We start from the raw sequence: 72,089 nt of genomic DNA, 5'->3' as shown, positions 1-72,089 counted from the left end.
GCAGTATAATATAGAGAAAGGGGGAAGATGAGCCTGAAAAGTTAGGCTGGGGCCCACTATAATGCTTGGACTTCATTCTGCGAACACTGGGGCTCCACTAAAGATTTCTATGTAAAGCAGAAATTACTGCAGTCTTCCCTTCATAAAGTAACTTCTCTTAACTTGATACAGAACTTGCAGCCATTAGGAAAAGTAGTTTTACCACTTGGCTACCTGTCCTTGGACAAATTACTCTTTGGGCTCAACTCATGATTAAAAGAGGATAATTTCGCATTGAACTATTCTGGGGAGTCGGCGAAATCATGTTTAACACAAGAGGGCATCCAATAAACTCTAATCTCCCTGTTAAGTAGTGAAAAATACGGCCCTGCATTTTCCGTCTCTTTGAGTAGCCAATGCAATCCAGCAACACCAAAATGAAAGAGCCTGCTAACTTAAGCTGCAACTACAACCCTACCTGCAGAAACCTTACGCGATACCACGAGCGTTTCCAGGGTGCTACTCCCACCGCCTCTCACTTCTCTAGATCCGCCAGACCAGGAAAACTTAACAGATCTCTAGTAATAAAATCCCTAGCCAGTCCTCACAGAGACCGCCCAAACCTTCCTCTCCCTTCCTTCAGAGGTCGCTGGCCGCCGATATCACATCCGGTTCTCTTTCCAAAGGCCTCTTTTCTTTCTCTCCAGGACCGCTCTAGGCTGCCGCCTCGCCCGCCTGCTCCTCATCTCAGTGGTTACTGGGCGGTACCGTGACGTCCTTGGCGTGGCTGCAGGGAGGCCGCGGCGGGGAAAATGGCGGACGGGAAGGCGGGAGAGGAGAGGCCTGAGAAGCCGCAGCGAACTGGAGCCGCCGGAGGTGAACACAACCCCAGCGTCGCGGGCTGAGTGGGATGCTCTGGGCCTTTTCTTTGAGCTCCCCGGGGTGGGGCAAGAACGGGCGGATCTGGCACACACCCGGCCAGGTGCTGGGCCCAAATGAACCCCGGGCACGCCCGGTGCGGCCCGCTGGGATCCTGCCCCACATCGCCTCCCTGACGGGCTTAGTCGGCCACTGTTCATCACCTCTTGATCCCAGCGGAGGCCCTGCTTCCGAGGAGAAGGGAGATGGGCACCAGAAAGGGGAACCGAACTCAGGGTGGGACCCGGAGCGGCAGTGCAGGGGCCGCCACCGCCACACTGGAGACGCACATCACCACAAACACGCACACACGTAGTGGGAGTCAGCGATCAGTGGCCGCAGGCCAAGTTTCCGACAGAGCCGGCCTCTCACTTACACCCACGGGTTAGTCTGCTGCTTTTCGCTGAGGAGATGGACGACCCTGGCCTCTTACCTTTATTTTCAAGCCGAATACTGACCCTCTAACGGTATGGGTTGAGGCGGTGAAGGAAAAGAGGAATGAATACCTTTGTCTGCCGGCTGGTTTAAGCTGCGGAGTCTGGAGTTAGGGTTTTGTTGCCTTTCTTTGAAGTGTCCACCTTTTCTGAGTTAGGCTGTTGCCGACTCTGCATGCCAGATGGCCAGATAAGCTAGTGTGACTGTTCTGTATTCAGGCTGTGTTCATTTTGTCCCCTCCACCCCTGTAAATTTGGGTCTTGTGCATTGAGGAAATATCTCCAGCCACCCTTTGTGGTAACAAGACAACTAAACACGTGCGAGCTGATCACAGTATCTTTAGAACGTTTTAAGTACTACTGTGTAACTCCCTCAAGTTCTTATCCCTGAAAGTATTTAATATGAGCAAATACAAAACATTAATAGCATTTGAAGGCAACTATGAAGAACTATTCATATGATGTTTAATATGAACTGTCTTGGAAACAAAAATTTAGAAGAGTGTAATGTTCAGTTACTTTGGACCCAGAAGTTTTTAATATGTATAGTGCTGTTAGTTGAGTCAAAGTTACATCCCTCCCCACTTGCCCCCAGTTTTTTACTACCTCACTAGGGACTTTTTTCCCTTCAAATATTGCCTTGAAATTTATCGAGTAAAATTACATTAAACATTAGTTATTTGAGGAAAAACTAAAATCGGTAGCCTAAAGAATCTTATCTGGCTTTTAAACTGTCTTAACTGAGAGTATAGGAAGTGCATTTAAGGTGCTGTCAAAATGTACTTTTAAGTATTAGCATAATTCCATTATAATTTATCTTCCACCCTTTCATTTAGGGATAATTTACTCTAGTATGAATAGTCTCCTTGTAGGTGACTTAGAGTAAGTACCAGTAAATTGATAATTTTGTGGCCAGTAGGCACTATTTTGATACACTACGAAGTTTGTCTTAAGTGCTTATTTAGAAAATATTGTGATTTTTTAATTTCTGTTCAATAGTTTGGTAAATTGAAAGTATAAGTATTTTTATAAGATAACTTATGAACTTATGTTACAAAGAGAAGCTACTTACTCGAACCACCTGCTCTTATCTTAAAGAGGAGAGATAATGCTAAGGGTGAGGCAGCCTTAGGTAGATTTTTTTTGTTTTTTGTCCCTTTGGCTAAATTTTTGTGTAGCTTCTTTAAATAAATAGAAGTTTTAGAAAGGAATTATTCATATCATAATCATGGCCATTTCAGGATATTTTATCTTATCTAAGATCTACTTTAATGAAATGGACGTTTATTATTCCAGACACTAGGAGGGTCTTGAATATGCTCTTATTGAAGCTGCATATCAGTCCTATTAGGTCGCTGTGTACCCTTTTTTTTTTTTTTCAGATGAAGAAGCTACCAGTGTGTAAATGGGTCATGAAGGGTACTCCTAAACTTACTTATTAGGGAGTATTTTTCAAAGTAAGATACCTTGGTGCTTCAAGGCTCTCCTCTCCCCAGCTGCTCACTGTTGGGGAGGGGGCAAAATGCTTGTACAATGTGTATATGATTTCATACTAGTTAATCTACATATTTTGTTCAGAATGAATTTAAACTAGATAAAATCCCTTTTATTAAAACATTCCTTGGTAAATAATATAGTTATTTGATATAACTATTCATGTGTTATTATAAATTGATTTGTGATTTATTTTTTAAAAACTGACCACATGCTTATTCATCCTTTAAAATATGTCACATTTTCAAAAATAGGTGCTAATAATTTTTAAAAATCTATGGTTATCCAAAATTTTGTTTTCCACAGTCCCAAAATACAAAACATCTCATTAAATATATTTAAAATGTTAGTTTTGTGTGAGATGTACATGAGGAACATGTCACTCAGAAACATTACTCCAGGCTTTATTAACAATGCAGTTCAGGTTATAATGGGCTGTTTGTAACTAGGTACTTTGCATAACTAATAGTACACTACTGAAGAATATTAGAATTTATTAGTCAAATGTATTATCCTGTGATGTGACTAATTGCTAACAAACTAGATTGTGTAGAACAATTTACAGACCTTAATTTCTAAAAAGCAAAATCTCACAACTAGATTATTGTACAATTTACAGTGTTTAGCTGAAGGGTCTTTATTTTTTGTGAACTCTAGAAAGGTCTTTACTTTTTGTGAACTCTATGTTTATAATTTTAAATTGCTCTGTATTTTATGCTAGTTAATTCATGGGAGCCTCTTCTACTGCCACACAATCTCAGTTCCTGCTGTATACTCTAACAAACAGTGGAAGAGACTGTTGGGTCAGTAGGTGACAACTGCAGAGGTATCTTCCTTATAAATGATGCTTTTTGAGGTTGCTGCTCCCATCAATCTGCTCAGTAAAAATAGCTCATCTTGGTAAGTTGTTTCGACTTCACCAGGACCTGAAGAAGAAGCAGAAAAACCTGTGAAAACTAAGACTGTTTCTTCCAGTAATGGAGGGGAAAGTTCCAGTCGCAGCGCTGAGAAGCGATCAGCTGAAGAAGAAGCTGCAGACCTCCCAACAAAGCCTACAAAGGTCTCCAAGTTTGGATTTGCCATAGGTAGTCAGACGACAAAGAAAGCCTCAGCCATATCCATCAAACTTGGATCAAGTGTGAGTTGTTATTTTATATATGATATTTGTAATGGGTCTTAAGAATTTGTTTTGGAAATCTACTTTTACTGGTTTCAGTAACTTAAGTATAAAAAGGTACATGGACTTATATGTACATATTTAAGGAGTCCATTAGCTTTGTGTTTAATAAAAATGTAGACAAATTATATTTCAGTAAAGTTATTTTTTTTAAAGGTTTAGAATATAAGAAGGAATAACTGTTACAGGGATTATATGATTTCTAAATTAACAGCTTAGAGTTTTTCTAAGTTGAGCAAAACCTCAAACATTTTCAGAAAGAATTTCAGCTTATTTTTCATATCTTTCAATTCTAATATTAAAAATATCTCTAGAAATCAGTTACTTTATCTTAAATGTTACTATTAATAAAGTATTCCTTGATAAGAAAAGCTTCCTATCTTACACATGACACTCATATCCTGTAACACTAGTTCCTTACAGATTACTTTGGATCCCTTGTTTTAATACATATTATAAACCATGAATTAATACTTATGAATTATGGATTATCTGGAAAGTATTTGAAATATTAGATTGAAGCACACTAAGTTTAGAAATTGGACTATTTCTGATTATTTTATGTGGTTCATCCAAACAGATCTCTTCTCTAAGGAAAAAAAGTTACACTGATTGCTATTGGCTTTAGAAAAAGGTTACATTCTTGTATAAGGTGAAAAATCTTACAATTGCCTTTCATTGTTTATTCATATTCTATAAAAAATTAATGCTCAGGTGCTAAATGCATACACCTTTTTTCTGCATTAGTAGTTCAAAGATCTTTAAAATATAATATGGATCAAGTTTCTACTATAAGTTTGAGCCACACTGCTTGTTTTAAAAGAGCTACTATTCCTTAGAACCTCTGCTCTCACCCTTTGCTGTTTTGCCTTTTTCTTTTTCTTTAAAAAGTTCAGTATGAATAAAAGATGTTCAGTCTGTAATGTCATTACTTAAGATAAGTCTCCTTACCTGAACTGATTCTTTTTGTTTAATCTGGGTTTTTTAAAAAGTTGCATAGACTTACCTGCATAAATATATATATATATTTTTATTGTGATTGAACATGCATTCTCACATACACTTCTCATACAGGTGTTACCCTTGATAATAAATTTTACTATGGTTCAACACACCCTCTAAACCAGACACCAAATTCCTACTTTTTCTAAATCATTCGCATGATTTAGTAATTGCTAATCATATTAGATGGGATGGTTATATTTGAAAAAAACCTATTCAGTAAAACTTTTACTTTTTGGAAAACAAAAACCTGTTTTTAGAAAACAATGTAAACATAATTTTCTTAGGGGAGTTGAAGTATAGGGTATAAAAAATTATTGGAATTGTTTCTTTTGATTATATGACATAGTCGATTCAGCCAACAAATACTGTCTTAGGTTTTATCTACAACTAATACATGACTTCTTTAAAAGATTATAGGGTGTTTCTAGAGTCACTATGTATAATCTCCAAATTAACCTTTTTTTATTCCTTCAGAAACATTGTTTATAAAAAGTATTTATATTATAGAAGAAGGGATGGTTAATTTTATTTCAGCAAGTCACAGATTTCACTAATGAGATGTTTGAGTTGATCTTAAGTGTAGACAGAAGGCAAAAGGACATTTCAGATAAAGGGAATTTCATGGAAAGGCAGCTTTTAAATAGGAAGCCACATAGTACATTTAGGAAATTGTACTTAGAAGGTGTTTGGAAGGCAAATGAAAGCCCCCAAAATTAGACCTTAGGACCAAATCATAAAGAGCTTGTATTTTGATAAATATAGTTTGTTTTCATTCTTTAGATTCTAGCAAAGCTGTAGCACATTATAAGGAGTCTTGAATGGATTTGGACCCTTAAATGAATTTGCATTTTAGAAATTTCACTGTACCGGGGGACCCCCAAAACACCAGAATAATCTTGTGGAAGGCGGGCCCCTTGTATAGTACAGGCTTCCCTGGCTATTTGAGTGTTCTCGGAACCCATCTGTATCAGTGTACCATCTGGTGTTGCTATGAGAGGCTGCATTCAGTTTCAGTGACTTTTTTTTTTTTTTAAGATTCTTTCAACACATTTGCCCATTTCACAATGGGTGATTTAGGAGCACAGCCCACACCAAGCTGTGTGTCCAGCAATTTTTCACCAAAAATGGCATGACCCTCTGTGCCTCACCCTCCCTATTCACCTGATCTCACTCCAGCCACTTTCGTTTCCCTGGCTGAAAAGAGTCTTCAGAGGGAAACATTTTGCTGATGTGGAAGAGGTAAAACAAAAAAAATGGCAGAAGCACTAAAAGTCATCAAATTCGATGATTTCAAAAACTGAGCAGTGGAAAAATGCCTCTGTAGGTGTATTGCATCAAATGGAGAGTACTTTGACAGTGACTGAGGTTAAAACATGTGAGAATAAATACACAATTTTTTTATAAATAAATTCTGGGTTTTTTAGGGCCCCCTCTGGGTATAGGTCACTCAGTACAGAGGATTAGAGAGAGAAAACAGATGGTAAATCTAATCAGCAGGCCCTTACAGTATAACATGCAAGTTGAAGAAAAGATTTTCTGGCTTTGGTACTTACAAACACTGAATCTGAAATACCCACGGCAGCTCTAAGTGGCGGTGTCCATTCTCCACATGACATCCTATTTGAGACTAGATATAAGCTTTGGTAGTTTAAACTATTTAAAACTTTGAGAATGAATGAAGTTGACCATGGAGGCAAAGAGAAGGAAAGGTCACTAAGGACAGAATTATGGGTATCTGTCATTTGAGGGAGAACAGGAGGCATAGAGAGAGAAAATATCAGAGAATTAGGAAAATAACCGATAAAAAGTTTTCAAAGGTAGGGGTGTTTTCAAAAAGGAACTGGTCATTAGAGTCGAATGCAGCACACTAGCCATTGGTGACTACAGAATCGGGGTCACCTCATTCTAACCGAGTGAGCCATCCTGGAGAATGGTAAGGAAGGAAGCCAGATTACAGTGGGTTGAAGACTAAATGGGTGGTGAAAGGATTGGAAATAATGAGGACAATTACTTCAAAAACTTAGGTTTAGATAGAAGAGATGGTGTGAATGAAGCATTTCTATAGGCCATAGTGCAGAAAGCTAGCTAGCAGAAAGATGAGTCTTGGTGTCTTTTACGTTCCCTAGGCACACTACTTAATTTTACTATGGGTAAGAATTACTAATAATTTTCTCTTACCTGTACCAGGTGCCCCTTAGCTAAATGATACTAAATTATATGTCCTACCTAGGAAATCTTACAGGAAGAAAAAAATGAACAATAAAGTAAAACCTAGCCACTAATAACTCAACATTTTCAAAAAGAAAGATTGAATCTGTCTAAAGTTCTGAGTTGCTTACTATTTCTCTGAAAACATAAAGTTGAATGTTTGAAGATAAATTATTTATATCATTAAACAAGCCTGTATAAATGTTATGTCTTAACTCTTTAATGTGTTTTTTCCTCAGAAACCTAAAGAAACTGTTCCAACTCTTGCTCCAAAAACCCTTTCAGTAGCAGCAGCTTTTAATGAAGATGAAGATGTAAGTTGACACCTAGTTTTGGTTATTTTACTTGAACCACTTCTTTAAGGAAGAATTTAGTGGCAAATTATAAGTTGTATTAATGATACTAGTGAATTTCCTTTTCAACTCTGAATAGTGTGTGTGTGTGTGTGTGTGTGTGACATCTGCAGAACCTGCATATTTCTGTTTATTTGATTCTAGGATTTTTTTAAAATATTGTCAGTTCTGGCGCAAGGAACTTAGGAATCAAGTCAATAAATGCTTATTATGAAATATCAATATATGTGTATACTAGAAAGCATGTAATACCCCAAAAAAGAAAAATTGAATATTACTGTTTTTAATAATTTTTATATTTGAAGTCTTCAGTGATGAGACATTATGCATGCATTCAACTTACAAAACACTGCTATAGTGGTTTCTTTGTCCCAATGAGGAATAACAGCTAATAGTGCAGATGATTTTGCTAGAAGTTTTACTCAATAAATGTGTATTCCAGAGTAAGCGAAAGATGCTTATCTGCTGTCCTAAGCAGTCCTGGTCCCCTCATGGCCCTCAGTGTCCCTGTCTTAACATGCTTATGAATCATTGTGGAATTTTAAGCATAATGTTTACTTTTTTCCCTTAAGCTCCACTTTTAGAAGCTAACCCTCATTAAGATGTGACTCCATTGTATAATAATTATTACTGGGTACATGAATAATTGCTCCCAAAAGAAAGATGGATAAGAATTACACATTCAGAGGAGCACAAACACTGTGAGGTAGGGGTGATTGGGAAGAATATGTAAGAAAAGAAATACGAGTCGGGCACTGAGGCATGTGGGGTTTTGACAAACCAAGGAATACTTCTGTAAGCTAAGATACCAGTTTTCAAATCACAAGTGGTAAATACTAAACAGCTGCATTTGACTGGACTAGAAATTTTGTAGAGGAGTTTTGGGCAAGGATAAATGTGAAGTGATTGGAGCCCAGATCAACAGGTAAAGAAAGAATAACTGGTGATCACTGTATTCTCCTTTGGCCATTTACTTATTCTATACATTTTAGTGCTTTCTATATGCTAGACACAGTGAGGTTGCAAAGATAAATCATATATGTTCCTCTAGGAACTCAGTCTTCCAGAGCAGAGACTTACACATAAAATAGTACAAAATAAAAATCAGAAGTACCTGGAGATGAAGTGATGTGGAAATTCAGGGAAAGAAGAGAGGCTGGGTAAGATGCAGCAGCATGGAAAGACCACCAGACTGGCAGTCGGGGAGACCTGGATTCTTTACCTGTTTGTCCAGTTTTCAACAAGTAGAAAGCCTGTGAATAAACCACTTCACCTTTTGGAGCCTTAGTTATAACTGAAATGAGGGCTCAATTTAGAGCATAGATTTTTAAACTATTTTTCAGAGTCTTAGGGTTCTCTGGAAATGTCTCAGGAGCTGCTGTGGTAGAAGAGGACGATGCCTAACAATCAGGGCTTTGGTCTCCTGCCCGTGTTTTACTTACAGTGATTCTTTTTATCTGTTTGATAATTGGGAACCCAAGCAAGATTTTGTTGAGTAAAAAACATTTCATTGCACTGCCTCTCCCCAGAAAAGTTTTAAAAGTACTAACTTAAATAATAGTTACTGTTTTCTGCCATCTCAAACATTCTAAGAGTTTAGGTAGCATTTTGGTATGTACAGATTGAATGAGGGAAGGACAATACAGAAAGAAGGGAACGTGTAAAAATAGAGGCTAGAAATTGTAAGCACTTGTAGGGGGGCTCTGCCCACAGGCCCCCCTGGCTGCAACAGATGAGAATAAGTCTACCAAGACATGATCTGCTTGGGGAGGAAAGGTGGCCGATCTTTCAAAGGAGAAGGGCGGGGAGCCTGTTCCTCCGTGGGCTTGTATTGGGTTCATTTGTACAGGAATACAGATAAAGCTCATTAATCATTGTCAGGCAGTAAGGATCAAACAATAGATAACAAAGTACCCTGAGGGCCTATTTTGAGTCAGGGTCAGATAGCTAAAGAGCTATAAAACTTTGAGGAACAAACTCACTTCTTGTTTGGACCCTTATCATTTAATTGAGAGCATTCTAAACAAAGCAGGTTTCACGGGATTTTACTTATTCTTTTTCAGGCCTGTTAGCCGGGGAACCCGCCCTTTCCAGCACAGGGCTGCACCACCTTCTGTCATTGTTTCAGGTTTAAGTCAGGCAGGGGAAGTAAGGCAGCCAAGAGATTAGGAGACGACTTGCAGGCAGAATGAGGACTCAGGCTTTGTCAAAGCTGAGGGGTGAGGGTCCATCACCCTCTTTTGCTGTACCCCCCCAAAGTCCTTCCTTGGGAGCCTCCCACGTGATCGTGCCTGTCTTAGGTTGTTCACCCCTTGGGGAATCTTACCCATCATTGGCTAACCGACCAAGCATTTGGGGGCAGTTAATGGATGAAGTAAAAGTAGCAGAAGCAGCGCTCCTGCCAGGGAGATAAGCTTTTGTCTCCTTAGTGGCTTACGGTCCAAGGTCACTCCCTCAGCCTTAGCCTTAGTGGGGGTTACAGCTTCTGATACCAGGCAGGGTGGTTCCCAACAAGCACTACATAATAGTAGTGACTTACTTTGAATGTCTCACAGTTGGGATATATTTTCAGTTACCTTTTTTTTTTATCTTCCATATATCTCTTTGAATCGTGTAGTGTAGTTATTTCTATTTTGCAAATGGAGAAATTAATTTAAGTAAACCATGCATAAGTAGGTGCCGATGCACATAAATGTTGAACTATATAGGTCTTCTGGTTTTTAGTCCTCTGTTCTTCACATCATCTCTTACTGCTTTCCCTAAATACTTTTTTTAAAAACATTTTTATTTATTGATTTTAGAGAGAGAGAAACATTGATTTGTTGTTCTACTTTTTATGTATTCATTGGTTGATTTCTGTGTGTGCCCTGATCAGGGATCATATCTGCAACCTTGGCCTATCAAGTCGATGCTCTAACCAACTGAGCTACCCAGCCAGGGTCCTAAATACTTAAATTGTATTTATTTTTGTCCTCACCCGAGGATTTTTTTCTAAATGATTTTGAAACAGAGAGAAACATTGATCAGTTGTCTCCTATCTGTACATGTCTCGACTGGGAGTCAAATCCATAACCGGACAGTGCTCCAACCAACTGTGCCATCTGGCCAGGGCCTAAATACTTTTTTAAAGAAATTTTGGACAGGTTCAGGCAACATTCTTTCTGTTATAGGTTGGTAATGATAGAAAAGGATAAACTTGTCTCTTAGATGAAAGGATCTGTGTACCTAAAATCTTTATCTGGCCCTGGCAGAGTAGCTCGGCTGGAGTATCGTCCAGATACACCAACGTTGAGGGTTCGATCCCTGGTCCAGGCACATACAGTAGCAGCAGCCAATGCGTTAAAGGAAAATCATTGGAAAAACAAATTGTGTTTCTTTTCCTCTTTCTCTCTTTCTCGCTCCCTTGCTCCCTCTCTTTTTCTCTCTCTCTCTCTCTAAACTCAATAAATAAAATCTTTGGTTCTTTTTCTATAGAACATGGTTAAGTAATCTTGGAAATAACAAGGTTATTTCCTTTTGTGCTTTCCAGCACAAATAATGTCCATTTTTAATTATAAAATCTTTTATTACAAAATCGTAAGTAATTCTGTAACATAACTATCACACTCAAGCATACCATATGACATTTTAGGTGAAATGTTCAAACTGCTATCCATCTTGTGCAAGACATTCACATACCCTATGAACCACACTCAAGCAGGCATTATATTTGAACTTAAAATATATTGAAGAAAGAGGGTATTCATTTAATTCATTTTTAAATTTAAAAAGTTTTTTTTTAATTGTATCTCTTTAGTTTCCTTTGATTTGGACAGTCCCTGTGTCTTTCTGTGTATTTCATGGCATTTTGTAGAACGTCCCTCAGTTTGGATTTGTCTGGTATTTTCTCATGATTAGGTTTACATTTCTTTTAGCCAGACCACCACAGAAATGATGCCAAGTTCTCAACACATCAATCACATCAGGGAGCACATGTTGTCAGTGTCCTATTACAGGCAGTGTTAACTTCGATTATTTGGTTAAAGCAATGTCTGCTAGATTTCTCTACTGCCAAATTACTGTTTTGCTTTTTCTAATTAAAAATTATCTTATTGGAGATATGGGTTGAGGAAATGTGAAAATACATAATTTCTTAAACATTTACTCTTTTAAGTTAATCACATTTTATTTATTTTTCTTTATTGATTTGAGAGAGTGAAAGAAAGAAACATTGTTACACTTCCTCCTGCATTCATTGGTTGATTCTTGTATGTGCCCTGACAAGGGATCAAACCCCAAACCTTGGTGTATCAAGTTGACACTTGAACCAACTGAACCACCAGGCCAGCACAATTTACTCTTGAGTATTAACATCCACTGGTGCTTCTTGCTGGAGTCAGTGATTATGTTTGTCTCTTACTGTAAAGAAGAGCTTCCCCTTATTTATATAAGTGTGGACTCGTGGATTCTTTCTTTATTCAGTAGGCTATCATGCTCAAATTGTCCAGATTTGACCAGTAGAAACCCCTTTAAGCTGAATCTTAATGACACCCTTTTTAAGAAAAAAAGAATATTTAGCTCAGCAGCGACATTTATACATAAAAACATATGGACAAATTAACCTTGTCTCACACAAAGTGGTAATGGTAATAATCATATGTACCATATAGGATTGTTAGAGTTTTAAAAGATGGCATTTTTTTAAGATTATTTATTTATTTTAGAGAGAGAAGAAGGGATGGAGGGAAACATTGATTGGTTGCCTCTTGCATGCCCCCAATTGGGCTGCAACCCAAGCATGTGCCCTGGCTAGGGTTAACTGGAGACCCTTTGGCCTGCTGGGTGATGCCCAACCCACTGAGCACACCCAGGCCAGGCAAGACTGTGCATATTAAAGCATTTAACACAATGTGTAGCACATAATAAACAAATGGTTTTAGTGCTAGGATATCTAGTTCTTACCAAAAGTTTTAATGCAAATCCAGGACACTAGAAGATGTGTATTTCTTTTAATAATGTAGTTAAGATAATTTTCTCCTTTTACCAAAATTTACAGTATTGAAAATGCTAAATGACTTAGATATAAAATTTAGCATGTTAGTAGTTAAGTGAATTTAATAAATCTACATGCAGTCATTCATCTCTATTTATTTCCTTCTTTTCCCCATCTGTAGAGCGAACCAGAGGAAATGCCACCAGAAGCAAAGATGAGGATGAAGAATATTGGAAGGTATATTTTTTTCATGAATATAGTAGAAAATGGTGGTAAATTAAGAGCAAGAATGAATTACACATAATCTTGTAGTGTTCAGGCTTTTCTTACATATTTAGGCAAAAGAAATAACAATTTAATGCTATTTCTTTTCAGATACATGAAATCTATATATTCTTTTTCAAATAATAAATAGCTATGAGAAATGTTCCTGATTTAAAATTTCAGTTAAAAATTTTTTTCTGATATGAAAATAAATGGCTTTCATTTCATATTCTCACCACTTAATCTTGATCATAAATGCCCTTTTTTCCCTTGGTAGCTTAGATGTCAAATACCAAAAAGAAAGTATTTTAATTTTCTTTCATTATTTCTTTTGTCATGGAAATAACATTACTTTCAATTTAACTGTGATGTTCAGTTTCCTGTCTTGGTATGCATAAATGGATAATTTACAGGCTAGTAAGAAAGCTTAGCTTTAAAGCAGCCCATATTATATCCCCATTTCTACCTAATGTGTACACTTCCAGAGAACTAATTGCAAAGTCCATAAACAGGCATCAATCAGTCTTCAGATTTTCGGTCTCTGATTCAAATGGGAACAGTCCATGTACCTTCCTTTCATACTGAGACCTAAGAAATGCATCTGACATTATAACCCCATGTAAACACTCAGTATACGGAGTTCATAAAATGACCTGAAGCTTTCTATGTGTGGTACATCTTCCTGATTTTCTTCTATTTACTTTTTATAAATGCTGATGGCAAGCCAGTAAGTTGATTTCATGACCTTATTAATGGGTTGCAAGCAAGAGTTTTAAGAACTATAATGGTTGCTACCTTTAGCTGTATATCAGAATTAACTTAAAAGTTTGTTAAAACTACAGATTTAGCCCTGACCATTTTGGCTTGCTTATTTGGTTGGTCATCAACCCACAAAGTGAAAGGTCATAGTTTTGATTCTTGATCAGGGCACATGCCTAGGTTGCGGGTTTGGTACCTGGTTGAGCGCATTCTTTTCCTCTTTCTCTCTCCCTCCCTTGGCTAAACAAACAAACAAAACAAAACTATAGATTTACCTGGTCCTCAGGCCTACTGAATCTGAAATTTTAGGACAGGTTCTATGGAAAGTATATGTTTAAAAACCTTTGTAGGGCCTTCTGATGTTCAGCCTATTTTTATAGTGAGTGCTAAACAAATGTATTTTGAATGAATTAAAAACATGGCCCAAAAGACTTTGTATAACATTTTAAATAAATTTCTTTTCTTTTAACACAGGGATACACCAACATCAGCAGGACCAAACTCCTTTAATAAAGGAAAGCATGGGTTTTCTGATAACCAGAAGCTATGGGAGCGAAATATAAAATCTCATCTTGGAAATGTCCATGACCAAGACAATTAAATGATATGTTTTGAAATTGGGGTGTGGGGTGGGTGTAAAGTTAAAAGGAACAGTTTCCTTTTTAAAGAATGGTATAAGACTATCTTTGGAGCCGCCTTTTTAAAGATTGAATGGTACACTAATAAATGAGAGTTTGAAATTAGACGTAATTTATGTTTTATATACAGATTTCAAGACATTTGCTAATTTTGTAGTTTCATGTGATTACTTTCCAAAGGTTACAGATAATTTAAAAAAAAATCAGAAATGGTACCTTTCTAAGAATTGCATATTTTTTTAGACATAACTATTAGCACATTAAGAGGGAAGCAAAGAGTTATTGTCTGTTTAAACTGCAAGTAATTACTCTCTAACTTAACTCCCTTATTAACCTAAACTTTCTGGCTCCCAGGAACAGCCTTATAGAGAGGGAGTATCATATTGGGAGGAAAATGTTACTGGCGTATTGACTGAAAATAAATTAGTAAAATTAAAATACTGCTTTTTTTTCTAATGGGCATTTGTTTTGTTTCAAGTCATATACTAGATATTGCATTGCTATCAGTGGATACAGAAGCTTAGCTCTTTAATTTTTTTTTTTTTTTAATTTTATGTAAGTTGTTGAGTATTCTATATAGCCCACTTTACCTTAATGGGTCTTGTCTGCCTTCATTAGTCTTCAAAGAACAACCGTTTGCTACCAAAGGAAATCAGTATTTTGAATGTGCTTCTCTTGGTTTTTGTTATGAGCTTAGTTCCTGTAAGCATTCCCATCAGACTTGAGGCAAGTCATAGGAAGCTGTTTCTTTTAAAATATGAACCACCACCAAAAATTTTAAATGTACATAATACTTAAATATTTGGCTGTTCTTATTTTTTAAAAAGTAACAAATAGCATAGAAGTGACATTGTATGAAGATGGAAAATGAGAAAGATGCACTTTCGGTAACTTTGTGAAAACATTTAAGTTACTAACTTGTGAAATCCGATTTGATTTGTACTTACTACAGGAATTCTTATTTAATACAATATGATGCTTTAAGTGTGTGCATATTAACTAATGACCTCTCAAAAGCACATTTTAGATATTGAAAAGAGAAGGAAAGAAAATGCATCTTTAAACATTTTTTGGACTGACCACATATACTTTGTTAGAGCTATGTGTTGTAGGGTTTTTTTTTGTATTTTTGTATTGTATATGAATTATTTTTTAATGTGATGATTAAACACATCTTTAAAGGCATAGTCATAGATAAAAGAAAAATGCAGTATAATGATTTTCTTGAAAATTTCTACAATGGTGAATTTGTAGGCAGCTTCAGACTGTCTTAGTGGTGGTAACAACTCACTCAGCTCTTTTGAAAGGTAGTAACTCCAGAGAAGCAGCCTGTATATATTCCTAACACTTTGTTCATTTTCATTCGATAGAATAAGCCCCAAGTAAAACAATGGAAATGTATATAGAACTATTAGTTCTTACTTACTTGATTTAATGATATCAAGATACATGAATTTAACTTGCTTTAAAGTAGGCAAACCTTTTATTTTTTTTCTGTTTTATTGTTTATGTTAAAATAACATCCCTCTCTGCTTATTTGTTTCTTGACTCAAACAAAATATTAACCTATGGTCAAGATGGGAGAGAGAAACAACTGAGATGAATGTCTTTACTATAATACCAATAAATTTGTCGAACTCAATAGTGTTCTTATTTTCTATTCCACTTCATTGTTCTGGATTTTTTGTTTGTTTGTTTAACAAAGATGAGACAAATGTTCCAGTTACTACTCTTGCCAAGCTACTGAGAGATTCTAAATTATTATTTAGTGGACTATAATTTAGCATTTAGTTCTGTAGCATCCTTCTCTCTTGCCAAAATGCTGTCTGCCCTGTGCTGTAGAAAATCCTGCCAAGGCATATCTAGGTGTTAGAAGGTATTTTCTTACAGGTGTCTGCCATCCATTAGCTCTATATATTTTCTTAATGTTTATAATGCTGTTGCCCAATAGATCAGGTCTTAGTAAATGAGACGATTGAGCTACATTTTAGAATTAAGATTCATATCTAGTTTGACTAATTACAAATGAAGGCTATGAGTTTTAAGTGTTTTTTTTTTCCCTTAACTTTAATGATCAAGGTTAGCTTGACATACTGTGGAAAGATTATTAACGTGACTTTTGTGCTCAAGTCCCAATACTTTTTAAATTTTGAAAAATTTATTTTGAAGAAAGTTCAGATGTAAAAGCATGTTGCAAAAATACTGTAAGATATTTCCATGTTCTCCAAATGTTAATGTCTTACAGGACAATTGTCCAAATCAGAGAATTAATATTATTACAATACTTTTATCTAGTATATTATCTTATACTGTTCTATAGACCTTACTCAGATTTCACCATTTGCTCCACTAATATCTCCCTAGTCAAAGATCCACTTCATTATCACACATTGTATGTCTTCTCTCTTTGCTGATTTAATTTGGGACATTTCCTCAGGGTTTGATTTTTACGACCTTAGACTTTTTAAAAGATATAGGCCAATTATTGGTAAAAGATTTTTTATTGGGGTTTACAATTAAGTATCTTGGGAAAATTCTTGGGACTAAGTAACTATCCTATTTCTCATCATACTTTTGCCCATTGATTGGCAGGTATTCATGCCACTACACACCTCCCCTTGGTTCTTTCTTGAAACAATTGTTATTAGTGTACTATTTTACCAAATGATGATTTTTCTATTTCATTCATTTCTTCCATTTTTAGTAGTTGAAATTCTACTGGGAAGTTTTCTTCTGCCCTGGCCAGGAAGCTCAGTTGATTCGAGTTGTACCCATACACCAGGGTTGTGGGTTTGATTCCTTGTTGCAGGTGTGTATGGGAGGCAACCGATTGGTGATCCTTCCTCCCTCTGTTTGTTTTTCTTTCTCCCCCTTCGTCTCTGAAATCAATAAACATTTTTGGGTGAAGATTTTTTTTTAAAGCTTTCTTCCCTGTCCTTTGTTCAGTTACTTTTTTGATAGTGGGCCCAACTAATTCTTACGTTATTCTGTAGGTTATAACCCATTTCTACCATTATTTGTTTTGTTACTCAAAACGCCCCATATTTACCCATGTAGACTCCTTCCAGTTGACCATTATGTCTTTATTAATTTTGAAGAGATGAAGGGAGAAACATCAGTTTGTTGTTCCACTTATGCATTCATTGGTTGCTTCTTGTGTGTACCTTGAACAAGGATTGAACCCACAACCTTGGCGTATAGGGATGCTCCAACCAAGCTACCTGGCCAGGACCAACCAACCCTCATGTCTTTTTGACATGTCCCCATTCATTTAAAAAATACTTAATTTCTGGCACCAGAAGATATTTTAGATTTATTGTTTATTTTCTCTTCTCCAACCCTGGAAGCTGTGGTTTTCTCTAAGCATCCATGGTTTCTTTTACCAGAGAAAGGTTTTCAGAAAGCAAAATTGGCACCAGGTGTTTACCCATTGGTACTGAGGTGGTATTGCTTCTAGCCTCCTTAACAACTAGAAAGTGTGTGTGTGTGTACACATCTGTATTTCTGCATCTGTATGTGTATATATACACATGTGTACTATATGAGGCTTGTCCAGAAGTTATCCAGCCATGTAATATGAAAACTTGAGACATTTACTAAAGATACAAGAAACATTGTACACAAGACAATGATGCCTCTGTTGCCTTCAAAGTAGGCACCTAGGGACCTCATACATTTCTCCCAATCACCAGCAGCTGTCCTGTTGTATTTTACTGAATCTCATTGATGATCTGAAATCTATTTTTATTCAAAGGTAATTTTAGTTTTGGGAAAAGCCAATGTCACAAGATGCTAAATCTGGGTTGTTGGGGGGCAATGAGTCACCTGAGGGATTTGATGTTTTGCCAAAAGCTCTGTATTAGATGTGATGCGTGAACAGGTATGTTGTGATGAAGCTGCCAGTCACCAGTTACCCACAGCTGCGACCTTCTGAATCATCCAAATAGTTTCTGTGGAGGAATGTTTAAGCTTAATGCAAGATTTGATGCATATTCATTGCTCTACTCAGTCATTTTGAATGTGATGGCCACACGGTACACATGCTCCATCAACAGCATCTACCGCCCCCACTGACTAGTACAGTGAAGTTGTCATTGTCCACACATGCACATTCCAGTCCACTTTCCTAGGCTGCTAGGTTAATGAATGTTGCGCAAATCATTCTTGTTACATTAACAATGGCTGGACTCTTTCTGGACAGACCCCAATATGTACGTATCTCCGTAAGTTCATATTGATGTGTCATATACCAGACCAACACCACAGTTCATTCTAGTTTTCCTCCTTTCCATGTGTATTTGACTAATCAGCGTAAGAAATCTGACGTAGTTCATAATATGTTCACTTATTTGCTTAATTTCTGTAATACACAAAGTAGTTTTCAGAACTACTAATCCACATATTTTCCCTATGATGATCTAACCAGTGTAGTATTTATATATAGTTCCTTTTATTTTAATCATTTTTTTAAAGATTTTATTTATTTACTTTTAGATTTGGGGAAGGGAGGGAGAAAGAGGGAGAGAAACATCAGTGTCAGAAATACACCAGTTGCTTTACACACCACCAACTGGGGACCTGGCCTGCACCCCAGGCATGTCCCCTGACTGGGAATCCAACTGGTGACCTTTCGGTTTGCAGGCCAGCACTCAATTCACTGAGCCGCACCAGCCAGGGCTTATTTTAGTCTTTAAATTCATAATCAAAATACTGTTTTACAGAGTTATGTGGGTTATTTTTTTCTTTCTTTTCCTTTTATTATGGTTATGATACTTGTTTGTAATGCAATTAGTTAATCTATTTGATAATGAATGCCTGCTCATTTCTTGTTAATTTTTTTTGCCTGTAAGATATTAGCATAGACCTGGTCAGGTGGCTCAGTTGGAGCACTGTCCTGAGCACCAAAAGTTTGCAAGTTTGATACCTTGTCAGGGCACCTATGGGAGGCAACCAATGTTTCTCTCCCTCTCCCTCCCTCCCTCCTTCTCTTCCCTTCTCTCTGGAATCCATAAAAATACCTTTGGGTGAAGATTTTTAAAAAATTGAAAACATTAGCATAGTTCTAGAACTACAGAAAAGTATGACCCCTATCTTTGCTATCTCATCCTTTCTCCTGTCCTTTTTATCCTGATTACCTATAGGTTATCTCTCTATGGGTTTTTATTATCCCTTCTACTTTTTAAATAAATGAATAGATGGGTGTTTATCATTACCCTTGTACATGAAATGTAACATAGTTACTTTTTTCTTTTTTTTTTGCTTTACAATATACTGTGGAAACGACCAGTTCACAAAGATCTTTCTCAAAAAAAATTTTAACAGCTACATAGTACTCCATTGTGTGAATATACCAGTTTATGTAAATATATGTCAATGTATGGGCAGTTAGGTAATTTCCACTATTTTGCCATAACAATGCTGTAATTGAATAACCTTGTGTGTGTATATTTTCATATATTGGAATGTATATTCCTTCAGGTAAATTCCCAGAAGTAGGATTGCTGGGTCAAAATATAACTGCATATGTACTTTTGCTAAATATTGCCAAATTCTCCAAAAGGATTGTACCAGTTTGTTTTCCCACTAGGAATGTATGAGAGTGCTTTTTCCCACAGCCTTGCCAACAGAATGCCATGCTCTTTAATTTTTGTCAAATCTGTTAGGTTAAAAATATTTCAGAGTAGTTTTAATTTGCATTTCTAGCTATGAGTAAGATTGAATATATTTTTGTTTAAGGGCCTTTTCAATATCTTTATGAACAATCTATTCATGTTATTTTCATTTTACTATTGCTTTTTTGTCCTTTCTAAATGTTGAGAATTCTTCAAATATTGGCTATTTTTATATGTGTTTTAAGTAGTGCCTCCCTCATTGTCTTTTGGCTTTGATTATGGTGTGATTTTGTAATGTAAAAGGCTCCATTTTTTACACAGTAAACTTTGTTAATCTTATATTGCCTCTCAATTTTATGTTAACAGAAAGCCTTTTTCTATAGTGAGGTTAAAGATGAATTCACCCATGTTTTTTTCTAGTGCAGTTATTGTCTCATTTTAAAATTTAAATACATTCCTGATCTATTTGGAGTGTATTCTTCTGCATTTGTGAGAGTGGGATCTCATTTTATCTTTTTTTTTAATATATTGATTGTAGAGCAAGAAAGGGAGAAACAGAAACATCAATTTGTTGTTCCACTTATATATGCATTCATCAATTGATTCTTACAGGTGCTCTGACTGGGGATCAAATCTACAACATTGGCATATTCTGGATGCTCTAACCAGTGGAGCTACTCGGCAAGGGCAATTGAGATCAAATTTTAGTGAAGTGATATATTTATGGTATTAAGCCATCTTAATTTAGAGAAGTCTGCTTTAGCTTCTTTCAGGAATGCATTTAAGTTGTTCTTCTGTAGCTTTTACATATTTCTTAAGTTTATTTCTAAAGTACACAATATTCTTTGTTGCTATTGAAATAAGGTTTTCTCTATCATTATGTACTGATTATTTTAGGATATGAAGACAATTATTTTCTGTAAACTCTATCTTCCTATCTTTCTGAACTCATTTATTTGAGTTTCATCATGGTCTTTTTAAAACTTTCCAGGGTTTACCATCATATTATCTGTAATTAGAGGTGGTTATAATTCCTTACCAACTTTTGTGCCTCTAATTAATTTTTCTGGTCTAATTGCATTGCTTAATGCCTCTAGTACAACACTGAATACTAGTAGAAATTATGGGCATCTTTGCCTCATTCTTCTCAGTGGAAATGTCTCCAGTATTTTACCATTAAATAAGATGCTGCTTTAGGGTTAATGTAAGCATTTCATTGTGTTAAAAATATCCACCAATTCTTATTTTCTTAAGGCTTTTATCAGAAATAAGTTGTTGAATTTTTGAAGGCTTCTTCAGCATTGCATCAATGAAGGAAATCTAATAAAAAGCACTGTTAACCTGAGAGCTCTAAGGGGTAGTGGAAGTAGCAACTGCAGGTATAAACTACCGCCCTTAGGGCCAAAGGAATAAATGAACAAGGGAAAGACTTAATACTTAGAGGGAGGGATCAAAGGCCGAATTTCAGATCTTTGAAAAGGTACAGATGATGCAAGGAAGAGCAGCATACCAAGCTGCTCATCACCATAATGAAGAAATTTTGAAAACCCTTTGGTTCAACTTCTGCATGAAAACTCCCTGGTGATATGTAGCCCTCCACCCCCACAGGAGTCTGTTGTCATTTAGCAGTAATTATTGTTTGTAGTTTTTACTTCTTTTCATTTTATTATACTTTCCAAATTTCCCACACTGATCCTACATTTCTGATAACTGGAGAAATGGGTGAGGAGTACAAGTATCCTAATGTGAATTAGGTTAGTTGTCATGCTAATGACAGGGCTTCAGATATGTGAGAATTTTCTCAAACTGCCTTGAGCTACATCAAACTAGATATCCACTTAATTTTTGCTCACAGACATAAAACTTTTATTTATACCTTTGTATTTTTAAATATAATACAAATATGCTGTTATCCTAAATACCTTTTTTTTCTAAGAGTTAAATCATCTTTGGGAGCATTTTGTCTACAATACTCATTGAATTCACATTGCTTAATATTTAGAAAAAATAAAAAATTGTGTATGTAAATATCAAGGATGACCACTATAACTTTAGTGCAAGAAGTTACCTGAATTCTTGTGTATTTGTATCACTGATAATGACATATACTGCAAATGAATTTCACTCAGTCTAGCATTGTCTTGATCTCATGCCATTATACACATGGAGCTATTTTATTCCTGCGTTTAGAATTTCATAACTAAATCATAGTTGATGTGGCACTTGAATTAGGATCAATAGAAATCATGAATTTAAACATGTAACTATAAAAAATAAAACTAAATCTCTATGTAATATATAGGACAGAGCAAATGTAGGTTTATAGTTGTCTGTATGAAGAATAATGTAATAATATAAGAATAAACTTTTGTGTACTCATAACTGTAAACCTACTTTTGCCCACCCTTTATATAGAATATATAATCTTTTATACCGACTGTAATGAAAAGAGGTCAACACAAGCAGCGGAACACAAGTAATGCAAAGAAAGTGACATTGAAAGAATACAAGAACAGCCCTGACCAGTGTGGCTCAGTGGGTTGAGCAGCATCCCACAAAGCAAAAGGTCACCAGGTCACTTCCTGGTCAGGCAGGGTACATGCCTGAGTTGCAGGTTCAGTCCTCAGTGGGGATGCATAAGAGAGGCAAATGATCAACATTTCTCACATCACTGTTTCTCCTCTTTCTCCCTCCCTTCCCCTCACTCTAAAAAATAAAATCTTTTTTAAAAGTGCAGGAACAAAATGTTAAAATACTTGCAATGATTAAAGGAAATTAATGAAGATGCAACTGAAAATGAAAAGGTGTGGCAGTGGGGGGACATGGGGTATATGGGAATTCTGTTCCATTCAGTTTTCCTATGAACCTAAAACTGCTCTTTCATAAAGTTTATTTTTAAAAAGTCAGGGTGTGAGCAGTGGCTGGCCTCAGATTCACAAGGCATGTCTCCACCATAAATATAAGCAACAAGTGTAAAAACCCCCAATATTATTAACACATTATTGTAATGTGTGTGGATGGATATATATATATATATATATACACACATATATATACATATATATATATTCCAATTTCCCCAAACAGGATTTAAATGTCATATTTTCAAAGGATCACCTTAAGAAGAAAATGTCATTCTTCCTGCTGATTCTAACCAAGTATTTGTTCTCATTCTACCCTTTTTGAATTCTACAGTAGGCATTGTCTACACTATGTTCCAAGAAAGAAAATCCAGAATCAAGTATGACTTTTACCACAGATCTTGCTTTTCCATGCCAACTTTTAAAATAAGGGGTACTGGGTAGTGTCACCATGCTGAAATGGATAAAAATTATAATACCCACCTCTTGTGATGAAAAATTACTTTCATTCCTATTATGGTTTGTTTGCTATATACAAAGAGCCATTAGAAAACCGGGGAGCTTCAAGATGAAGGGCAGTTTCAAATATCAATCTGGAAATAATGTATGCAAGGCAGAAAGGGAGATAGGGCAAGTATGGAAGCTAGGAAACTGAAGATAGTAGTAGTATGCTGCATGCATGACTTTTATGTTAACAGTAATTAGCAGTAATGGAATAGAAGTAACATCAGACATTGCTAAGGAATTCAGTGGCTGAACTGATTATGGAAGAAAAAGAAGTATCCTCGTTGACTAGGGATGTGGACCTAAGTATCTGGAAGAATGGTAGACACTGAAGACTACCCCTCCCAAACTGGCAAATATGTACAGGGTAACCTTTAAAGGTTTAGGAAAAACCTGCAACCAGAATTTAGGTAAGTAGGAGGTGGTGACTGAAAATCCATAGAGCTAGTTTTCAAGGGGAACTAGGATATTTGAGGGAATGGGGTCATAATGAAGCCTGATTGTATAATGTTAAGTACCATTGGTATGGGAGTCAATAAACTATTTTGCTTCTTTTGTCTTTTTCCACATCTGTTAAATGGGGTTAATATATATTTGAACTTATGCAGCACTACAGTTGATGAAGTGTATGTCCATGAAGTAGAATATACTGTGCCAGGAACTTGAATGTGATGTCTAAACTACTAAAAATAGTAGTTTTAAAAGAATGTAACTAATGGGAAAGAAAGAAGCTAATGGGAATGGAATATTTAAAAAGACAGAAAAGAAGGAATTCCAGTCAAGATGGCTGCATAGGTACACATGGTACTCCTTCTCCCACAACCAAATCAGTATTACAGCTAAAGTACAGAACAACCATCATTCAGTACCACCTGAATTATAGCTGAACAGAAATTCTATAAATAAGGATATGAAGAAGCCATTTCCAGACTTGTAGGATGGACAGAGACACAGAATTGTACAGTCCTGCACCCACATGTAGTAGATAAAAATCAGGAGGCATGTCTTGGCTGCAGATGTTGCTGCTGAGGAGCAAGGGGTCCCAGCCCCACACCAAGCCCCAAGCCCAGGGTTCCAGTGCCAGGAAGAGAAGTCCCCAAAACTGCAGGCTGTGAAAACCAGCAGGGCCCTAAATGAGTAGCTCAGTTGGTTAGAGCGTTAGCCCAATAGGTCAAGGTTGCAGGTTTGATCTCTGGTTAGGGCACATACAGGGTCTAACAGAAGTAATGCCTGCTTGAGTATGGTTGGTAGGGTAATAACATGGGTGTAACAATTTATAGTATTAATTTGAATATTTCAACTAAAATTTCATATGATGTGTTTGAGTGTGATAATGTTATGTTACAGAATTACATGCTTATGATTTTGCAATTTAAAAAGGGGGCATTATTTGTGCCAGACCCTGTACAAGAATCAACCAATGAATGCATAAATAAGTGGAACAAATCAATGTTTCCCTCTCACTTGCTAAAAATCAGGATATAACAAAATATGTACACAGTTGGAAATCAATATACATATATAAAAAAGAAGCTTGACCTCTACCTCTATTTCAGGTGGATTATAGATCTAAATATAAAAAGCAAAGTTACAAAGTTTTTAAAATATAAAATAGGGAAATATGATCATTGGGCAGGCAAAGATTGTAAAAAGGCAAAAATTTATAATTGGAATACATAGTGTCAGACTTTCATTCAGAAAAGGACAATGCAATTAAAAAGTGGGTTAGATATTAAAAAAACTGCCTCACATAAAGGATATCTAAATGGCCAATAAATATATGCAAAGGTACTCAACTTTGTTAGTCATGTGGGAAATGAAAATTAAAACCACATAGGATACTAAGCACATTTATCTCAAAATAGCTAGTGTTAAGTAAGTAATTAAAACTAAAATTCCACCCTGACTGGTGTGGCTCAGTGGGTTGGGTGTCATCCCACAAACATGGCTCACCAGTTGATTCTTGGTCAGGGCACATGCCTGGTGCAGGCCAGGTCTCTGGTCGGGGCACGTGAGAAGCAACAGATCAATGTTTCTCTCCCTTTCTTTCTCCCTTTCCCTCTCTCTAGAAATGGATAAAATCTTTTAAAAAAAGACGAAACTTCCACTTAGCTATAGATCCAACAGAAATGCATGCCCATATATACTAAGAGGATAAATATGGTCCTTGCAACATTTTTAAAAACTTTATTTATTGACTGTATAGACGGAGAGAGAGGGAGAGGGTGAGAAAGAGAGAGAAATGTCGATTTGTTGTTCCATTTACTTGCACATTGACTGTTGCTTCTTGTATGTGCCCTCACTAGAAATCGGATCCACAATCTTCACATATTGGGACATTTTAACCAACTGAGCTGCCTGGCCAGGGCCCCTTGCAGCATTTTCCATAACCCAAAACTGATAACAACCCAAACATTCAATGGAAGAATAGTAAAGTTGCAGTATATTCACAGAAAATAAATTTTTAGCAGAGCACACAGACACAGTAAGAATATATCCTTGATCTTGGCCAAAAAGCCCAAGAAACAATGACATTGTAAGAATTTAAAATGAGCATAATAAATTCAATCTGCAAGATAAGGAAAGATGAAAAGGGAAGCAGGGAAAAGAATCTATAAAGAACCAAGTGGAGGAACTTCTGGCCAAGATGGAGGTATCAGTGGATGCACTGTGCCTCCTCACACAAAGAAGGACAACACCAATTTAAAAACAAAAAACAACCAGAACTTACAGAAATCCGAACTGTATGGAAGTCTGACAACCAAGGAGTTAAAGAAGAAATATTCATCCCGACAGGTAGGAGATGGGTAGCCAGGCAGAGAGGACTCATGGCAAGAGGACTGGGGCAGGCAAGGCAGTGGCTGGCCTGCAAGGCAGCAGCAGGCAGACAGGGCGAGGCGGTGGCTTGCGGACTGGGCGGTCCCACATTCATGCACAGATAAACTGGGAGGAACAACAAGGGAGCAGGATGGTCTGCACAGCCCAAGGCCTCAGCCCGGGGAAATAAAGCCTCAAACCACTGATTGAAAACACCTGTGGGGGTTGAGGCAGCTGGAGAAATTCCCAGCCTTACAGGTGAGTTCTGAGACCCACAGGGTCCTAGAATGTACACAAACCCACCCACAGGGAATTGGCACCAGAAGGGCCCAATCTGCTTGTGGGTAGTGGGGGAAGTGATTGAAATACAGCAGAGAGCAGAGCAAGAGGCACTGTTCCCTCTCAGACCCCTTCCTCACATACAGCATCACAACCCAGTGACTGGGTTGCCCTGCCCAGGTGAGCCTCTACCTCTCACTACGTAACAGGCTCGTAACAGGCACGTCAAGACCAAAAAATAAATAAATAAATAAATAAAATTTTAAAAAAATTTAAAAAAAAGGCCCAAACGAAAGAACAGATCAAAGCTACAGAAAAAATACAACTAAGCAATGAAGAGATAGCCAGCCTATCAGATGCACAGTTCAAAAACTGGTAATCAGAATGCTCACAGAATTGGTTGAATTTGGTCACAAATTAGATGAAAAACTGAAAGCCACACTAGGTGAAATAAAGGAAAATATACAGGGAACCAATAGTGATGGGAAGGAAACTGGGACTCAAATCAACGGTGTGGAACATCCAACCAGAAAAGAATAAAGAAACAATAATTCAAAAAAATGAGGAGAGGCTTAGGAACCTCCAGGACATCTTTAAACGTTCCAACATCCGAATTATAGGGGTACCAGAAGGAGAAGAGGAAGAGCAACAAGTGGAAAAGTTATTTGAACAAATAATGAAGGAGAACTTCCCCATTTTGGCAAAGGAAATAGACTTCCAGGAAGTCTAGGAAGCTCAGAGAGTCCCAAAGAAGTTGGACTCAAGGAAGAACACACTAAGGCACATCATAATTACATTACCCAAGATTAAAATTAAGGAGAGAATACTAGAAGCAGCAAGAGAAAAGGAGACAGTTACCTACAAAGGAGTTCCCATAAGACTATAAGCTGATTTCTTAAAAGAGACCTTACAGGCAAGAAGGACTGGGAAGAAGTATTCCAAGTCATGAAAGGCAAGGACCTACATCAAAGATTGCTCTATCCAGTAAATCTTTCATTTAGAATGGAAGGGCAGATAAAGTGCTTCTCAGATAAGGTCAAGTTAAAGGAGTTCATCATCACCAAGCTCTTATATGAAATGTTAAAAGGATTTATCTAAGAAAAAGATTTAAAAAATGAGCAGTAAAATGATAGCAAACTCACAATTAACAACCACGCCTAAAACAAAAACAAAAGCAAACTAAGCAAACAATTAGAACAGGAACAGAAACACAGAAATGGAGGTCATGTGGAGGGTTAGCAACAGGGGAGTGAGAGGAGGAGAGAGGGGGAAAAGGTACAGAGAATAAGTAGCATAGATGGTAGGTAGAAAATAGACAAGGGGAGGGTAAGAGTAGTATGGGAAATGTAGAAGCCAAAGAACTTATATGTACAACCCATGGACATGAACTAAAGGGGGGAATGTGGGTGGGAGGGGGTGTACAGGGTGGAGGGGAGTGAAGGGGGAAAATGGGACAACTGTAATAGCACAATCAATAAAATATATTTTTTAAAAAAAGAACCAAGTGGTAAAAAATAAAACTTTTAAATGAAGAATTTAATAAATAATTGAATCAAAAGTTAAAGATCAGACTGAGGAACTCCCAGGTTATCAGAAAGGCAGAAGATGAGAATGAAAGATATTAAAAGTAGAAATAAAGCTTTCAGAAACAGAGTAAAGAGAGGAGAAAAATATTTAAAGACACAACACTATTTGGTGTCTAGAATTTGGAAGACTAAAATACCTGAAAATCTCTCCTTGATAAGCCACAACAAACTCCTTTGAAAATCATACTACTGGGGTTGTAAGAAAGGGAGTGTCCTAGGGAGCCCAAATAAAAGGAAATAGAGTTGAAACTGTAGAAGCCTTATAACAGATTGAAGACAAGGATATTTGTCTCAGACAAAAGGCCTCCCTTGAAGATGTACAATAGTGGGTTTGCCCTCATACTGGTCTAAAGTTCAAATTTACAGTTGGTGGTCTGGGAAGCCATAGTCTGAGAAACTAATACAAACATAGTACCTAGCCATTGGTATGCCTGGAGTAACTGGGAGCAAACATAAAACTAATCTGGAAGGACCCACTCATCCTCAACCTTAGCTGTGTGGCACAGGATTCCCAAAGATAAGACCCAATTACAAATGACCTTGAACTCTGAAATATGTAAAACTCTTGAGGAAAAAATAAAAAAACCCAGCAGTATTAAGTTCAAAACTTCAGGTAATAGACTACAAAATAAGCATGGTATATTTAAAATGATTAAAGAAATAGTTAGCTATACATCTTTGATCTGCAACCTCTACAAACTGTGATTGATAAATTTATAGCATCAGGGAGACAAAGGCTTTTATTGTGCATGTTCCAAACAGTAGATGTGAAAGCCCTGCTTAGGAACCTCCAAGATTACAGGTGTGAAAAGAATGAAGTAGCATCATGCACAGGTAGTTTGCATCAATGTTACTTTTTTAAAAGGACACAAAATTGGATTAGCTCTAAATTCAGCTGTTTAGGTAATCTTGTGAAATTCTATAAACAGCCATTGGCTTTTTAATAAGACAAACTAAAACCCATGTTGGAGAAACAGTTAATTCATTTCCATCGTAATACATACATATTAGTGACTAACAGCAATGACACAAACGGCTTAGTAGCTGTAGTGGTAACAACTAAATTTAACCAGGAGGTGTGTCCACACAGTTTGAGGAATGTCATCTGACAACAAAACAGTTTCTAAAAATAAGTTGTAAGGGACTTCTTGTCAAGTGGAGGCCTGGGTAAACATGGCTCACCTCCTCGCACAACCACATAAAAATTACAACTAAAATATAGAACAACCATCACTCAGAGCCATCAGAGATAGAGTTGAATGGAAGTCTGACAGCTACGGAATTAAAGAAACCACATCCATCCAGACTGGTAAGGAGGGGCACAGACACAGAATGGGCTGGTCCCACATCCAAGTGTGGTAGATAAAAATTTGGAAGGGAAATCTTAGGAGTAAGGAGTCCCAGTCCCACACAAGGTCCCCCAACCCAGGGTTCCAGTACCAGGAATATGAAGTCCCCATAACTTCTGGCTGCAAAACGCAGCAGGGATTGAGTCAGTGGAAGAAACTTCTGGAGTCCCAAGCAGTTCCTCTTAAAGAATCCACACATGAACTTAGACTCACTTCAAGCTCCAGCAGTGGGGTACCAGCTTGCAAGTCACCAGTGAATACAGGGAGAAACTGAACTGTCTGGCATTAAGGCAAGAACTGGGGGACAGAGGGTGGGCAGAGGCCATTGTCCCTTTTCAGAACCCTCCCTCCACAGAGCTACAAACATGGCAGGCAGCAGGCTGGTGTATCTCACACTCCATCAACCTGGCTAACACTGTTTACCCCACCCTAGAGATCCCCAGAGACTCCATCCCACCCAACTAAGGAACCCACCCAAGCTGCTTTTTCATATGAATGGCTGGTTTTGGCTCATGTTTCACAACCTCCTAAATTCTCTCAAACAAGCAACAGCCAGCCTCAGTGAGCCCACAGACCCTGCACCCCTTGCTGAGTGATCCAAGTCCAAAACTAGCAGCAACCAGACTAGATTCACAGTTTGGCTTTGCCTGGGGATCTCCAAGTTTAGCACGAGTACCAGTTATCTGCAGATTGCTTTATAGCTCACTGTGGCCCTGGGACAAAACATGGGCAGGAGCTGACCTTGGTGTGCACCACCTGGAAAACCGCAGAGCCCACAAACCCAATGGACAGGTATAGACCAAGCCAGAGCACCACTACCTTGCCCCTGCACAGCTGATCCTTCACGGAGGACGGAGCTTGGTGGTCAGTGGTCACAGTCAATATTTACAACTGACTGGCTTGGATAAATCCCTCTCATTGACCTGCCAACAGCAGTCAAGTCTCAAAATAAAAGAGGAGGGTGTACTCAGCCCCCACAAAAGGTGTACCTCAAACGCCTTTTAGAAGCTGATAGGAGAGGCTTGAAGTTGTCCCACAGGCTGCTTACACTATCCTTGGGATTTTTGGGTTATTTTTTCTGATAGGAGAGGCTATGCCACTGGACACTACAAACACCTACTATATTAGCCTACTATCTTGGCTACCAAGACATGGAGTCAAAGCACCTCTACCTAATACATAGAAACAAACACAGGGAAGATGCCAAAATGAGGAGAAAAAGAAACATGGCCCAAATGAAAGAACAGACCAAAATTCCCAAAAAAGAACTAAACAAAATGGAGATAAGCAATCTACTAGACGCAGAGTTCAAAACACTGGTTATAAGGATGCTCAAGGAATTTAGTGAGGACTTAACAGCATAAAAAGATCCAGCTGGAAACAAAGGATAAACAGTTGAAATAAAGAACAATTTACATGGAACCATCAGTGAAGTTGATAAAGCCAATAATCAGATCAATGATTTGGAACATAAGAAACCAAAAAATCACAAATCAGAACAAGAAGAAGAAAAAATAATCCAAAACCCCCAAGAATAGTGTAAGCAACCTGTGGGACAACTTCAAATGATTCAATATTCGCATCACAGGAGTGCCAGAAGAAGAGGAGAAAGAGCAAGAATTTGCAAATCTATTTGAAAAAAAAAGGAAAAAAAAAAAAAAAGAAAACATCCCTAATTTGGTGAAGGAAATAGACATGGAAGTCCAGGAAGCACAGAGTCCCAAACAAGATGGACCGAAAGAGGCCCACTCCAAGACACATCATAGTCAAAACACCCAAGGTTAAAGATAAAGAGGGAATCTTAACAACAGCAACAGAAAAGCAGTTAAGTTACCTACAGGGGAGTTTCCGTAAGACTGTCAGCTGATTTTTCAAAAGAAACTTTGCAGGCTAGAAGGGACTGGCAAGAAATATTTAAAATCATGAAAAGCAAGACCTACAGCCAATATTGCTCTAACCAGCAAAGCCGTTGTTTAGAATTAAAGGGCAGATAAAGAACTTCCCAGACAAGAAAAACTAAAGGAATTCATCATCAGCAAACCATTATTTATGAAATGCTAAAGGGACTTAAGAAAAAGATCAAAACTATGAACAATAAATACCTATCTATCAGCAACTGAATCTAAAAAACACGCTAAGCAAACAAGAACAGAGGCAGAATCATGGATACAGAGAGCATTTTGATAGCTGCCAGATGGGAGGTAGGTATGGGGGGGAATGAGTAAAGAAGTGAGTGGTTTAAGAAGTACAAATAGGTAGTTACAGAACAGCCATGGGGATATAAAGTACAGTAAAGGAAATGGAGTAGTCAAAGAACCTATGCATGACCATGGACATGAACAATGGTGTGGGGAATGCCTAAGGGAGTGGGAGATGCTGGGTGGATGGGGGCAAAAGAGGAAAAATTGGGACAACCGTAATAGCATAATCAATGAAATGTAATTATAAAATAAATAAAAATAAATTTGTATAAATTACAAACGTTTCCCTCATGGCAATATAAAACTGAATTTTTTAACTTAACACTTGCTTCTACTTGTAATTTATTTAATTCTATACATTTAAATTATCCAAAGTTGGCAATTAATCACTACTTTAAATTTTGTGGTTAGATTATGTTTAAAAGTAGTAAGTTTAAATAGTATTATGTGTTACCACAATGGTTATTTTTTAATGTGTTCAGTGCCCTTTTCCTTTAAAAACAGAATAACAGCAATTTATTTATGAATTAAAATAGTGACCAGCTCAACTCCAAAATTACACTTTTAAACAAGGTTCAACATCTTTTATTTACATATTTATAACATACATTAATGGCCTTATACAAGTAACTAAATCCAATAACAATGGTGAGGGTGGAACATAACAGACATAATTCCCTATTTTAGTCAGGTTGAAATATTATACATTTTCACTAACTGAAAGATACAATAAACAAACAGCCATTATAGAGTTATATACTGTATGTCAATTCACTTAAAAGTGGAAGTCAGCCACACAGCTATTGAAATAATGGGAAATTTACAAATGAAAATATTATATATGCAAGTATAATGCATGCATGGCATCACATTTATTCTTTATCTATTAAGCCATTTTTTAAAGTAAACTGGAATAAAGTATCTTAGTGATATATGTACATCAAGGCACATTATTCTCTTGTGCTTTAGGAATGATTTACATGTAATATGCTTACATCCTAATTTTATACCTTATAATACTTTTTAATACTTAAAAGTTTAATTTTAACAATTATAGCTCTAATGATAGTTTCCCAGAGGAGAGAAATGTGACATATCCCTATGGTTATTCTGAAAGTCAAAAAATTAGATAGCTTAAGGAGGTGGGAATTTAAAAATCAAACACACTAATTAATATAATTTAATTCTCAGGTAACTCTTTAAAATAATTTACTTTCAACAATTTGATGGATCATAATTAATTTAAGTAGTATACTATAATGAGGGATGAGTTGAAGACTTTTTAATATTCTGAAATAACTTGTACAATTATATGATATCCACAGGACCACTGTAGATATCTATATTATCCTATTTCTAAACTGCAGTTTTTCAACAAAATGAACAATTAAACATGATACAAAAAAGCAAAACAAAAACACAATTTAAGAAAACATGATACAAAAGCTGTGAATATACCAAACCTAGTTTTGTTACTTTTTCAGCAAAAGACAGAGATTCTTTCCACCCCCATCCGCCCATGTATTGCCCTATGTTATCAAGGAGAAATTTCTCATCAACAGTGCTTAATAAAAAGTGTTCTTTGTGTATGGTCTATTTCCTTGCCTTGAAGAGATAGTACAGTAAGGCTTTAGTAGGCATTTCATGCATTTTAATGGCATATTTAAAATCAGCTATTCACTTAAGGGTTTCCTATATAGATAAGTATATTGTGCAAACTTGATTACAACATGTAACTCATTAAGTGCATTAAAATAAAATAAAGAATCCCTGACTTATAAGGACTTAAAATAAATAGTAAAGTCAAGAACCACAGATTTGAAGCCATTTAAAAAATGTAATGTACCTATGCATCCTACTAAAATGCTTTATATTAGAATTTTTTAGGTCCATAAAAAGGGCAAATGAAAAGAAAAGTCGACTGGTACAGCCTTTTAAACTCAAAGTGTATAATAATGTCAAAATATAAATGAAACTGTACAATTTTTCATTTAGTACGGTCTTCTACAAACATTAATTCATAAAAAGTATACCATGATAAACCACTGCCACCAAACAGATTTGTTTTCAATCTCTTTACAGTAAATGGACTGTAGGCCAAACCATTAAGAAATGTTAAAACATCATCAAACAGCCCAGAGTCTTGATATACAAACTCTACACAAAGAGTCCACATACATAGCATTGTAAACAAACATTCTGTGAGCTCAGTGTACATGAGATGTCACTTTTTAAAATCTCCATTACTACAGTCCTTCTGCTTCTGAAATATGTGCCACCTCTACTTCAACAGTTTGAATAGCTTCTGCAACTTCGGATAATTTCTGTCCTTGCTGTTGTGCCAACACATAATTAACCACTTGCATAATACTTTGGTCAGAAAGTGTAGATACGGAAGGATACTCTTCAGTAGCTGCAACAGCTTCAAGAGCTTCCATAGTTTCCCCTGTCACTACCACAGTCTCAAGTTCTTGAGGACCACTGCTTTCTTGTTCATGCATGTCTGCTGTTAAGATGCTAACAGCATGCTCCACTTGAGTTCCTTGGTTATGAAACTGAAGAGTATCTTTTTCCAGCATAATTTTGCAAGGCACATAATCTCTGTGAAATTTAGTCATATGTTTTCGGAGTGTTCGAGCATCTATGTAGGCCTCACTACATACAGGACAGACATAGGGCCGTTCACCAGTATGTGTTCTGACGTGGCGTTTTAGAGATCGGGCATCAGCCCAAGCTACTCCACATGTTAAGCACTCAAATGGCTTAACTCCTATTAAAAAAAGGAAGAAGAAAAAGAGAGGTGTGTGTGGTGAGGTGCAAGTATCAAAATATATTCAAGTTGCCTGGTAAGCAATGCTTCTCTTTAAATACAGTAGCTCATAGCCCTTTCTACCTTGACTATAGCAATCTTTTATTTAGGACCTAATGGTTTACCTTAGAATAAACCAGATTTTGCACCACAGTCCCTCTAAAGATGTGCCCAATAGAAGTTTCTGAGGGGCAATTCTGAGTTTCTGTGCATGGTCTCACTTAACCTTCACAGTATTCCTATAATCCTAGGATAAGAAAACAGGCTCCAAGTAGTCCATAAAAAATGTTGATAGAGAATATTAAGCTCACTAAGTCAAGTACGCAGGTTCAGAATCACCTCTACCCTTGAAAAAATCTTTGATATGGAATACATCGATCAAGGAGGGTGAAGTAATAAGCAAGGGGGCTGATAAAGGGAGATCACTATTGGATTGGCTTTTATTCTCCATGTATTTATCTATAATATAAAGCTATATTATATGATATTAAGTAAAGTTACCTTCATGATTATTCATGTGTCTCCTATACTCTCTCAGTTGAGTGAATTTTCTTCCACATCGTTCACATACCCGTTCCAGGTTTTGCTTTGCTCTTCCTTTTTTCCCATGGGTAGCTTTCTTTACATGCCTTCTGAACAATGCTTTTTCATAAAATTCTTTACCACATATATTACATCTAAAATAGGAAGAAAAAACCTAAAAGCATCAGTATCTGTAAGAAATAATCCAAGTACATATACATCTCAATTAAGTTCAGATCCTCCTCGAATTTACCCACCGGTAAGGCTCAGTGACAGAATGAGACTTCACATGGGAATACCAATCTTTCTTCCAACTATAGCACTTATCACAAAATTGGCACTGGAATGGCTTCACACCAAGATGTTTGTTCATGTGCTGGCGAAGATCTCTAGCTTCAAAGAAACTTTTTTCACATCTGCAATAATAAAATCCAATCACCCAACTGGATGATCTTATTCTTTTAAAACAAGTTTTCAAAAATTCAGTATATTCTTGGGTTTCTAGGTCTCAATTTAAAACAAAAGAATTTACTAGTATTTCAATCTTGCAATTAGGCTGCAGGGTGTTAAGTTCTTTTGGCCCTAGACACTAGAAACATTCTGGAAAGAATCATGCGGATCTCTCAAAGGTTACTACACAGGACACTTACTTTGTCTCCTCATCAGTCCCATCTGATCCCCTTTTTTAACCATCTCTCATTCTCTGTCTAGATGTTGGGAGTAAGCCTTCCTTATCCTTGCCCATACAGATGGAGCAACGTCCTCAGGCCTAAGTCAATCAGAACATAGCATCCCCTTGGCCATAGTGATTGATTCAGGGATGACCACATGACACTCAGATCCAATCAGAGTAAAAACCTCAGGGCTTTTACAGGAAATACCAGAAAAGCGGCTCAACACTTTGGGAGTTGAGAGAATATGAGGCTAAAAACATTGCCCCTGCCTTGTCCACATGGGGCCTCAGAGACACCAAATGTTAATGAATCTGAATGCAGTTTAAACCATTCAGAATCCTATACTTTACACCTTTCTTTCAAGCCAGTTTAGAGTTGTTTTTTTTTCACTTATAAGTAAAAATATATTAATAATGAACTATCTTTATTTAAAAATAAAACTGATTTGGGTGATATCAGCCAATATGTAAGAGTAAGAAACTCCTAAAGCCCATTTCTACACAAAAACAGTGGATAAATTGGCAGAAACTGTCAGAATCAATTTTATTGGAACTATGGGAAATAATTACATTTACAGTAACTAGGCAAACATGTAATCAAGAAAAAAAGTAGTTGAATCTCAGTAAGAAAACTTTGTGGCACTTGAACTTATCCTGGCTGCATCCCCTACTCCTCAGCTCAGCAACAGCCATGAGGACAAGACTACATACCGCTCTGGGTTACTAGGGCCAGAGGAACTTAATCTCAAAGAACAGTGGTTGTATTGGCTTGGCCAAAAAGAGTTCATTTGATTTTTTCCCCATAAGATAGCTCTAATAGCGCTTAGTTGTTTTTAGCTTCATTCAAAAACAATTTTGTTAGACTGTATTGTAACAGCTGTCATATCAGTTTGCATTAAAAAAACATCAAAATCAGTGAATCTTTTGTGTAGTCATTTTAATACTGAAGATGGAAGAAAATACACATTCTCGGCATATTATGCTTTACTGTTTCAAGAAAGGTAAAAATGCAACTGGAACGCAAAAGATTTATGCAGTGTATGAAGAAAGTGCTGTGACTGAAAGAACACATCAAAAGTGGTTTGTGAAGTTTTGTGCTGGAGTTTTCTTGCTGGACAATGCTCCACATTTGGGTAGACCAATTGAAGTTGATAGTTCTCGAATCAAGACATTAATTGAGAACAATCAATATTATACCACACGGGAGACAGCCAATTTACTCAAAATATCCAAATCAATGAAGTTATTGGTGAAAATGAAAATGTCTTCTAGTTTACAGAAAAAACTAAATGGACTTTTCAGCAAACCCAGTATATGTTTTGACCTGTCTGGTGACTTTTCTCAAGATCTCCTCAAAGAGCTTGCTTTTATTTTCCTAACTCTCCTAGGGCGAAGGATTAGGAGAAAAGAGGAGTTTGGTAAAAATATTTAAAAGCAAATGTATTAGCCACTGCCACCTGGGCAAGGAATAATAATTTAGTACAGACAACATACAAACTAAAGCTTAGGAAGAAAGGCTGGGGAATAAAATGCTTTGAGGAATAGGGGCTTTGAAAAACTCTCACATACTCCCAGGAGTCTACAAGTCCACACACTTACTCAGGGTTGGGCACATGCTCAGAAGACCTGAAAAAGCCCTAAGCTCTCCCTTCTGGCTGACTCTGCACAAACAGGAAGAGAAAGCCAAGGCACAGCTGTAAACTGCTTGAGTGTTGAAGGCATTCTGGAACTAGAAAGTGGTAATGTTTGCACAACACTGTGAATGTACTAAAAGCCACTGAATGACACACTTTAAAATAATGAATTTTATGTTACATGATCAAAAAACTGATTTCAAGAGGCTTTGGACAATCAAAAGAGGGAGAAAGAAAAGGAGTCTGAAGAACAGAGAAACTAGCAGAGGGCCCAGCACTTCAGAGAAACTGCCTAGGAAGAAACTGTGGCCAGCACCAGGGATCATTCTTTCCTACAGTCTCCATCCCTGGGTAACAACAGATTTGAAGAGTCTCTTTAAATATTTTCATTTATTTATTTATTTATTTTGCAAAGGAAGGGTCAGGTTTTAATGTCCTGGTCCTTGGACCCAGGCTGTCCAGCACCTGGCCATTCTCCGTGGCCCTGCTGCTCACTCTGGTGGCAGCCGTCCCATTATCTTTGGGTACCAGTTCCACATCCGGCTCCAGTTTACCCATATAGAGGGGGACAGCACAGGCCTAGAGCAGGCCAGCAGCCGGCGTGGCGCCCATACCCATGGTCGTACCCCTAGCAAGAGCTGCATGGGCCCCTGCAGTGCTTCCAGGCCCACCATGTAGGAGGTGCACCACCCTATACTGGGCACAGGCTACCCAGCAGGGAGAAACCATAGGCAGCTTCCTGACCCATGTTACTCTGCATGAAGGAGATGACCCCGATGCCGGATGCCAGGAGGCCTTTTGAAACCAAGAGAGGAAGACTCTGTCTCATTAGCCTTCCAGAGGAGTTAGGCATCCATGCAGTACAGCTCAGACATGAGGGAGTTGGGGGTGGGAGGCATGCAGGAAGGGGTCTGAGGCCATGGCAGGAGGTGAAAGACCCCGGAGCACCCTGGCTTTGTGGACAGAAGCAGTGTGCCTCCCCACCTCCAAGTGTAGCTGGGCCAGGCAGCAGGCCTAAATCCTTTTACATGAGTGATATGTACAATATGTGATTTCTATCTAAAAATCATAAATAGAAACATCTAGGAGAAAAAAGTGATTAAAAAAATCAAGAATAAACAAATAGCAGTTTAATATTATTTTCAAGTATTCCCCCAACCCTCCCCCCAGCTTTATTGAGGTATAACTGAAAAATAAAACTTAAAGATATTTGAAGTGTACATGATGATGATTCATAAAAGGATTCCCTCCATCCAGTTAACACATCCGTCTCCTCAGATATGTGTGTGTGTGAACATTTAGGTTTTACTCTCTTAGCAAATTGCAACTATACAATACAGTGTTAAGTTATCAACTATAGTCTCCTCAAATATTTTCTTTTGAAAACAACTTTCAAACAAACGTAGTACAAACATAAGGAAATCAAATGAATGTTTCACATATTAAATACTTACTGAGTACAATGATAGCCTCGAACCTCAGGCTTTGGCTGGTGTTTCTTTAGGTGCTTACTGAGTCCAGAACCCCTGTGAAAAGACTTACCACAAACTGAGCAGTGGTACTTAGACTCTCCTATAAAAATAAAACCATGTCACAAATCCAGCAATCAGGTACTTTTCCAATAGAATATTTTGTCGTATTTCATATTGCTATTTTATCAAAGGGACATGGAAGCTATAACATTTGGCAGCCCCTTCTAATAACAAGAAACCATGTCAAAATCCCTATTTGATCTTAACTATAGTGCAAACAAAGCTACTACTACCCAAAGACTGTGATACACTTGCATAATCAACTGGATTATAATAGTAAGAGTTGAATACAAGATCTACAGCAGATACCTACCCATCGGCCATTTTCATATAACTGCTTTGAGTATTTGAAAATAAGTATGTGTGAAATAAAAATTTTAATAAAAGTAAAAGCCACATATCATGTTAACAGTTACATATGCCTACTGTTTAACTTTTTAAAACCATGACCATTTCTTTAGGTGCCTCAAACTAAATTATACATAACTTAATATTCAGTACACATTTTTCTATACTGAGGGAGACAATGAATACTTTTACATAAATAATCTAAAACTAGATTTAAGAACACCTTTTAACTTTATTCTCATTAATAAAACAAACTGCACATATAGCCACCAGTACATTAATAAAATTCCTGAAATAATCACAAATCAATATAATAGTAAATTATTAGTATATATTATGTACAGAGTGGGGCAAAAGTAGGTTTACAGTTATTCACATAAAAAATAATACAATTAACAGTAAAATGACAGCAAACTCACGATTATTAACAACCGCGCCTAAAACAAAAACAAAAGCAAACTAAACAAATAACTAGAACAGGAACAGAAACACAGAAATGGAGATCACATGGAGGATTATCAACAGGGGAGGAGGAGAGAGGAGGAAGATGTATAGAGAATAAGCAGCATAGATGGTAGGTAGAAAATAGACAGGGGGAGGGTAAGAATAGTATAGGAAATGTAGAAGCCAAAGAACTTACATGTATGACCCATGGACATGAATTAAAGGGGGGAATGTGGGTGGGAGAGGATGTGCAGGGTGGAGGGGAGTGAAGGGGGAAAATGGGACAACTGTAATAGCATAATCAATAAAATATATTTTAAAAAATCAAAGTAATGAAAAAATAATAATACGAATTTTTAAAGATTTTATTTATTCATTTTTAGAGAGAGGGGAAGAAAAGGAGAGAAATAGCAATGTGTGGTTGCCTCTCACTCGACCTGTACTGGGGACCTGGCTGCAACCCAGGCATGTGCCCTAATGGGAATCAAACTAGCAAGCCTTTGGTTTGTAGCCTGCGCTCAATCCACTAACTGACCCCAGCCAGGGCTTATAATACAATTTTTAATACAAGAATAAATTCTGTTTTGGGTAGTCACACTTGTAAACCTACTTTTGCCCCACCCTGTAATTACATCAATATAAACTTCTCATTACCTGTGTGAATACTCATATGTTCTTGAAGACTCCGTTTGGTAACAAATGACTTAACACACAGTTCACACTGGAACTGCTTCTGTGATTGATGGAGACTCTGGTGTAATTTTAGACCATGCTTGTAGATGAAAGTCTTTCCACAGACCTAAGACAGCACAGGTGTTTAAACCAGTAAAACAGAAAAGGAGATAGGAGCTGTTTCTGAATGAAGACGGAGAAACCTATATGCCATTTTCAATAAAAAACTTAAATTATAAACAAAATAACAAAGTGAAAGTTGAAACAAATGCCAAAGGTATTAACTGGTTGATCAAATATTGCTATTTTTCTTACAAAAAAACCCTCATGCTGTCTTTGTGAGACTGGCACACAGTACACCTTATATATTAAAAGACACTAGAACTCAATAAAAAAATATACTTATTTCTTGCTATACCAACTAAAACAGTGCTTCTCACACTCTCTGTGTTGTAGAACCCTATTTTTCTGCCCTCAATCCATTAGAGATTTTTGTTAAACACAATAAAAATGTCACAATAATGTCAAATTTACACAATTGTTTCTAAATGCTTATTCTCCATTTCTGTACTTATCTTCCTTAGACCATATATTTTGAGCAGTGCCACACTAGAAGACCAAAGGCCCAATTAATACTTAGTTTTTAAATTTATGAATAAAATGATACTTAGGGTTTGGCTTCAAAATTATTGAGGGGAGGCAATAGGGCAGTGAGTGACAGCTGACCCTATGTTGACAACTATTGCATCTGGATGAAGGGTACATGAGGATCTAATCCATTCTCTCATGTTCTATTCTCACATAACAAAAACAAACAAAACAAAACAAATGAGAGAAAGAGAATAGCTCAAAGTTGGCTAATCACAGGATTCTTTACTGAGGAGTCGTATTTTGGCATTTAGGTACCCTTAGTCCTTAGCTCTAAAGAATACATAACTTAGGCAGGATTTTTACTAAGGAGATTTGTTTAAAGCCCTGGCTTCCTTTTGCATCCAGGTCAGTCCTGCTGAAGGTTAAGGGATGACTGGGATGATTCTTACCCAGTACATCCTCTGAATCCTAATAAGTTTCATTAATGTCCTAAATAGATTCATTTCAAATTATAATAAATTAAACAGTAGACTTAGACACAATTGGAAATCACCCTTTACCCAAGCAAAAACTTAGAAATGTCATAGAATTCCCTGTGACATTTTGTAAGTTTAAGGGTGACTCTTACTCTGGTAAAAGTCAGTCTTATCACCACTTAAGTTTCAATCTTCTTTATATAACAAAATAAACATTATGGTTTTACCTGACATGCATGTGGCTTTACACCAGTGTGCTTTAACATGTGTATTCGAAGAGAATATAATTTAGGTAATGTCCTTCCACATATGGAACATATAAATTCTCGTTTGGTTCTGCCCTTCTCAGGCAATGTTCCTGATGCTTCATTAGAAGTAGAACTGGAAGACGACGACGAAGTGGGTGCAGCTTTTCTGGTATGTCGAATAAGGTGTGCCCTCAAGGAGGCACTGTACTGAAACTGTTTTTTACACAACTAAAAGAAAAAGTAAACAAAATTCTGTCTAAATGTAATTTCTTTACAAATGTTAAGTAAAACTTGACTTATAGCTCAACTTTCCATTTCTTTGTTACAATTATGTAAACCAACAAACACATATATTATACAAAAGACAGTATGGTAGGTACCAGATTATAAAGATGAAAGGGATAAGACTCAGTCCCCTACTCTGGAGAGGTTTATAATCTAACCACAGAAACAGGATTTACATATTTTAAAAAGGTGAAACATTTAAGAAGCATTAATCTTAGCAGTAAGGAAAGGCTTCATTGAGGAAGCTGGGTCTGTCTTGAAGGAATGGTAGGACAAAGACAGAAGAATGTTATCATTATAGAGTATTAACAGTTGTTAGGTGGAACAAAAATAGGAGTTGGAAAAAGCAGAAATATAAAAGTGATAGTCCTTGGATTTTATACTGTAGTTGTTGGGTATTCATGAAATCAAAGTTATACATGCTAATCTACAAAACTTGTTTTTAATAAGTAAAACTTGTCTCTTGGTCCACTTTCTCTTGGTCCATTATCTCTTCCACTTGTTTGTTTTTTGACCCTCTAATGATGCTTATCTTTATAACTCTAAGTAACAGGAATAATGGATAATGATGCTCTCCTTTGCCCCTCACTCCCTACACATATGCAAATCCTTCCCATTACTCTACTTTCTCAATGCTATAGTTATATCATAAGTTTGATTAACTCCATTTAAGCATTTACATTATTTGGATGATGTAAATGTTATTACAGGTGGATCCTATGATACACACACTTTGATTCTCTTCCCTTTCTGTTTTCAGTTTTTTTACTTCTTGTTGTATTTACTTCTAATTCATCACCACACCCTTTCCTCAATTGTCTACTGAGAGATTTAAAACACATAACTTTATGGTGCACCTCTATCAAAGCATTATGCTTAGTTCCAACCTGGGCTGGTTGTTTCCTACACTTGGTCTCTAGACGTGGACCCCAAGTTTCCCATTTCCTGTCTTGCTTGTTTAAGTAGAACACCTCTGCCAACAGCTTCCTAAAAAATGGAGTTTGGGAGGTAAAACTTTCCAGACCTTGCATGTCTGGAAATGTACTTCCTCTACCATCACAAATAATTGATAGTTTGGCTACAGATTCCAAATTAGAAATCCTTTCTCTTTCCTATACATCCTTACACCTGATAAATTGCTTGCCCTCCTTTTAGCTTTCTTCTGGAGTTTTCTCCTGTTCTTTCTTTTGGGGCATGTTTGTCTGTCTCCTGACTTTGGCTGCTTCTTTCTGTTGATTTCTACATGTATGAGGTAGATCTGCTATGACTCCCAGTCTTGGTAGGACAGTCTTATTTAGTAGGAGAACTGTGGGACCCAGTAGTACAATCTCCTTGATCACTTGAGCTGGGAGTTCTAGGTTGTCCCTATTGTAATTGAGTCTTGATTGCTGTTGGCCCCTTCCTGCAAATTTAAGGACTCTGCGCCTTTATCTTCTAGCTTCCATTGTCGCTGCTGAAAAGCCTGAAGCCATTCTGATCTTAACACCCTTTCTATGAGACTGACCATCTTCTTTTTGCCTTGCAATTCATAAGAAATTCTCTTTGTCCCTTGATTCTGAAATTTTATAAAAGACCTTGATATAGATTTATTTTCATCCATGGTTATGGGCATTCAGCCTGCCTTAAAAAAAAAAAAGATTTTATTTATTTATTTTTAGAGAGAGGGGTAGAGAGGTAGAGAAACATCTATGTGAGAGACATCAATCAGCTGCCTCTTGTATATGCCCTGCTGGGGACCATCAAACTGACCACCCAGACATGTGCCTTGACTGGAAATCGAACTGGCAACCTTTTGTTTTATGAAACGATGCCCAACTGAGCCACACCAGTCAAGACTCAACATGCCCCTTTAACAAGAAATCTATTCTTAAGCTGTGACAATTTTCTTTATTGCATCAATGATTTCCTGTTCTCTATCTTCTCTGTTTGGTATTTTGTGGATATTAGATATCTGAGATCAATCCTCTAAATTTCTCTAACTCCCATTTCTAACTTATCTTTTTGCTTTATTTTCTAAGAGATTTAGTCAATTCTATTTCCCAACTTTTCTGAGATTTTTATACTTAGTATATTTATTATTACTAAAAAGCTCTGCTGTGCTCTTATATTTTACCTGGTTATTGTTTCATTGATGTAACTTTTTATTTTTATCTGATATAAAATCGTATTTTCTGGTTTGGTGGTTTTTGGTGTTTTTTTTTTAAGCTTTCCTCTTTCTGCATAGCCTTAGATTCCTCAAAGTTGCTTTTTTTTCTTGAAATATTTATCATGAGTCTGATTATCCCTGATGTCTATTCATATTTTGGAAGAAGATGGTATAATAAAAAACCTAATTGGAATTTCTGTCTGATTGGAGGATTGGGTTGTCAACCACAGACTTCAGTCAGCACTACCTTTAGGTCTTTTGTTTATGGGCTTTGGATTTCTCATTTCTGAAAAATCTTTTCACTTCAGATTAAAGACCTGACTGTTAACCTGCTGGGGCCTGATTAGGAAAAGAAAACTTCATAAGTCTCAATATTCAGTATGTAAGATTTTACTTTTCCCTGTTTTGGGTATAGTGCATTCACCTCTCTGTACACAGTGTTCCCCACAGTGATTACAATTTTATCTTTTCTACAAAGTAAAGGATGGATCTTTGTCTAAAGAAGTGTTGGTGGGGACTTAATTGCTTCTTAAAAAGACTTTCTAACAACCAGACTCACTTTTAAGGTAGCTAGTAATACTAATTCCTGAGCTGTTTGGTAGTTCTCCAATACAATTTTGACTGATACTTAGCTTTCCCTACTGAAAGCCTGGCAATTAGCCCTTTTAAATATATGGAATCAGGATTACAGCTATGTATCAGAGTCCAGCATTTAGTTGCTAGGGTCTCCTCTCCTGTTCTCTTTGAGCTTATATTTTTTAAATGATAATTTTATTGTTTTCTTACTGGTATCAGGAAGACAGAGAGATACATCACTAAATACTTTTTTGGTCAAGGAAATGACAAAAATCAGAAGAAGATTACCTCTTTGGAGAGAGAGGCAGAGAGAACACAAATGGCAGAATAACAATGAAGCAGTAAATTAGATTCTATTTGTCATGAAGTTAGACAGCTTCAATTAGCTTTCCAAATGCTTACCGGACATTTGTAATCTCTAGCTCTTTCATGTTTCAGTGTGTGCATTATAAGTGTGTATCTTCTCTGAAAAACCATTCCACATTCCCCACATTTATGAGATGCTTCTTCTTCAGTATTTTCTTTAGCATCCCTTTTTGGCTGTTTCATCTTTTTTCCTCTCTGAACTAATTTCTGGGCTACCTAAGTAAGGGACAGAAAACACAATCTAAGTAAATATAATCATTTTTATTTTTATGTCATGAGTCACAAATATTGCAAATTCACATTATCTTACTAATACTGGTATTTAAACATTAAGTTGCTTTCCTGCACCTATCCCACTTCATTCCAAAACCATTTTCACCATAGGCATGTTTATCACTTTATCAATAGAATGCTTTCAAATTAAAGCTAAAATTACAAAGGCTAATTTTTCTTCATACCTGTTGAACTGCTGACTTGGGAATAGCTTTCCGTTTCTGCAGCTTTCTCTCCATTCCTTTGTGTAGTCGGATATATCCCCCTTCATTAATAGAACGCTGTCGAAGCCTGCTTCTGTAAGTATCATCAGGGCCAAGGTCTGTTTTTGCAACTAGATTTTCCTGATCTTTTAAAGATTGGCCAAAGTTCAGCCTATGCTCCGGAATGTCGTCATCACAGAGATCCTCCACTGATATATCATTTCTCATATCAGTGTTTTCTGGAGATCTACTGACTATATTCTCTTTGGAAAGTTTAGGATAAATATTAGAAACTGTGCTATCTTTGTTGTTTAAAGTTTCTAGTTCTGTCTGGTTGTTTTTTGTTACTATATCAACAGGCTCCATTTCAGGATGAGAATCAGGTATACAGCCTACAGGTAAAGATGACAGAGTAGCTTCAGCCCCTGAAGAAACCTGGGGCTCAGACTGCTGTCTTAGCTCTCCACTCTGTTCAGCTTCTGGCAAGTCTCCATTCACCAGTAGTACAATTTCACAATCCTCAAGGTCAGTAGATAAAGCTGTGGTGGCTCCCTCATTGTTAGCCACAGGAGGTGCTGTACCTCCATTTTGTTCTGGTAAGTCTTGGGTAGATGCAACTGTTTGTACTTCACCCTTCTTATATACCGTTAGCTGCTTCTCTTCCATTAGTTTATGTACACTTTCACAGATTTCTAAAACTTCTGACATGAAAAGATGCCGAGCCAAGATGGCTACATCAGCCATGCTACAGAAATCAAAACTTAGCACAGAAGTATAGGCAAATTCCAGTAAAGGGAGGAAGCTTGCTTTACAGAAACCTATATGAAATAAGACAGATGGGGGACATAAAAGTCAAATCACCACTAAAACACCTTGTAAGAACAATTAATATATGATTATGGCAATATAGAGGCAAACATGACCATTTATTTTGCAATTAAATACCCTGGATTTGTTTTGTGTTCTGGTTGCTTATTAAACCTTGACTAACTCACTTCTATGAGCCGAGTCTCTCAATACCTAAAATAGAAAATAATATCAGACTTACTACCTCAAAGAGTTGTTGTAAGGCAGTCATTTTCAAACTGTACTCCTTAGAACCCCGGGGGTTCCTCAAATTCCCCTCAAGAAACAGCTGCTGGAGAATGGAGGGTAAAAAAAGAGAGGGACGCAGGTGAGTAGGCAGGGTTCAACCAACTTGTCTCCTAACCTCACTTCATAAGTATAGCTGTATATTTTAATACAAGTCCATATAAAAAATTTGATTGTGAACAAAGGTTCTACTACTAAAAATTTAAAAACAATGTCAAAGACAGGAGGTCAGAAAAATTTTTCTATAATTACACAATTAATAGTGCAGGCTGTACAATGTCTGTTGCAACTACTCAACTCTCATTGTAGCTAGAAAGAGTAGCCACAGATAACACATACACAAATGAGTGTGGCTGTGTTCAAATACAGTCTATTTATAAAAAACAAGGGATTGGCCTTTGGGCTATAGTATGCCTATCCCTGGTCTACAGAATGAAACAATTACTAATCATGTGATTACTAATTAGTAATCAATAATTACTTAAGAATTTATGTGAGAAAATAAGATCGGTTTATTTCTTTTCTTCTAAGCTCTTAGTACTTTGCTTTCAAAAGCCATCTTAAATATTCACATAATTCTAAAATCAGAAAATTACAGTGATATGTCCAACTCCATCTTCATAACCAGTATAATTAAGATTTGGATAGCTTTCCAGAGTTTCTTTATAAAGTCAAGCAAATATTTATACTCTCTCTTCTTACAGTAGGCACACCTTACTTTCAATATATAATAATTTATCTTAGAGAGTTTTTATTAAATACAGAGAGCCAAAGCAACCTTTTAAAAACTCATTTTGCTGTGTTTTTCAGTTTTGGCTCAAGGTACATAAAATGTGATTCTTTTACATAGGCAGACAGGATGGACAAGTATACAGGAAAGCCTTAATTGTGAGATATGATAGGACAGGGGTGTCAAACTCATTTTCATCAGGGGTCATATCAGCTTCATGGTTGTCTTCAAAGGGCTAAAATAATTTTAGGACTGTATAAGTGTAACTACTCCTTAACTGTTAAGGAGTTGAAATTACATTTGCCCTTTGAAGGCAACCACGAGGCTGATGTGGCCCCTGGTGAAAATGAGTTTGACACCCCTGTATTAGGAGTCAGGTTGAAAACTGAGGGAACTAACTACACATCAACATTATCATCATGGCTACTTTTGCCATTCCTATGGAGGCTGTAATTAATAGGCTGTAGCCACATTATTCTTGCTATAAATTATGAGACCAAGTTAAATGAGCTTGAGGTAAGTAAGAATATTTCTTAAAAAAGAAAAAAAAAAACACCTACCAATATAATAATGTATTTTGGTCTTTCACCTAGTATCTATCTAATTTCTAAGTTTGAAGTCATACAAAATTTTTCCCATAAAGAACTAACTGCTCCAAATAACACTTTGAATATCTAAAATCATTTTTTCAAAGATAAAAATTATGTTTTATTGTAAAATACTAAAAAACACACACAAGTAATAAAACAAAAAATTACTCATAATCTTACTGGAGATAACAGTAACAAAAGATAACAGATAACTTTGGTACTCTGTTTTTACTCCTCCCCTTTTTATATACACATACACATACTTGGTATATACGCAAATAAAAATGAAATGGAAAATTTTGCAAGATGTAAAAGTCCTAGAGCTTTGTTATATACAACAATGTGAATACAGTTAATACTACTGAACTGTACACTTAAGATAAATTTTATACTGTTTTTATAAAAATTTTTAAAATGGACAATGGTTATAGATTTAAAAAATTATGATGGGTACTTCTACATCTGTTAGTAGAGTAGACTAAGAGGCTCTGAAGGATTCTAAAAACGCTAAATAAAAGTATTTTAAAATATTATTTTAAATATATCAGTGCCCCACCAAATTAAGCCAGGCTTAATTTCGCACCTTGGTAGTCACAGAAAAACCTCAAGATGAGGATTTAAAGTTGTTCCAGATTGCCCTGGCTGGGTAGCTTAGTTGGTTAGAGCGTCATCCAGATATGCCAATGTTGCGGGTTTGATCTCTGGTCAGGGCACATACAAGAAGCAATCAATGAATGCCTAAATAAGTGGAACAACAGGTTGATGTCTCTCTCTCTTTTCCTTCCTCTCTCTCTCACAAATCAATAAATAAAAAACTTTTAAAAATAAAAGTAAAAAACCAAAATGTCCCCAGACTGATAAAGCCCTTAGTATATAAAAAAGCAAAGGTGTTCTCTGTGGAAAACATCATCAACCCAGGACTCAAAAATATCCCATAAAATTCTAAAGAATATGAATTCAGTATATACAGATTTTTTTTTAAAAAAATCACAGAGAGTCCTGACTGGTGTGGCTTAGTGGATTGAGTGCCAGCCTGTGAACTGAAAGGTCTCTGGTTCAATTCCCAGTTAGGGCACATGCCTGGATTGCAAGCTAGGTCCCCAGTTAGGGATGTGTGATAGGCAACCAATGAGTTGTTTCTCTCCCTCTACTTCTCCCTCTCTTCCCTTCTCTCTAAAAGTAAATAAATACAAAATCTTAAAAGTAAAATAAAAATAAAAATCACAAAGAAGCAAGGCACTGTGAACAAAAGCTAGCATAAACAAACAGCATAATTCAAACCAGCAAAGACTTTATTGCTATGGTCAGACATAGAAAATAAAGGTTGGCATATCAGTAGAGCAAAAGTAGCTCCCTCAAAGAGACATCTAAAAAGAACTAAATAGAACCTCTAAAAATGGAAAACAAAAATTGGAATTAAAAACTCAATAAATTTAACTGTAAATCAGACACAGCTAAGGAGTGATCTAGAATTTTCCAGGATAATCTACAAAGAAATGAACAAAATATGAGAGATTAAAAGACACAGAATATAAAGTGAGAATATCTAATTGAAGTTTCAGAAAGGTAGAAGAGAAAGAGGCAGAGACAATTTTTGAAGAGACACCAGCTGAGAATTTTTCTCAACTAATGAAAGACAATCTCAACTGCTGAGTTCAGGAAGCCCAACAATTCCCATGCATGGCAGTTTAAAGTCAAAGACTCTCATATATTGGGTAAATAACAAAACCAAAAATATGATGTTTAAAGAGACATCTATAAGTATTGCATAGGAATTATAGTCAATAATATTGTAATAATTATGTATGGTGCCAGGTGGGTGCTGTAACACTTTGTAAAGTATATGATTGTGTAACCACTATGCTGTGTACCTGAAACTAATACAAAATAATACTGAATATAAATTGCAATTTAAAAAATAAAAATACATTAAGGCCCTGGCTGGTGTGGCTCAGTGGATTGAGTGTAAGCCTGCAAACCAAAGGGTGGCTGGTTCAATTTCCAGTCAAGGCACATGCCTGAGTTGTGGGTCAGGTCCCCAGTAGGGGGTGCATGACAGGCAAGCACACAATGATGTTTCTCTCCCTCTCTTTCTTCTTCCCTTCCTCTCTGTCTAAAAATAAATAAATAAAATATTTAAAAAATAAAATAAAATCATAAAAAAGAAAAATATATTAAGGAGACATCTAAAACATAAAGATACAAAAAGGTTGAAAATAGCAAATGTAAGAAAGATATCCTAGGCAAACAGTAACAAAAATGTTGTTTACATACCAAAAAGTATTTATACTAGTAGCTAAAAGAGAAAACAGAAAATATTATTTACAATAGCATCCAACATAGACTTTAAGGGTGGGAAGTAACACTAAAGATAAAGAGGGTCACAACATAGTGAAAAAAGGATGTTTCATCATGAAGCCATAATTCTAAATTTATATACATGTAATAACATGGCCTCAATATACATAAAACAAAAATTAAACTCAGTAAGAAACAGACAAATGAATCATACTAGTTAATCTTCTAAAACACCTCTTGTCAGTCACTGATAGATCAAGCACACAAAATAATCGGTAAATAAAAGTAACAATTAACAATTTTGATCTAATTCACAATATACTGCATATTGCACCCAACTGAAAAAAACTCACATTCAATTCACAAACAAAATGAAACATAAAAACAGACCATATGTAGAGTTAAAAACAAGTGTCAATAAATCTTCAGAATTAAAAGGGAAATTTATAGCCCTGAGTGTTTACACTACACAGTGAAAGGTTGGCAGTTAATGGCTAAGTAAGCACAATAATTAACAACAAAAAAAGAGAGTGTATGCCCCCTAAAAAAGAAAGGTAATAAGGAGAAGAAATTAATAAAAGAAAACTACAGGAAAAGGACTCATGGACAAGGACAACAGTGTGATGACTGCTATAAGGGTATAAGGGGACTAAATGGTAAGGGGAAAAAATACAATAAAGATGAAGTAAAATGCCCTGGCTGGTGTGGCTTAGTGGATTGAGCACCAGACTGCAAAGCAAAAGGCCACTGGTTTGATTCCCAGTCAGGGCATATATAGCTAGCTTCGCAGCACATACACTAAAACAGGATCAATACGGACAATATTAACATGGGCCCTGTCAAATTCATTCATAAAGCTTTTCATATGTTTTTTAAAAAAGTGATAGCCAATGTAAATGAGTTGTAAAAGACTGAGAAGCTGTTTCAATAAGGGTAGGAAAGGTAACCCAAAATTTACAGGTTTTCCCCTGTAGGGTATTAACAGTTCTTCACCTATTAGCAAATTCATTTCAATATTCCTTTAGCTGGAAGCAATTTCTTGAAAATTTTATTAGTAGCAATGTTAACATCTTAAGGTCTCCTCAATTAATTACATAAAAGTTTTGAACTATATTTGCATAAAAGTCAGATTTTTAACATTTAAAAAGTTATGCTTTGGCAAAGAGATAAGGAAAGGTTTTCTGTAAAGAGCCAGATAAGCAAATATTTTAGGCTTTGTGGGTCATTGATTTATATAGAAACCTTTTTTTAAAATTCTCACCCAAGGACATGATTACTGATTTTTTTAGAGAGAGGAGGAGGGAGGGAGAGAGGGACACAAACACAATGTGAGAAAGAAACATGGAGTGGTTACATCTCCTACACTCCACCACCGAGAACCAAACTGCAACCTGGTATGTTCACTAACCTGAAATCGAACCCTTCAATTTACTGGAGGACGCTCCAACCAACTGAGCCACCCCTGCCAGGGCTATATAGCAACTATTCAATTCTGCCCTCATAAACTGAAAAGCAGACACACACAACATGTAAATAAATGAATATGGCTGTTGCCCAATAAAACTATTTACAAAAGCAGATAATGGGGCCAGATTTGGCCTGCAAATGTAGTTTACTGATGCCTGCTTTTGCAGGATTTTAAAAAGTAAACCTTAATAAAAAAATTTTTTTAGCCCTGGCTGGTGTGGGTCAGTGGATTGAGTGCCGGCCTGCAAACCAAAGGGTCACTGGTTCAATTCCCAGTTGGGGCACAGACCTGGGTTGCAGGCAAGGTCCCTGCTTGGGGGTGTGCGAGAGGCAGCCCTGATCCATGTAACTCTCAAACATTGCTATTTCTCTCCCTCTTTTTCTCCCTTCCTCTCTAATAAAGTAAATAAATAAAATCTTTTTTAAAAAATTTTTAAGAGAAAAGACACAAATAACTGAGTCCTGGCTGGTGTGGCTTAGTGGATTGAGTGCTGGCCTGTGAACCAGAGTTGCCAGTTCAACTCCCAGTCAGGGCACACACCTGGGTTGTGGGCCAGATGCCCAGTAGGTGGTGCATGAGAGGCAATCACACATTGACATTTCTCTCCTCTTTTTGTCCCTCCCTTCCCCTCTCTCTAAAATATAATTAAAACCTTAAAAAAAGACACAAATAATTGGTACTAAAGAATAAAACATATCTAAAGTCACTGGAGATATTTAGAAGAGAATACTATGAAAAATTTTATGCCAATAAACTTGAAACTTTTAATGAAACAGACAAATTCTGGCAAAAACAATTTTTTAGTCAATTACTTAAGATGAAATAGAAAAACTGAACAATTCCTAACCATTAAACTTGTCAAATTAGCAGTTAAAAGTCTTCTCCCAGAGTTCACTATAGGCACAGAAAATCTTAGTCACCATTCTATGAAACATGCAACAAACACTTGTAATCTCATAGTAACTCTTTCAGTGTATGTAAAAACTGGAAGGAACACATTTTATGAGAAACATGACAGAACCAATTTGAAAAACTAAATCTACCCATGAAGGTAGACACAAATGTTTTAAATAGTATTAACAAATCAAACAGCAATTTATACAAAAGCTAATATATCATGACTAAATTAGATTAATTTCATAAATGAAACCTGGCTTAACATTAGAAAATCAACATAATTTCCCACATTAACAGAATGAGAAAAATAAAGACTGTCTTAATAGATACAGAGAAAGTCTGTGGTAAGTCAAGACACACTTAAGAGAAAATTTCCTTAATGTTAACAGGGGTGAAAGGTTATCTACTTAAAACATATACCAAACAACAGAGTTCATGGTAAAAACAACAAAAAAACTTCTTTAGAAATGAGAATCAGCGCTCTGGCTGGCGTTGCTCAGTGGATTGAGTGCAGGCTGCGAACCAAAGTATCACAGGTTCAATTCCCAGCCAGGGCACATGCCTGAGTTGCAGGCCATGGCCCCCAACAACCGCACACTGATGTTTCTCTCTCTCTCTCTCTTTCTCCCTCCCTTCCCTCTCTAAAAATAAATAAATAAATCTTAAAAAAAAAAAAAAAAGAAATGAGAATCATGTAAGTGAACCTTCTATCACCATTTCTATTCAACTACTGTTTTTTTAATGTCCTGGACAGCAATGTAAAGCAAGGCGGGGGGGGGGGGGGGGTAGTTCAAAATATAAGGACCGGAAAGGTAGAAACAAAAACATTACTATTAGTAATTACTTTATGTGAAATATCTCAAAAAATTTCTAGATAAAGGTCTGAATTAAAGAAATGTATTAGTATTACTGTATATAAAATCAATATATACCAGCAATACATCAGAAATTATGTAATATTAAGAAGAAAAAACTATAATAGCATCAAAAAGTATAAAGTACCTTCAAATAATATAGCAAAAGATGTATGAGGCTTTTATTGGATAAATCTCTAAAACTTTATTAATCTGATGTAATTTCTATCAAAATACTTTGTTCTTTCAGTGGAAGTTGAGGAGTTGCTTTGACAGTTTATGTGAAATAGCACATGGCTATGAATAACTAAGACTCACCTGAATAATAAAGGTGGGAGACTCCTCCTCTTATTATAAAGCTAAGGTAATTAAGACCAAGTGATAAGAGTGTAGAAATAAATAACCAATAGATTAGAGCAAAGCCTAGAATCAGTACCAAACACGTGGAGATTTGTTTTGTCTTTGGGTGAAAAGAAGATGGAGTTTTCACTAAATGGTTCTGAGACAAGTGATGATCAAAATGGAGGAAAATGGTATCAAACACCTATTTCACACCAATAAGAATGAATTCCAAATAGACTAAAATGTAAATATGAGCCCTGACCGGTGTGGCTCAGTTGGCTGAGCATAAAGGCTGTCAGTTCAATTCCAGTCAGGGCACATGCCTGGGCTATGGGTTGGGTCCCCAGTCAGGGTGGGTATGAGAAGCCACTAATTGATGTTTCTCTCTCCCCTCCCCCTCTCTAAAAATAAATAAATAAACTCCTTTAAAAAATTAAATATGAAAGAAAAACTATCAAAATTTAAGACAATATATAAAAATACCTAAGTAGGAAAGAATTTTAAGTATAAACAACATAAACACTGAATTGAACTACATTAAGCTAGATAATTAAAAAACAGACGTACATTTTTTTTTTTTTTGCCTTGGCTGGTGAGGCTCCCTGGGGTGAGTGCCATTCTGCAAGCGGAAGGGTTGCCAGTTCCAACTGGGTCAGGGCACATGCCTGGGTTGAGGGCCAGCTCCCTGGTTGGGGGTGTGTAAAAGGCAATGGATCGACATTTTCTCTCACACATCGATATTTCTCTCCCTCTTTTTCTCTCTCCTTTCCTTCCAAAAAATAAAATATTTAAAAAATATATGTACATTTTTAAAATATAGTACATACACTTTAAAAATTTTTTTAAATTTTTATTTATTCATCTGAGAGAGATGAAGAGCAAGAAAAAAAACATCGATTTGTTATTCCACTTATGTAGGCATTCACTGGTTGATTCTAGAATGTGCCCTGACAGGGGTTGAACCCTTGGGACTGTGCTCCAACCAACTGAGCTAACCAGTCAGGGTTGTACACGTATTTTATAAACATTTTTTATGTACTTAATATTAAATCAAACAAAAATTTTGAATGTCTACTTTACCTGTCATTGTTTTACATCATATTTGCTGAACAAACATAAAAATAAGCATATGGAATGAAGAATGAATTATTTTTTTTAAATATTAGGAGTCTGTATTGTAGTTATTTGGGGGCAGACATTTAATTTGCTATAAAAAATTTGTTATGAGAAACTGAAAGAGGAACACTCATACATTTCTTTTTGCTTCAGATGCATGAAAGACAAAAAAAATTCCAAAGCTAACATATCAAAAGACTATACCTGTGATAAGTTTTATTATTCAGATGGCCCAGTATAAAACAAAAGCAAACATCAGTAATCTAGATTGTAACACAACTCTATGTTCTATAAAAGGTTTTGCACACCATTACATTCCTCTTTACATGCAGTGGATGCTTAATAAATTTTTAATAACTAAAAATACAAAGGGGGACCCCCCAAAAAACAGAATTTATAAAAACTTGTGTATTTACTCTTACATATTTAAATTCAGTCACCTTGAAAGTCCTCTCCATTTGACACAATGCACCTATCAAGACATTTTTTCCACTGCTCAAAACAGTTTCTGAACTCATCAATTTTGATGCCTTTCAGTGCTTCTGCCATTTTTTGTTGTTGTTGTTGTTTCATCTCTTCCACACTGGCAAAACATTTCCCTTTAAGGATTTTTTTCATCCAGGGGAAAAAAAAAAGTCACTTGGAACAAAATCCAGTGAATATGGTGGGGCATGGGGGTCATGTCATTTTTGGTCAAAAACTGCTACACACTCAGTGTGGTGTGTGCAGGTGTGCTTGTAAATCACCCATCATGAAATGGGCAAATGCACTGAAAGAGTCTTCAAAAAAATTCACTGAAGCCAAACACAGCCCCTTCCAACAACACCAGCTGGTACTCTGATACAGATAAGTTCCTAGAGTACTCTCTTAGCAGGCGAAACCTGTACTACAAAGGTTCTTCCCCTCTGGAAGATATTCTGTTTTTTGTTAGGGGGGGTTCCCCCTTATATATATATATACTGCTAAGAAAAAAATACATGTATTTGTCTTTGAGAAGAAATAAGTTTAAAATTATAAGGTAGAAAAGAATCAGGTTAACTAGGTTAAGTGTTTACATGCCTGGATAAAGATACTGTTCTGTTTCAGAAAGATAAATGACACTTTACACAGTGATGTCAGTAATTTAAGAGTTGCAGCAAGTTAGTATCATGAGAAAATGGATAAATAAAGTTAGATATTTCAATTCTTCCTAAATTTTCATTTATTGACTTCTAAGCCCTGATAAAAGTTCCAGTAAGGCCAAAAAAGTCAAATTATTCATTTACAATAATAATAAAACAAAAGGAACAAAAAAATAAACCCAAACCTAGAATTCTGATTATCTACATTGACAATTTGGTTATTGCACCTAATTAATTTTAATGATTAATCTTAAAAAACAAGAACCAGACCTACACAAGTGCTCTAGTACATGATCTACAACATAATATATAAGCAGTCAATTTTTAAAGATTTTATTTATTTATCTTTAGAGGGAGGGGGAGGGAGGGAGAAAGGGAAAGAATGAAACATCCATCACCAGCCTCTTGCATGGCCCCAGCTGAGGACCTGGCCTGCAACCCAGGCAGATGCCCTGACCAGGAACTGAACCAGTGACCTCTTGATATGCAGAATGACACCCAGCCCACTGAGCCATAGAGTCAGGGGGGCAGTCAATTTTTAAATAACATAACTACTTTGTGTAATAACATTGATGCAGTTATGGATTTCTTTCCATTTTTTTTTTAACAGTGTAAATCCCAGATATTCTTCTACTGCTACCATTGTCTCATCTAAGGGACAGCAATAGGAAATGACAGCCTTTTCCTTAAATCTCCCTTGAAAACCTTGCTAAAATACATATATACCCATCTTATATGTACTTACAAACAAAAAGCATGAGTGTTAGAAAATTCTTACCAGAAAGATCCACCACTGCCTCATGACTGGAAATAGCTCCTTTCTCAATAAAAAGATCTCGAAAATATTCACTATTAGCTGATAAAACAGATTTGTGGGCTTTGTACTCCTCTCCTTCAATTAACAAAGTAACATCACAGAACTGGTTGGAGAGTCTCTGTTCATTCAGCTGTTTTAAGACAGCCTGACAATGTTTTGGAGAAGAACGTTTCACCACTCCTTTTGTGTCAACCTATCAAAATAAGTTTGAGACCAAGAGTTGTAATTACGTATCATCTGTATTTCTACCCTTAACAGAATTTAGAACAAGACACATCATTCCCTTTTAAAAGATAACACTAATATAAAGAAATAACCGGATATTCTATCATTATAACCTATGTATTTAAATGAAAAGACATGTTGTTCTCACTCTTTTCTGCTATGTTCATTCTACTTGAAAACCTGTATTTCACATCTTGAGGCCTCTTCTTGCTAGGAATTGATAACAGATAAAACTAATGCAGGCAGAAAGAAAAAAGAAAAAAAAAGACCCAGCTAGATTAATTTCACCTTGCTGCATGACTCAAAGAGTGCTTCCAGAAATGTATTCTACCAGTATCAACATACCATTAAAAAAGAAGAGAGTGATTAACAAGTGACATTTTGAAGATTAGAAACAATAGGAATATTTATGATTAATGAAGAGGCAATATTAACATACTTTTAGTGTCTATAACATAGTGTATTACTTTTGACATAGACTTGCTTCATCTTCAGTGTCAGTGCCAATACTCAAGCAGTTTTAGCAATTTAAGGGAAAATTCACAAAGACTACAAATACTAATATACTAGTTACACATGTTAAAGTTGAATGAAAAGTTCCACTTACAAATACAAGTTCATGTTTAGATATTGGCTTCTTTTTTGCAGGCTTGGAGGCTGTATTTGGAGTTGAAGAAAAGTTGCTCAGGTCATCCTCTGATTCATTACTTTCTTCTCCAGATTCAAGGTCTAGTCCCAATTCTTCCAACATTTCTGAAGTATCTGATATTGGACGGGAACGATCTAGTTTCTCCTGGCATTTGCTACACTGTTTAATATAATCTTTGACTTGCTTTAATATACCTACAATGGAAATAAAAATTAGTAAGTCAATTTTAATACTGTTCTCATCTGAAAACTGAAGATTATATTGTTGATTATTTCATTTGAGTTATACTTATGTATGTGCCAGCACACACGTGTGGACCCACATGTGCCCCATAAAGTACGTAGAGGAAGTTCTTTAGAATTTAAGATACATTTTTTCAAAGATATAAGGTTATAAATGATGGTTTCTTTCCATGTTAAGTAAATTATTTCATTGTTTATTCCTGGTTATTCACTTCTCCATCGTACACCTATGTAGTACTGCCCATTTTCACATGAGCTGTACTCATTCATGCAATTAGGTACTACATGAACTTCAATGTTCAACTGTTTTTTGACCTTTAGAAACAGTAATATAATCGGCTCAAGGTAACACCTCTCCACCCTACGAACAGGCTTGACCATAAAATTTGCTTTGGTCAATGGATATGTGTGCCATATATGCTTAGAAGCTTAACAGGCTGTTTCCCATCAGCTCTCTGATCTTTGTTTCCTCTCAAAGAGCAACATGTTCTAGATGGATGCTGTCCTCTAGCCTGAACTGCAGCTGAAAAAAAGACAGGTGGAACCAATCTGTGACCTGAACAGGACTACAAGCAAACCATTTATAATCAGATAAAATAAATCTTGTGTTTGTGAAAGCTTTGAGATTTTAAGTTTATAAGAAATAACTTCATATACAACTAACAAAAGTTCAATGATACAAGCTATTCGCAAAACCCTATTTTGAATTTCAACTTCCAGCTCAGCATGTTGGGGTCAGGGTAGGGAGCAGGAAGGAACATTTTTTATATATAGCAAGTCCTTGAATAATGTCGTTTTGTTCAATTTTGGTTTGTTGTAACTTTGATCAGATTAAGAGTTAAGCAGGAACGTAACTCTTGTTTATATCAATTAGCCCATGGTAAAATTTATTTTGTTATACATCATTTTGCTTCAAGTCACAAACTATAGAGTACATTAAATAAGAGCTTACTGTACACACGCACACACACACACACACACACACCCATCATCCTTATAAGTTAGAACCAATTAATTATCATTTTACACACTGGGAGAATGAAGCCCTAAGAGGCAAGTAACTAGTCCAAAGTCACATCTAATAAATTGCATATCTGGGCCCCCAGAAGCCATGAGATTTTCCATATATTATACTACTTACCCAGGAACACATCCTGTGGCAGAAACTTCTTCCCCCACAATGCCCAAGTAAAATGCAAATGAAAAGGCTTGTTAACTAGCTAAAACGATACAGAGGTATTTAAGTTCCTGGAAAGAGTTTCAAGATATCAAAATATACCAAGTTCCTTGCTTTCAACTTTCAGAGAACAGTCAAGCGGTATTTCTCAAATTGTATTATGTTCCTTACTTAAGAAAAAAGTATACACTGGACTAATAAATTCAGAAATTATAGTCTAATTTTAGACATATACAATGTATATTATCACATTAAAAGCTCTCAGTTCAACAGTAAAGAAACCTTTTTAACCTAGGAAGTTGCTAAATTTGTTTGTTCACAGAATACCATTCTTTTAGCAGATAACTGAGAAAATAATAGGTTAAGATTAAACATAACTTTCATTTAAAAAGGTATTTTATATATGCGTAGATTCAAAGGGCAACAGAGGTTATATTCTAGCATCTAAAAATATTAAAATCAATAACAAGTCTATACCTATATGGGGTATAATGAATAGGTTAAAAAAAAACAATCAAGAGTCTGAACAGACATATAGTTTACATACAATTAAGAATAAATTGGCCCTGGCTGGTGTAGATCAGTGGACTGAGTGCTGGCCCATGAACCAAAGGGTCGCTGTTGGATTCCCAGTCAGGGCACATGCCTGCGTTGTGGGCTAGATCTCCAGTAGGGGACGTGTGAAAGGCAACCACACTAATGTTTCTCTCCCTCTCTTTCTTCCTCCCTTCCTCTCTCTCTAAATATAAATAAATAAAAATCTTTTTTAAAAAGTGTAAATGGAGCCTTATCTGGAGAGAGTCAGTTGGTTGGGCATCACCCCACAAGGCAAAAGGTTCGATCCTAGGTCAGGGCACATGCCTGGGTTGCTGTCCTGGTCCCCGGTTGGGGCATGAGCGAGAGGTAACTAATCGATGTTTCTCTGGCACATTGAAGTTTCTCTCCCTCTCATTCTCCCTGCTTTCCCCTCTAAATAAATAAACAAAACCATTTGAAAAGAGGGTAAATGAAAAAGATGTTCATTTTCTCTGCAAAAAAAAATGAAAAGACATTCATTCTCTTTGTAAAAAAAAAAGTAAACAGGTTGGAATAATGAAAATTTGCTGAAGATGAATAGTTGTAGCGGTTATTCAACAATCTAAATGTACTTAATGCCACAATTCGTACACCTAAATGACTAAACTGATCAATTTCATGTTACAGATATTTTACCATAATAAAAAATGAGTATGTGAATGGGTGAAAAATGGTGTAAGAGAAGAAACACACACACACACACATATATATAAAATTCTTAGTAAGAAACAGAGAATAAGAAGTGTTGCTATGAAAATTTTCATGTCCAAAATAAAGAAGAGGCAGTTTTTTTTCTAATTAACTTACTGTATTTCTAAACATTTTATTATTCTACACTATTTAGTATATTCTGCATTCAGCACAGGTTTGATTAAACTATTAACTGGTTGAGTTCAAATGGTACTGAAGAAACCACACAGAAGCATTTGAACAGGATGAAAAATAATAAATACTACAAGAAAAAATGGTATGAATGTATGATAGTCAATCAACTGTCTCAAAAAAAATCACCCTATTATGCTTTATAAGACCTTTAACTTGATTGTTAGTGTTTTGATAGGATCATTTTTTAAAGATTTTATTTATTTCTAGAGAGAGGGGAAAGGAGAGAGAAAGAAAGGGAGAGAAACATCAATGCACGGTTGCCTCTTGTGTGCCCCCAACCGGGGACCTCACCAGCAACCCAGGCATGTGCCCTGACTGGAAATCAAACCAATAACCTTTTGGTTTGCAGAATGACACCCAGTCCACTGAGCCACACCAGTCAGGGTTGATCGTCCATTTTTCATCTACCTTTACATATGCAGAAATCTTACCTCCTAATTTACCCAGAGCTGAGAAGCTGAAAGAATCTGACTCAAGTTAAGGACTCAAAAGACATCAATGTGTAAACATAGTTGATTTACTACTTTAAGAGTGGGAAATTACTGCAAAGGACTGAAATTACTTGTGCAGCGAAGTATGAATCCTCTAAATAGCTTTGTGACCATGGCCAAGTCTCTAAAACTCTCTACGCCTGTGTGTCATCAACTGGTTTAAATGTTAATATGTATAAGCACTTTGAACAGTGCCCGACACTCAGTAACTACTACACAAGTGTTTGTTAAATAATGCTTACCAGGCAACCTCTTTGGTACGTTAAAAAAAATAAAAAAATAAAAAGTCCAGGCACTGGCTAGGTAACAGTTGGTTAGAGTGTTGTCCCAATAAGCCAAAGTTGCGGGTCCGGTCAGGGCACATACAAGAAGCAACCAATGAATGAATAAATAAATAAATAAGTGAAACAAAAAATCGATGTTTCTCTCTCTCCACACCCCTTCTACTGTCTCTCTAAAACCAACTGAGTAAAAAAGTTTTTTAAAATCCACAAAAAAACTCAAATTACCATTAAAAGGTTCTTTATTCAGTAAAGATTCAGAACAAAGTAAAATGAATGACTTCAATGCGTCGTCCTCGAATAAAACAACTTGAGGAACTGTTTCTCACTCAAGAGCAGGGTTTCTCAACCTCAGCAGTGTTGACATTTTGGGCCAGATGATTCCTGTAGGGGGTGCGGCGGGTGGGGAGGGGGACTGGCTATCCTATCCTGTGCATTGTAGAATGTACAGGAGCATCCCTGACCTCTACCCAACTAGATGCCAACACAATCCCATAGCCAGACGTCCCCTGGGAGGCAAAATCGTCCCGGATTGAGAACCACTGCTCTAGAGATCTATTTACAAAGATGAACAATTGGCTCCTGTCAGCTGTTCAAGAACCTCCCTTCCCATCCCCGTTAGAGTACCATGACCATTCCCTGTTCACTGACCTCAAAGACTCTCGTTCTCCTCCCCGAAACTGGTTCCTAAGGAGTAGAAAAACTAGAACTATACTTCCTGACTATAACAATCACAGTAACCGTATTTAAACGTTTTTCACAGTATTAAAAGGAAAAGTATTAAAACATTCAAAACTAAGACATCTGCTATTCTTTACATTGAATTCTTGCCCTAAAAAAGAGGTTCAACGTGATTGTTTCCACAGTTCCTCCAAATCACTTCTGCACATACATTATTTCTTATTTACGCCGCAGTAGCACAATTTTGGGAATAGGGTACACGGGTCCAGAGAAACTCAAACACGCTGGCCAAAACCCTACCGCAACACACTGGAAAAAGGAGCCCAGGCTTTCGGCAGACACTCCCCCAAACCATTAGCACCACAAGCAGCCTCCGCAAACGCGGTACGCAGCCCAGACCCTCCCCCGGAGCTGAGGAGGCGGGCCCTGCACTGTTCGCTAGTCCCAGCCCCACCCCGCGTCTGGCCCGCCCCCGGGGAAGCCCCCTTCGCCCCACCCCGGGTCAGGGCCCGCCCCCAGCTTCCCAGGGCTCCTTCCTGTGGGAAGTACGGCTTCTTTCCCGTCCCTCCACTCTCGGCTCCGCCTGGCACCCGCTCCACCAACTAGCGTGTAGCCTGGGACAGCGAAGGGCGACCGAAAAGCGGGGTGACGGACCCACAAACTTGCGGTTCTGCAGAAAGGCCTAGGCCCGCCTAAGTCATCGGGCCCTGCCTGCAGAGCAAGCCGCCAGCCCACCCCCTGGCCGCGGGGGAGATCCTACCTCGCCACCAGTACGTCTTGGACAAGTTGTGCCAGGTCTGATGCTGGGTGTGGTGAGTGCCGCCAGGGCCCAGGTGCGCCGCCTCGATGAGCCCCCAGCGCCGCTCTGGCTGCAGAACCACCTCCAGCTCCGCGAAGGTCTTGCGGTGCCTTTGCCGACGCTGGTAGTACAAGGTCCCGTCGCGCACCACGTAGCAGGCTGCAGCCTTGCGGATTTTACGCTTGACATTTCCCTCTGTGCCCGGCGCATACGGCTCGCACTCGTTCGTCAGGTAGCGCAATATGGCCCGGTAGCTTTCCTCGCTTGACATCGCTGACCCAGGCTACCTGAGGGCGCCTGTCAGTGGCGAGGGAGGAAGACAGCGTCACTAGCTCCGGGCGGATGTAACAGCTGCGGCGACACTGTAGGGAGGAACGGCAATGCCTGGTGAGTGCTCTTCGACCGCACCCGCAACGTGAAGGGAAAACTAACGAGTTGGTAACTAGGGGGAACTGCACTTCTCCAGCGCACGGGATCCACTGGCGACTGACAAAATGGCTGCTGCACCACCGGAAGTGACGTAAATCAAGGGCAGTGGGTGAGGGAACTGAGCCCTGATTGGAGCACAGTGGCTTTTTGGCTTGCTGAAACCCATCGAGTGACGTCAGGACTGCGGGGAGACATTTTGGAAGTGGGTAGGCCCTTCCTGGGAGATCGAACTGGCTTTGGCCAGACATCTTAAGTCCTGGCAGTTTCCGTTTTTACTTAACCCCTCTTTCCCACACTCCTAAGCACGTGTAGGATCTGGTAGGCAATTGTTACTCCGTTCGAGATACCCGAGGTGTAAAGGAGTTTGTTCCCCCGCCCCCACACCCTACCTTTTGAGACACCTGAGAACATAAAAGCGTCAGATTATAAGGCTCCGAGTAAAATACTAGCCTATGGACACAAGACCAAAGAAACCCCATTTACACGGAAGTGCAGCTTCAAGTTAAATGTTATAAAAATCAAATCCATATATTGATAGGAGTTATAATTTCCAAACTTCAACCTACCCATGGGCTACAAACTACCCATGGAATAGTCAGGATCTTTCAGGATTGATCATATTATATAGTAACTGTATTCTAACTGTGAACACCATCATGTTGACAAGGAGTTGGAATAGCTAGCACTATTATACCGCATTTGCATATTTTTCACATATGTCTAGGGAGGAAAAGTCTCTTATACGCAACATACACTGAATGCCCAGAGGTCCAGGACACTTTTACTGCTTTTTCCAATGTGCAGTGTAGGTCCAATTTCATATTTTTAGTTGGTAGTCTAGAGCGATGGCCCTGGTCACCTGTCCCTGGATTAGATCTGCAGTGCAGACAAGCCACAGGCCAATGCATTGCTCAGCAACCGGAATGAGCCCTGACAGTCCTCTGGGCCCTTAAAGCTCCAGATCAGCACCTGCCTTTCCCAGCCCACTAGACTGTAGTTGATGGGTGAGACACTCAGACCTTTGTGGAGATGGGTGAATGCAGTGGGCTCACAAAACAGGATGCACACAGTCTCCAGGTACTTGGGGTCGGGGCTGCTGAAGTTTCCAGATAACCCAGAAATCTGAGGCAGCATACTTGAAAGACTGTGGCTATAGGTACCTGAGCTCCCAGGCCCAGAGGCAAGACAACTCCCACACCTGGGATTTACTTAGGATCATTCAATCCACACACTGAGACTGCAGTTGGGGGAGGGAGGGGAATGGGAAGGTGGAGTTACAACCTTCCCTTTTATGGGTAGATGTCCGAATCCGCCCTGCAAAGGCTGGGTATGTGCTCAGCTTGCACCTCCACTCTTTCTGCTGTGAAATAAATGCCCTTTAAAGGTCAATTTAGCCCTGACCAGCGTCGCTCGATTGGTTGGGCATTGTCTTGCAGGGCGAATGGTTGCCAGTTTGATTCCGGATCAGAGCACATGCCAGAGTTGCGGTTCAGCCCTGGTTGGTCAGGGGCATGTGTCAGAAGCAACCTCTCCATCGATGTTTCTCACATCAGTGTTTCCCTCTCTTTCTCCCTCCCTTATCCTCTCAATAAAAATAAATAAAATTTTTCTTTTAAAGGTAAGAGTTCCTTTGTTTTTAAAGATTTTATTTCTATAGAGGGGGAAGGGAAAAAGAGGGAGAGAAACATCAGTGTGTGATTGCCTCTTGCACGCCCCCTACTGGGGACCTGGCCTGCAACTGAGGCATGTGCCCTGACTGGGAATTGAAACTGCTACCCTTTGGTTTGCAAGCTGGTACTCAATCCACTGAGCCATACTAGCCAGGGAAAATAAAGAAAATCTTCAAAATTAAGGGGCGGGGGAAGCCCTGACCTGCGTGATTCAGTTGGTTGCACTTCATCACAAAATTAAAGATCACCAGTTGACACCCTGGCTGATGTGGTGGAGTGGATCGAGGGCTGGCCTGCAAACCAAAGGGTTGGGGGTTGATTCCCAGTCCGGGGCACACGCTTGGGCTGTGGGCCAGGTTCCCAGTAGAGGGCGCACAAGAGGCAAAACTGCACATTGATATTTCTGTCCCTCCCTTTCCCTCTCATTAAATAAATAAATAAATAAATAAATAAATTCCTTAAAAAGAGAGAGAGAGAGCAAGCGCTGTTTGGGTTCCCGGTTGGGGCACATGCCTGTGTTGCTAGTTTAGTCCCTTGTACCATAAGCAACCAGTGTATGTTTCTCTCCCTCTTTTTCTCCCTCCTTTTCTCTCTCTCTAAAAATAAGTAAAATCTTTTTTAAGAAATTAAAATAAATTTAAAAGCAATTTGATATAAAAAGTAGATTAACATAAAATTGTAAAATGGTAACAACTTGTGAAATGGTAAAGAAGATCTAAATTAAAGAAATCTCTCTACACCCACTTCAGTTTCTGTCAAAACACAATCCATGAAAGCACTGAGAGCCCAGTAAATACTTGGATTCTCCTCTGTGCCTTTGGGCCAATACAGAGACATGTTTTAGTGAAATGTTTCTCAGTTATCTTCCTGAGAACAGCTAAGCTTGCTGTCTTATGAAAACAGGGATGTAGTGGTGCCAGCAGCAAGTAAGACTAAAACCTTCAATGATGACCACAGTGATGAGGAGGAGGCAGACAACTGCCTAGTAGGGGTGATAGGGTGCTATCTAGGTATAGCACTTCCATCTTTTCACATGGGCAGCTCACTCCCTTTGTTGCCTTGGACCTTCAGTGTGATGGTCCTTCCTCTTTGTGGAGTCTCCCCTCCTCTGTCCTTGCCCTAGGCCACCTACAGCCTGCTTACCCTGCAGTCAGATATCTCTTTCCTTGAGGTAGCATCCTCAGGGCCAGCTATCACTTGGTAGCAGCAAAAGGAAAAGCTGAAACCTCAGGATCCGGGGAAGCCAGTAGCATCACCATGGAAACCCCTAGACTAAGGAGGACTAAGGATGCACACCACATAACCCAAGAGCCTGCTCTGGGGTCCCTTCGCCCCCCCCCCCCCATCAATCCCCCTCCAGCTCTGAAATAAAGGCTCTACATTGGGAGAGAGGGATTCAGGTGCTGTAGGGGGCAAGGCCTAGCTTGGGCACCAGCCTCAGGGTAGGGGATGGGGAAGGTCTTCTGGTGAGAGCCCCTACTAGCCTCCTGGTAAATGGGCAGGAGGTAACATCCCAGGAGGCTTTCTGAGGTGGGGTAGCGGGGCAGAGGCCCGAGGCCACACTGAGCAGAGCATCCTGCCATTGCTACGATCTCTGCCTGGCCTTGTGCCTACCCTGATGGTGCGATGGTGCACAGCTGCTCACTCGTCCTGTCTTGGGCTCTTCACCCACACCCTGCACTACACCTTCCTGTTGGTCCCCACCTCTGTGCCCCTTTGTGGTCCCTTGAGTACTTGCACCCCCATGCGGCACCTCCTGGAATCCCACCCTGCGGTATGGCTAGCTGGGCCATTCACCCTGTTGTCCCCATTAGGCAGGAGGCACTGGGGTGCCAGCAGTCTGAGCCCACTGGACCCTCACCCAACAGGGAAGGGCCCAGAACAGGCCTCCAGCATTGCAACACAGCTCTTTCCTCGTGGGCTGAGTTCCCCTGACATCCAGCAGACCATGAGACTTGCAACCCAGTGCCCTGCCCCTAATGCCACACTTGGAAGACAGCAGCCTTGGGCCACCACTGGGACACTTCTCAACCTTGATTACTGCCAGACCCCAAATCCAATATCACCGCCTTGGACTTCCATGTCCATCAAGGACAGCTGCTGACCAACAAGAGTACCCTAGACCCCCGCCTACCTTCATACTAGCTCTCAAAGGAAACAAGACCCAGTCAAGGGCAACCACAGAACTTTACTCATAGCTTCATGTGCCCAGGGTTTACCAACAACCCTTAAAACCAAGGTCTGCCACTTGGACTCCACCTTGGATTTCCTGCTCCACAGAGAACAGCTACTGACCAGCAATGAGAGTGCCCTGGACCCCTGCCATCCTCCATTTGAGCTCCCAGTGGGCTCAAAGCCCAGGTGAGGGCCGTCACAGCATTGTGCACCCTGGTTCACCTAGGAACCCTAAGACCAAGATCTGCCCCTTGGACTCTTGCTCCACAGATGGCAGTGGATACCCAACAAGAGTGCCCTTGTCTCATGCCCACTTCCATGTAAGTTCTCAGTGGACCCACAACCGAATGGAGGGCAACCTCAGAACAGCCGTCACAGCATTGTGCCCTGGTTTTTAGGTGAACCAGGGCAGTAGACGACCCCCACTCTCAGAACTGCAGGACCCCACATAGCCCCAAGGTGTCCCTTGATGTTTCCTGAGTGGTCATCTGCCTGTGGCCATCAGGTGAGATTGGTTGAAGAGTCTGCTACCCGGTTAAGAAAACAATATCTAACACCAGTTCTCATTCACCCCATCACCAAAGTGTCCATCAAAAATAAGCCCAGGAGCAGCAAGGAGTGAGGAGAGTAGCTTCACAAATGTCCCATTACCTCCTAGCAGCCTTGGTCCCTGCCCTGTTCCAGGTTCCCAGGTGGAACACCAGCCTGAAGACCTTTGGTTTGGAATCAACTTCAGGCTGATGTCCTGCAGGCATATCACCTGGGGACCCTTTTCATCTGTGGAGTTTTGCATGTTAGTGGGGCCCATGATAAAGACGAGGCCTCCCTAGACTGGCCACTAGTTGAGGCAGGGGACTGGGAGCAAGATCCAGTAGAGGCCCAGGCCCTGAGTGCACTGGTGTCCCTGGCTGAGCTCCTGCAGGCTCAGGATAGGCGCTGTGCCCTGGAGCAGGAGGTTGAGGCTTTAGGACAGCAGGCCCAGCCATGGGATCAGCAGCAGGCCAAGGTCCAAGCTCTAGAGAGCTTTTATCAGCAGCTTCTGGAAGATTTTGGGCAAGCCTAAACGGGGGCAGGAGTGACATCCCCATGCATACCCACCCCAAGACCACAGTACAGAAGGGGAGCTGGGGTGAACTGTGGGTCACCTCCTGGAGTGGAGGTGGAGTGAACCATCAAGACACCATGTTCACTGACATCTATGTTGGTCATGCTTAAACCTCATGATTTTTATTATTCCACCAGAAATTAAACCCTCATTTTGACTTCTTGAACACACATTATGGGTTTAACTGCCTTTTTTTGGTTGTATCTACAGAATTGGGAATGTTTTAAAGTAGCATATTACTATTTGTGCAACAAATGTATGACATTTATTCATTGAAAAAAAGATTTGGTTTATTTTTATAGAGATGGAAGGGAGGGAGAAAGAGAGGGAGCAAAACACCGATGTGCAAGATATACATGGATTGGTTGTCTCTCGCATACCCCTACCCGGGGACCTGGCCTACAACCCAGGCATGTGCCCTGACTGGGAATTGAACCAACAACCCTTCAGTTCGCAGGCCGGCACCAAATCCATGAGCCACACCAGCCAGGGCTGGTATTTATTCATTTTTTAACCAAAGGCCAAATGTCAACTGTGGGCCCCAGGGTCAAGCTGAGGGCACGGGTGGGGGAAACCCAGTGACAGAAAGGAATGTCTCTTCCTCCTCCAGGGCCACCCTACCTTCCAGGGACCCCAGGCCGCCTCACACACCGTGTACTTGAACCCTACCTGTCAGTGGACTCTTTCTGGAAGCAATGTCTGAACATGCTCCTGTCCCTCGCTTGGTCCCATGTCTTCCATCTGCCACCAGGGTCAGTCTCTCCTATACCCAGAATTCCTGGAAGCTGTGTCACGTCCCATCATATTCCACAATTGCGTGTCCCCCGCCATCTCTGTGGCCACTCCACACCCAGAGTCTCTGCAGCCCAGCCTGGCCTCCTGGGCTCCAGCCAAACACCCAATATCAAGAAGTGTTAGCTACATGACAATGGTAATCATACCATCATATAAATTGATCAAAACAATACCTGTATACCTTAAACTTACACAATGTTGTATGTCAAATATTTCTCAATTTTAAAAAAAGTGTCCCACTTGTGAACCTAGAGAGAAGACTTGATGTGTACCCAAATACTCGAATTACAGGATCCGATTGGAGAAAGTACTTCAGGGTTCATTTTATTGGCCACTTAGAATGCAAAGCATTTTATTTGTAAACTCCTCAAATCTGAAAATAAGACATCTAAGGTTAAATAATAGTTTCCCAAAGCTGCATGTGCTCATTTCAAGCTCAGTTTTTTTTCTGCTTGATATACAAAAAGAATTTTCTAAGACACCCAGGAAGAAACACTACTGATCTGATGGTGATCTGTGGTTTGATGAACTGTTCAATCTTAGTTGGCCACATCCCTTTTTTCCCCTTGGTTAAGGCTTTAAAAATTCTAAAATAGCTGCCTTTTTTCTAGTTTCATACCAACACTTTGGTTCCAAATGTCTCCTGAGAGGCACTTACCAGACATGGGACTCCACCTTCACTTCTCATGCTTCCAAAATCAGCATGGACATGCCCGCACCATGCTGTATCTGTTCACCATCAGGAAGAAGGTTGTAAGCATGATCTTTGTGAATTCACACATGTTGAAATATGGGCACAAGGAACTTGGTTTATCTAAGACAGGAAGCTGCTTCTCACCCTCATGTGGTTTTGTTATCATTGGGATTGTACCAGGATGTTGTATGGCATGGGGGTCAGGGCAGAAAGCCAGGGCTGAGGGTTGTGTGATGGTGGGGCAAAGGTGTCATGGCCACTGTAACAAGAAGGTATCTTAAGACTTACAAAGGAAGTGGGCAACTCCATAGATTATAAAGGATTTATTATAGGGTAAATTTTGTGTGTGTGTGTGTGTGTGTGTGTGTGTGTGTGTGTGTGTGTTATATAGGGTAAATTTCTTGCAGGAAGATTCGGTTGGACTAGAAGAGAAGGCCATCCCAGTAGTCTGTGCAGATCATTCTTTGCTAACAGATCCCTGTTACAGTGCTTCCCCTCCCCCTGCCCCGTAACTCAGCTACTAATGATTGACAAAACAAAGGGACAAAGAATGCAGTAGCACCAGGGGATATACCTCCTGGTGGTCTTGTGACAGATGATTGCTTATAATCGATACTGTTACCAGTTTGATGCTTACCTTGGTTGTTACGCCATTCTGGCTATTACTAACAAAAATATCTATGGCTGGCTACATTTTAAGGAACACAGATAATCACCAACTAGAAAGTTTGATAAGGACAGTGAGATTGGTCAAAGCTCACAGCATGAAACTTTAATGAAATGAAATTCGAGACACAGAGATGGAGTTAGTTTTGTTTACAACTAGCTATACACTCCACCCTCAACACCTTTGTGGCCTGAACAAAGGTATCATACATACCTGGAGGAGCCTCAGGCCCTGAGCACAGAGGCGTCCCTCACGGAGCTCCTCCAAGCTAAGGACAGGCACTGTGTCCTGGAGGGGGTGGGGTGGGGGGCATCCAGCTTCTAAGGTGAGATGCAGTGGCTCCTGGAAGCTTTTGCCTTCCAGGAAACATGCCAAAATGGCCAGGAGTAATGACCCTATGCACAGCCACCCCAGGACAGTCCAGACAGGAGTTGGGGTCGAGATGACATGAGTGTCATGATATATAGAACTTTAAAATAAGTCCTATATATCCATTCCTTGGGATGCCAAGGAGTGTCCCGGTGTGGGTGTGCTGTACAGCATGGTCTAATTTGACCCTTGGAACAGTGCTGTGAGGTGGGCAAGGGTCTCCGCGGCTGTGAGAAACTGGTGGTGAACTACAGAGAGTTGACAATAAGTACCACCTGCATGTACCTGTTGACACTTCATGGGACTCCCTGGCCTCACCACACTGACAATTGCCACTGAGAGGGGAAGGAGCATTTCCCCTCATCCCTAAGAGCACACTGTGACCCTCATGAGCATGATGCAGTGGAGAGTAAGCAATACCTTGCAACAGGGTTAAAAGTAGGTTTAAAGCACTAAATCCAGACAGGTCTGAGTCCCATGGCCTTGCCATGCCTCCACACCCGTGTGGGCACAGCCCACCACCACCAACCTGGCCAGTGTTCCCTCTGTGGAACTCCCCTGGGGACAGGCAGCATGATCTGAAAATAGGTCCTGCCTCTCCTCAAAGACCCCATCTACCAGAGGGAGGAAGGGCATTTCTGAGGGCCAACAGGGAGTGAGATGCAGGTTGGGGAGGGGCAGGTTTGTGATGCGACTGGTCCCAGAGCTGCACAGAAGGCTGCATGTGGGGGTGGTAGGGCGGGAGGCAGGGCAACCGAGGATCAGCTGAGCAGCTGCCTAGAGATAGCTCTCAAGGGCTGGCAGGCCCAGGCCACAGGTGGCAGCTCTGAGGACAGGCACAAGTCCAGCCTGCCTGGGACTGAGGACTTCCCTTGGTGAAGGGCAGCTAGCTCAGGGGGCACCTCCACTTGCCCAGGGCCAGGTTCTCCTCTCCCACAGCAGGGGCTTCCACCCACGCCTGGGCCGCTGTTACTCCTGAACAGAGCCAGTCTTCGAGGTCTGCTTGTGCCAAATCATAATGGCTGTCTTACCCCAGGAAGATAACATGGCTCCCTAGTCTGATCAAACAAGTGTGGGGAAGCCGCACCCTGGACCCAGTAGCCTCTCCAGGGAGGCCAAGGGGTGGGGGAAGGCCACTGTGCTGGCCTTTCTGCACACACCAGTGAATTCAGTGTTTGCCCCAGCCTGTCATGGGAGGCAGGGAAAGGCAGTGAGGCAGCTTTGGGGGTGACAGGCCCCAGAGTGGTTCCTGGGGATGCCAGAGGGTGATGTCAGCCAGAATCCACCTTGCATAGTCCCATCAAGGCTGGTACCACCTGCTTCAACAGTAAACTCCAGAGCAGAAGAGGCTGGTCTTGTCCCACTGACCTGGCTGACCCTAAAAGCACTGCTGGCTGTCAGGACCTGCTGTGGAAGTCAGCCTGGGCCAGGCACCAGACCATGTCCTGCTCTTCCCAGGGGGCTGTAGCTTCCCTGAACCTCCTCACCTTTGATGTGGTACAGTTAACAGACCCTCGTGGGGCTCTCGTGACCAGGAAGGGAAACCATGGAGGAACCTGGGTGCAGGGTGCAGGGTGCCCTGGCCCGGCCCACCTCGGCAGGGAAGTGATCCACTTCTCCCACACGTGGGCCATATCATCACTGAG

General features: G+C 38.5%; 2 protein-coding genes across 2 annotated transcripts; one reads left to right on the top strand and one right to left on the bottom strand.

Annotated features, from left to right (window-relative positions):
• The first annotated feature begins 732 nt into the window (after nucleotides 1–732).
• LOC123827196 (PEST proteolytic signal containing nuclear protein) lies at nucleotides 733–14,259 on the top strand. The gene is made up of 5 exons (XM_045851624.1): nucleotides 733–855; nucleotides 3,749–3,963; nucleotides 7,455–7,529; nucleotides 12,722–12,777; nucleotides 14,038–14,259. The coding sequence occupies exons 1-5, from the start codon at nucleotides 792–794 to the stop codon at nucleotides 14,162–14,164; spliced, it is 537 nt and encodes a 178-aa protein (XP_045707580.1). The 5' UTR covers nucleotides 733–791; the 3' UTR covers nucleotides 14,165–14,259.
• A 17,726-nt stretch (nucleotides 14,260–31,985) lies between these two features.
• ZBTB11 (zinc finger and BTB domain containing 11) lies at nucleotides 31,986–64,578 on the bottom strand. Its single transcript, XM_045851208.1, has 11 exons — nucleotides 62,501–64,578; nucleotides 57,366–57,601; nucleotides 56,495–56,726; nucleotides 45,191–46,026; nucleotides 44,769–44,948; nucleotides 41,339–41,587; nucleotides 40,027–40,171; nucleotides 38,503–38,620; nucleotides 34,999–35,157; nucleotides 34,721–34,896; nucleotides 31,986–34,180 (listed from the first exon to the last, which is right to left on the bottom strand). The coding sequence occupies exons 1-11, from the start codon at nucleotides 62,808–62,810 to the stop codon at nucleotides 33,657–33,659; spliced, it is 3,165 nt and encodes a 1,054-aa protein (XP_045707164.1). The 5' UTR covers nucleotides 62,811–64,578; the 3' UTR covers nucleotides 31,986–33,656.
• Nucleotides 64,579–72,089: the final 7,511 nt, after the last annotated feature.

Source organism: Phyllostomus hastatus, unplaced genomic scaffold (genome assembly GCF_019186645.2).
Source record: "Phyllostomus hastatus isolate PE091 unplaced genomic scaffold, TTU_PhHast_1.1 phas_contig_86, whole genome shotgun sequence".
Taxonomy (NCBI): Eukaryota; Metazoa; Chordata; class Mammalia; order Chiroptera; family Phyllostomidae; genus Phyllostomus; species Phyllostomus hastatus.
Note: the sequence above shows the minus strand (reverse complement) of the source record. Positions and strands in the feature narration are given on the sequence as shown.

What these genes read in the sequence shown, in the direction of transcription:
- LOC123827196 (XM_045851624.1), top strand. Translation starts at nt 792, where the DNA reads ATGGCGGACGGGAAGGCGGGAGAGGAGAGGCCTGAGAAGCCGCAGCGA. An exon ending in CCATCAAACTTGGATCAAGT is followed by an intron (nt 3,964 to 7,454) that starts GTGAGTTGTTAT and finishes TTTTTTCCTCAG; the next exon opens with AAACCTAAAGAAACTGTTCC. An exon ending in CTTTTAATGAAGATGAAGAT is followed by an intron (nt 7,530 to 12,721) that starts GTAAGTTGACAC and finishes CCCCATCTGTAG; the next exon opens with AGCGAACCAGAGGAAATGCC.
- ZBTB11 (XM_045851208.1), bottom strand. Translation starts at nt 62,810, where the DNA reads ATGTCAAGCGAGGAAAGCTACCGGGCCATATTGCGCTACCTGACGAAC. An exon ending in CTAGAGATTACAAATGTCCG is followed by an intron (nt 41,588 to 44,768) that starts GTAAGCATTTGG and finishes TTTTTCTTTTAG; the next exon opens with TTGTGTAAAAAACAGTTTCA. An exon ending in TCTGTCACTGAGCCTTACCG is followed by an intron (nt 34,897 to 34,998) that starts GTGGGTAAATTC and finishes TTCCTATTTTAG; the next exon opens with ATGTAATATATGTGGTAAAG.